A 72,089-nucleotide genomic window follows, 5' to 3' on the forward strand; every position below is an offset into this window, starting at 1 on the left:
TCCAAAAATAAAAACTACTCTATTTCCATAGGCAAAATGCATAAACTAACTTAAACTGTCCTAAAACCGAACACTGCTCTGATACCAATTTTTTTGGGGATGAGTTAGTGGTCTACCACTATTTTGAAATAGGGCTGAGAATTATCTAATTAATTCTACAGTTATGCTAATAAGTCTTCAAGCTGTTGTATGGCTAGCTTTAATGCTTCTTGTTTTACAGTTATCTGTCTATTTATTTGAGAAATTTTTAGACCGTAATTTTCTAGGAATCTGCCAGAAGCTAATGATAAGAGAAATTGATATCTTAATTTTTGGTCTTCTAACTCTTGTATAAGTTCAGTACTAATTTTGATTTTAATCCTAAGTTTTTCTTCTAAGGCCATAAAATTTTGATTTGTAAATTCCTTTTATGAACAATATTTCCTTAATATTTTTACTCAGGTTGCTCTCCTTTTATTCTAAAATTCTTTTTCTTGGGCAAAACTATTTTTAGGCAATGTTTGTTTTCATTACATGTACTCCCACCTTGAAGCTAAGTTTCGTTCAACATAGTATATTTTTATTTTCTATTTTTTACCTTTCCCCTTCTGCCTACAATTTGTCCTCAAACGCCTAACCACGGCTCACACGGGCTCTTCAGCTAAGGTCACTTAGCAATAAAATAGAAAACAACAGATACTACGAAGGTGCAAAACATGTAATATTAATGAGCAAACAAGCATTCCATAAATTTAGTTTTTCCAAAAAGAAAATAAATTTTTAGAATAGAAGGGTTACCCTTTTGAAATATTTAAGGAAAAAGGGAGACTACTCACACTTCATATTAATAAGTAGTATACTTACAGAGATTATGTTACAGACTCTGACTTTCTGAAAGACTTGGAACACTTAGAATTTTTGAGAGGGGTTGGAAGTTTTTACAAAGTGGAGCAAAGGGAAAATTTTTTTATTCTACTTCTTCCGTTGGCATGAATGCCAATTTGTACACATGGTTGATAGATACATACAAGTCCAAAGATTACAAACAATCCAAAGAAAAACTCTATGTCAAAAGTTTGGACTTAAAAGTCTAAAAGACTACTCTAGTTTAGGCCATAGACTTTTACAACAATTTCTATGCCATAAATGTATAGATTTTGACTTAAGGGTTGTTTGGCATGATCTAAATAAGTGTACTTTTTGTCTTTTTATGAAAAGATGTACAGAAAAGTAGAGAGGTGATGCGATGAAAAAGAGATAAAAAGATGAATTATTTTGTGTATGCCAAACTTGGCCTTAAATTACTATTCTAGATATGGATAAAATTTTATCAATAAAATATTAGGATAATGATATCAGGTACTGCTTTAGGCCCCATTGCATATCATTCAATCTTCTATTTTTGATAAAATTTTGACACTATAATTTATTAAAGACACGTGTAAGGATTTTCATAACTTTTCTTTAATGTTGCAGGATGTGGGTCATCTGCTCTATTAAAGTAGTGCGTGAAGGAAAAGCCTTATCACTGACAGATGTAAATAATTATAGACACAAATATTTACAGAATTTTTTGTCGTTTCTTGGCGTGCATTTCTCTGATAATTGAAGAGAGACCTTATCTTCTACGGATTTTGTCTTCTTCTACTGAAGTATCAATTATTGATGTAGACCCATGGGGTGAATCTTCAAGATGGATTTGCAAAGGATCAAGAAAAATTTTTAAGTCTAAAAAATAAGAACTTGTTAAGATACTTTTAAATATTACAATAGTCTATTTATAGTGTGCACGTTTTATTCTTGTTTTTTGTTTCAGCTCAATCAGAATCCTTATTAGTCAAAACTCTGACTAGGATGTTGATGATGATGGCAAGGATAATCCTCAATCCTCAATAATCAATCAGTGATTTGTCATGTGAGTTGGCCTACCATCATGATCATGGCTGAAGAACCTCTTTGGCTACAGTCCATATCTCATTGACACGTGTGCCCATTGGATTTGAGAAGATTAGGCAGTTTGTTTGGATTGAATTTTTAGAATTTATTTCTTAAAAAATTAAATTTTTAGAATTGGTGAAAGGAGCAACTCCTCCTCAGTTTGGTGAAACGTTTGATATTTTCTCAATTTGATACTGTTTTGGTGCAACCACTGGAGCACAAAAAATAGCTTTTTTTCATCAAATTTGAATTTGATGTTAGATTTGGTGAACCATTGGAAATGATCTTATAACTAATTTTATCATATTTTATTTATTTTAACAAACTAACTATTAGAATAGTTGTTGTAGCGAAAATCTTCCAAGGTTACATTTGGAGAGCTTTAGGAGATTTTTTTAAATAATTTCTGTGAATATATAAATAAAATAAAGAGTAGTGTTCTCTTCTAATTTGAAACAATGGTAAGAGCAAAGAAGCAAATTGAAGTGCATGGTGATCTTGGATATCGTGCCTGTTTGGTGCAGCTTAAAAGCTGCTTATTTCAGCTTTCAGCTTAATTTAAGCTATTTTGATGTATTTGGTTTAGCTTATAGCTTGTAACTTATAGTTTTTTGGAAGTCAGAAATTAGCTTATTTTTTTAGTGTGGCAGGATATCGTGCCTGTTTGGTGCAGCTTAAAAGCTGCTTATTTCAACTTTCAGCTTAATTTAAGCTATTTTGATGTGTTTGGTTTAGCTTATAGCTTGTAACTTATAGCTTTTTGGAAGTCAGAAATCAGCTTATTCTTTGAGTGTGGCAGGAGATGCTTAATTTATAAGTTAGAAATCAACTTATGTTCATAGTTATAAGCTATAAGAACTTTCCCACAGCTCTACCAAACAGAGCCATCAACTTGAAGAAGAATCTGTTTTATGCAAAGAAGGTACCATTCAAACACAAAGATGAAAAAAAAAGAAAAAAAAAAAAGAAGGTAAAATAAAGTGTGTATTTATTTATTTATTTATTTTTATACTTTAATTAGTAAAAAAAAAAAAAGAGTACTTACCAAAAAAAAAAGAAAAAGAAAAAACAAGAGGTGTGAACAACCAATTGATTACGCCATGCCCTTGTAAGAGCTTGGCATGATGTTAATCTCCATCTTGCAATTGTATCAATTGATGACTAGTACTTTCCCAAACTTTCTTCTCTCAAGGGGCTACATCATTACTTCATGTTGCTGCTATGTGCACATGTAAAGCCAAAATGATCACAACCATAGGATCAGAACCCTCTGTATTCATATATTAATCAATTAATTCAATCAAGCACTTTGTCATTAAAAACATATATAATCTTAGAATGTTGCACTTAATTTGAGGAATATCCAAATGAGAGAGTTGCAACACTTTCCTCCTCACATAATACATTAGCACAAGTTAGCTATCATGAAAATTATGTCACAAACAGTTCTGTATTATGACTAAATCTCTCTATCAGTTTGTCTTAAAATATATTTACAGCTGCACAACATAATGAGAATCTCACGATATAATCATGTATACGAAGGGCATTGTTTGTGAGATAATGATACGTAAATGATTACTCTTTATATTATATACATAAAATAAGATGTCTCACTATAGTTTTCATAGATTTTTCTTCTTAGAAAATGTTAACCATAGCCCAATGATCATTAGTTAAAATTAATATATGTGTCAATAATATACTGAAATTAATTTTTTTTGACATTATTTAAATCTTAACCAATAATTAACAAACCCTTTCTTTTTTAAGGAGAATGGTTGGTATGATCCTTTCTTAAAAAGGAATAACTAGAAATGAAAGATATTTCTCAGAATATGTATATTAAAAAGGTGCATGATTAACATGACCATAGAATTGGATAGAGCAAAACTCTTCATGATATGTAAGAAAAATGTGGCAATCAGAGAGGGTCCTACCTTAATGAATTCATTCATTTCCCATCTCTTTCACTATGTTTTTTTAAGAGATCAGACTGAATTAACAATATATAACGTGTCGTTGATAATAACCCTTATTGTAATATCGTTATTTAAAACCATGATGGAGAGATTATTGAATCCAAGTAGGAGGTGGGATACAAATGAAATATTAAGGAGAAATCTGAATGAATTATTTCGCATAATCTTGGGTCAATTCAAACACGGAATAGGAAGCAAAATCCAAAAGAATTGATAACAGTTCTAAGAATGTTAATAAAACTAATCCAGTCGGTTAAACAAACATTATTTTATAAAAAAATATGAAAGAAATAACAGCTAGCAGCTAGGAGCTACCATAGTACAGTAACCATATATGAGGCCAAACATTGCCTATATATATGACCATATTCTATAAGAGAGAAAGAGGAGGCAAAGAAGAAGCAATGGCAGGGCATGAGCAGCTGAAGAAATCAAGGGTTGTGAAAGTGAACTCTGAAGAAACTTGGGATTTGTTCGTAACTAAAGCGAGAGACCAAGGCTGCCCTGTAAAGTCTTCTTCTTCCCTCTACACTCCCAATACTCCTTTGCTACATACTTATATATTCTTGTTCACATACACACACATATATGTAACGCATCATTCAGAAAGATTTTCTGTTCTCAAATCTTTGTCATCCTTTTCTCAAAATACCTAATCATGTTTCGAGAACCTTTTTTCAAAACACATTAAAATTCTCACATGATTTAATAATTGTGTGTTTTGGGATAAAGGAACGTGAAGATATGAGTACAGAGGATCCCATAACATGCATGGTAGTTAATCTATTTTGCCAGGATTAATTGATTATTTCATGTAACATAACTGGTATGTATTAAAAAAATATGTTTTAATTTGAATCTATGATTTATATTTAAACTTGGTGTAGACCGCATTTATAGTAAAATCTTATCCACATGATTTAGATTCTCAGCTCCTTTTCAAATAATTTTTTTGAATATTTTTTTCTATCTATATATCATTGTTATGTTTTGGTTGCTAAAAGTTAGATTCCAAGCCTTTATGGTCATAAATTATAAAAGAAGGTTACACTCGAATAAACTTCACTACACATTTTTTATTTATTTTTTATTTTTATTTTAATAAGGGTAATTCTGTAAATTGCAGATTGTAGTCCATTTTACTGCTTCTTGGTGCTTGCCATCTGTGGCCATGAATCCATTTTTTGAAGAAATGGCATTAAGCTACCGAGATGTTCTGTTTCTAGTGGTGGATGTGGATGAAGTTAAGGTAATCTTCTTGTAATAGTATTAAAAATATTAAATAACATAAAATTTATGGGTATATTTCACCAATAATCTCTTCATTATCTTCACATCCAATTATAATTTGTTGGGCCAACTAAATTTCTAGTAGTTCAAAAAAAAAAAAAAAAAAAAAACCCTTAATTCTAGTATCTTGCTTTGTATCATTTCTGTTTTTTGAGTTTGGGAAACTTTTAAAAATTTTAGCGAACTATTTTTAATAAAATTTAATGAAAACAACCAAAAAATTGAATTCATACAAAAATAAACATGTTTATTGTATTGTTTACAAAAATTATATTATTTTTTATTTTCAAAAAACATTAAACAAAAAATATGTTTAGTTTCAAAAACTTTTTTAAAAGCAAGTGAAATGGAGTTGCCGGGGGTAGTGGTCAACGATTAGGGATGGTGGCTGGCGATGGTGATGGATGATGGTCGAAAGGGATGGAGAGGAAGGAAAGAATGAAATCAATTTGCAAAACAAGTATATATACACTCACACTAAGGATAAGCACTATATGTGCAATTAAAAAAGTAATGGGTGTTTTATGAGACAATTTATAAAAAGAAAAGAAAAGAAAAGAAAAGACCTGAATAATGACACTTGTCAGCATTTTGGGGGGAAAAAAATAGTAGATATATGTAGACATAGTGGTTACAAAAGGGGCCTAGGTGTTTTGAGATTTTCATTATTTTTTATTTTCAAAATCATGAAAAATAAAATGTGAAAATAAAATGATGAAAACAAAAGCGATACCAAATAGACCGCTTTTCACCCCTAAACATTATCAAACAATTACACTTGATTATGTATATTAATTAATTAACTTAGAGTGTATTTTTGTGCTTAATTTATATATATATATACAAATTATAGGAGGTAGCAACAAGGATGGAGATAAAAGCCATGCCCACATTTGTGTTGATGAGGGAAGGAGCTCAGGTGGACAAGCTTGTGGGTGCTAACCCTGCTGAGATCAAGAAGAGGATTCATGGTTTTGTTCACTCTTTTCGTTCGTATTTTATTAGTTAAAATCCCACTTTTTTAGATTTGATGATGTGCAGTGTGAGTGAGTTTGCATTATTGTTCTTTCAATTTCTGAAGTAGTAGTGGTTGAATTTGTAGTCAAATAGTGGTTTGATTATTATAAGTTCTTATGAATTTGCTTGATTGTGAAGTAGAAGAATTATAGCCCTAAAGGTTCATTAATGTGATTAACATGATTTTTGTCATTTGAAACTCTTTACTTTGAGTCCCATTTTGTTAGCATTTCATTGATTGGTATCTCCTTTTACATAATTCCAAAATTTTTTCTCAATCTCCAGTAGCAAAGTCTTTTATTGAGTTTGTAACTTCTGTTGTGATTCATAAAATCTTGAATGCAAACATTACTTTGATCATTTTCCTCTTCTATCTATGTGTAAGTAATGTCATTTTCCTTTCATTTTCTTTATTACGAAGAAATTCAAGATCTAAACATAATATAAAAGCAATACAAGAAAGCAAAGTTTGATGAAAAGAAGCCACTTACGGTCCACCCATTAGGAATGCAATGCCGGCTGTATAGATCTGTCCTCCACTCTCTCCGTTGTACATAACCAAACGACTTCCATACCAAGCAAGGAAAGCCCAGATTGCAAAAGAAAGACCTGTGCTCCCAACAGCAAGGCCTTTCGCAATTCCTTAATCCCCATCTTGGTTGTCTTATCGAGTATTGCTGAGAGTCTTTCAACTATATTTTTCTCGGGAGTGAATGAATAGACGGTCTTGATGGAGCCTAGATAGAGCTTCCTTGAAGGATTTGTCAGACAAGTAGAGAAGGTATTTGCCATAAAGCATTCCAGGCATGACTAAAGAAGTAGTGTTGGGAATGCTACTAAAGACAACCTCCATGAAAAGTTGGTGTAGAATGCAAGTCCCGAGATGAACCGTGATGTGTGCATCAAAAATTTTGGCACCTGTAAGGACTTAAAAATGCTAAGTTCAAATGTCACAAATTGATAATCATATTTGACATAAAATTGGGCCCTAGCGGTAAGTTTGCTCCTTTGTGATCTGGATGGCATACGCAATAAGATTGTATACATCTAACTTTTGTCAAACTCACAATGACGCCTTTTTTAGATTGGATATAAGATACTTAAAAACATCATGGATAATTTCATTAACATGGTAATTGTGTGGGTAATTTTCTGACCACACTGCCCGCCTAGTAATCAGCTGGAGAGCACCGGCAGAATAGATGGCTTTAGCAAACCTGTAACAGAAAGAAAAGGCTCCGGCGGTGGCTTTTCCACCCGGGGGCACTCCGACGATCAAGTCAGTATATCTCTCAAAGATAATCAAGTGCTAAACTCACAAGCTTAAGTATAAAACTGCGTACCTTAGACCCACGGGGGTGCCTCTCTTTTATAGCCAACTCAATCCAAGTCCTACTAGAAGCCTGACTTCTATGGACTCCAACTCAGTGCTTACTTTGGATTCCTCAAGAGATAAAGATAAACTCCCTAAGAGTTTTATCCTTATCTTTAGCAAAGTTTTCTCTTTACTCTAGGATTCTTGCCCCTTATCCATTATCCGCTTATCTCGGATTCTAATATCTTCGGAGGCAACCTCGGCCCAGCCGAGACAACCTCGGCGTTACGACCTGGACACGTGGCACCTCGGCTGACATGTCGGCATCACCTTGCCACGTGTTGGTATTCAGAAAATACATCCTCACAACTGCCCCTAGGTTCTATTACCTCGGCATTCTGAGGTGATGGAACCTATAGCGGTATCTCTTTCTATACATTGGCTTACAAATTCTTCAGCCGAGATCATTTATTTCAAGCCGACATGTTCTCTTCGGAGAACAAGAATTCCAGTGAACTTTCCCACGCGCATAAGCTGTCATGCATCACTTCTCAACCGTTTCTCTTACGCGTCTATACCTTATTGGTCCGTGTATGTGACGCGCTTATAAACCACGTTTTTCCTGCATACGCCGCCTGACGTATGCGCTGCTCTAGGCGCATTGATTACCTTTTGCCGCCGTTTTTGGTTTTTGACAAAAACATTTCCCCCTTTCTTTCCGTCTCTTCACTTTTGCATTTGCTGTTTCTCTCTCTAAAACTCGTTCTTTTGATTCCGCCATTGCTGAAGCTCCAAGTTTTGCATTTGTCTTCCTGGTGGAACTTTCGTCGTTCTGCCACATCTGTAACTACCGACTAATTTCGGTAGTCCTCACATCGGCTTCATTTTTTTCTGGTAAGCAACTGTTCCTTGCCATTTCAATTCTTGACTGTTTCTGGAACCTCCCATTATTACTGCTTTGCTCAAATATCTATCTTGTGAATCATTCATCTGAATATGTTTATTCTTTGATTTGGCCCTTTCCCATATCTTTGAACACACGCACCGTCGCACCACTTTATTGCATTTTTGCCACTGTTCTTGGCTCTGTAGTTCTTGTTTTCTTTATGCTTTTGAGAACCCACTTCTGTTCTTCATTCTGAAACTGCGCTCTGATTTCTTGTTTCCTGTGTTGTTTTCCAGATCTCTGCCTTGAATTTTTGCTTTCAATCTTTGCCTACATAAATTTAGGTTTGGGATTTGTCTATAGAACCTATCAATTCTTAGGAAAAAATTGAAACAATCCTTACTAGCATATACCTAGGGTTTCGCCGAGGTCCCGATAACCCCTTAAGAGCACCTTCTTTCTGAAACCTAGCCCTCTGACTTTAGGCCGACGTTATGGGTATGTGGAGACATAGGGTAGATTCCCCGACCAAACTTGAGTACTTTAGGCAGGAGTTTTCTATTCCTGCCGATGTCCATCTGAGGCTGGCTGAAGATAACAACTCCATCATGCCCACAGATGATTCAATGCCTTTTCTCATAGTAGCTTTTACTGAGTGCGGACTCCGGCTCCCACTTAACATTCTCTTTCGCGAAATTCTTCACTTTTACAAGTTGAACCCTATGCAACTTGCCATAAACTCTTATCGAGTGATTTTTGGTATCATCGCCTTGGCTAGACAAGAAAACGTTAGAATCACCCTAGCCGATATACAGTATTGTTACACATTGTGCCCCCTTAACCTGAAGGAAAAAGGTTTCGTCTAGTACCTCAAGCCGAGGTGCACTGAATTCAAAATTGTAGCCAACCTTCTAGACTCCAACAAGGGGGCTAGAGATGATTATGTTATCGCTTCGGGAAACTGGGAATTTGGTGCAGATGAGGACGCCCATCTCTACCCTCTTCCCCGGTCAATTAAAGAGGGCAAGGGTAAGAGCCTAGTGTCAATACTTAGTTGTTTCTGTTCAAGTCTTCAATATTTTATCTGTTTCTAATGTTTGTTTCTTCTTGCAGACGTTCGCAAGACAGCAAAAGACTTTCGCCAATCTTACGTTCCTAGCAAAGACCTGAAAAAGCTCCTAGACTTGCCTGTCCACAAAAGAAAAGCACCTCTTCTTCTAAACTTTATTCCCACATACAAATCGATTCTACCCGACGTCCCGAAAAAAAAGAAAGAAAGCCTTTCTCCTCCTACTGCCACAACTCAAACTGCCTCTACATCATAAACAGATCAAGAGTCAACATCTGACCCAACCAATCAACCATCAACTTCAACCCCATACTTAATCCCAATACCAGAAAGAAAACGTCGGCGACGACTTGTCAAAACTGCTGAGATGGGTCGCCCGAAGCCTGTTGCTGTAGATCTCTTAGCCGACCTCCCAGTTGATGTTGATGCTGAACCAACCCAATCCATGCCCCCACCAAAGCCAAAAAGAACAAAAAGGGCTCAGCCAAAGGCCAAAGTGACTCAAGTTGAATCTGAGAACACTTTGCCTATTTCCAAACTGGCTGAGAGTAAGAAGACTTCTTCTGCTCCTGCAAAAAGGTCTGCTGAAACCCCACCCTCTGAGTCCACACAGTCAAAGAAGCCGAGGTCGGCCTCAATTACTACCTCGGGGTCCAAGAAATCGGATGTCCCTTGGGCTCCCAAAATTACTTTGGAAGATAGGCCAATTATGTCCAGTGAAAGCGCCGACGACATAAATGTCGGCGTTGCCCTCAGCACGGCGTTGCTTCTTCCGGGTGACCTCGAGCAAAATGCTGAGTATAGTGAGTACGAGAATTACGCTCTAATGCTCCAACACTCCGTTCAAGTAAGTGTTCCTGCTTGGAACTTTCTACTTTCTTTCTGTTTCATACTTAAAATATTTTCTAACACTTCTGTTTTCTTTCAGGCCATCCAGCATGCCCATTCATTTTCAATGCAATCTTTCAAGAATCGGGAGAGGATGGCCGAGATGAAGAGGGAGTTTTCTGCTCTTCAGAAGATCAACAAAGGTCTTCAACAAAAGATGAAGAGGCTAGAAGATCAGGCCGGCTGCCACTAAGGCCCAACAGATGGCCGAAGAAAAAATGGAGTCTGCTGAGGCTATCAGAAAAGTTGCCGAGGCTGAAAAGAAGGAGTTCGAGTCAAAAACGGCCCAGGCTGAGAAGGAGCATCAGAAGGCTTTGGCCATCAAAGAAGTAGAAATCAAAGAAGCTGATGAGAAGGCTTATGCCCAGGGCATGGCCGACGTCACTGAGGAGTACAAACTGCAAGTTAGGCAGGCATGCAAGAGGGGCTTCTCCCTTGGTTGGATGGCCCTTGCCAAAAAGCTCAACATCCCAGATGACTCGCCATTGCGCAAGGCTGATGATATCCCTCTACCATTCCCTCCCCCTCGTCCTCCAAGTCATCCTGAAGAAGAATCCGAATTTGAGTTTGAAGATGTGGAGGGGGGTGAGGAGGAGGGTTTAATAAGAAAATCTAAGGAGGCTGTTGGGGCTAAGTCTCCTTCTCTGAATGAGCAGGTCCTGGACCTGACTCAAGATAATGATGGCGATGAAGTTATCAAGGGGGCTACCTCGGAGCAGGGTTCATCCGACATTCCTCAAATCGACAAGAACGTTGATAAGACCCTTGTCGAGATCGACGCCGAGATTGCTGCAGATGAGAAAGCCGAGGTATCTCTTCAGGAGACTTCTGTGCTTCAGATCCAGCCAGTTGCTGATGTTGAAAAGTCTTAACTTTCATGTCTTTTCTTTTGCACCCTTGTACTTTGTTTTGTTTTCTGGACAATGTAAGCTTCCTTTCATGGCCGATGTGTCTTTCTTTGTTATTTCGAAACAATTTACTTCTGGTAGGCTGTAGTGCCTTCTTTTGTACACAACTGTAACTGTTTTTCTATGGATGCTTTAATCTTTTAATTTCTCTTGATTTGCTTCTGCATGGTTCTATACTTAGAATATTTTGTATGCCTTTCATATTTTGCCACCTTTATGCAATCTTCTCGGGGTTACATATCTCGGGTATAATAACTACAAGCTTTTACTTCGACAAGATACTGACCTGCAAACTTTTCATAAATTTCAACAAGTGTAAAACATATACTATTCAATGTTAACTTTGCGAACGTTTCTCAATGTTTTAATCAAGTATTTAGACAGTGATCTTAGTGTAACCTACTTGTAAATTGCTGCCAATTTCAACAAGTGTTATCATATACTGTAAACTTTTCTCAAGTTATAACAAGTGTTTAAGAAATGATCTACTTGTAAATTGCTACAAATTTCAACAAGTGTTTAAACAATATACTTAGCTTTTACTTCAACCTGCAAATTGCTGCGAATTTCAAAAGATGATCACATGTCTGCTTAACATTATCTTGTAAATTACTACAAATTTCAACAAGTGTTAAGCATCTTCTTTGGTTGGGCCAACCTGTAGATTGCTATAAGTGTGCAAACTATGACCTCGGCTTTACTTCGACTTGTAAATTGCTACAAACTTCAACAAGTGAAGAGAAATAGTAATCTCGGCTTAACTTCAACTTGTAAATTGCTACAAATTTCAACAAGTGAAGATAAGGAATAATCTCGGCTTAATTTCGACTTGTAAATTGCTACAAATTTCAACAAGTGAAGATAAGGAACCATCTCAACTTAACTTCAACTTGTAAATTGCTACAAATTTCAACAAGTGAAGATAAGGAATCAGCTTAACTCCAACTTGTAAATTGCTACAAATTTCAACAAGTGAAGATAAGGAACCATCTCAGCTTAACTTTAACTTGTAAATTGCTACAAATTTCAACAAGTGAAGATAAGGAATCAGCTTAACTCCAACTTGTAAATTGCTACAAATTTTAACAAGTGAATTAAGTGTCTTTGTCTTCTCTTTGCCCCCAATGTGAACCTGAGTTCTACTTGGATTCTCATTATTCATGTCTCCAAAAACACCAATATGTAACTTTATCAATCATATGTGTTTTAAAGAAAAGGGAAAAGATTTTATTGATGACATCGGCCAAAAATAGTGCACATCTAATGATAGAAGAATTTCAAATTACAAGTGTTCCAAGGTCTTGGCAGTGCTTTGCCCTCGTTATCTTCAAGCCGATAAGCTCCATTGCCTAATACCGAAGTAATTCTGTAGGGTCCTTCCCAGTTTGGGCCAAGCTTGCCCTCTCTAGGATCCTTCTTGTTGCCGACGACTTTTTTTAGGACTAGGTCGCTGACTTGGAAATCTCTTGGATTGACTTTCTTGTTGTAAGCTCTGGCAAGCTGTTGCTGGTATACTGCGAGCTGAATTACAGCTTTCTCTCTTTGTTCTTCCAAAAGATCCAGATCTCGGGCTAAGAGTATGTCATTGGTGCCATTCTCTACTCTCTGGGTTCTGATCCCTAGGATGCCGATCTCCAATGGGATGACTGCTTCTGTGCCATAAGCCATGGCAAAGGGGGATTCCCCTGTTGATCTTCTCGGCGTAGTCCGATATGCCCAAAGTACGTTGGGCAACTCGTCTACCCACTTTTCTTTTGCTGCCTGCAGCCTCTTCTTTATTCCATCCAAAATTACTTTGTTGGATGCTTCTGCTTGCCCATTGCTTTGGGAAAAACTTGGTGTTGAAAAGTAATTCTTGATCTTGAATTTCGCACAAAAGTTCTTGATGAGTTTGCTGCCAAACTGCGTTCCGTTGTCGGCAACTATTGCTCTTGGAATCCCAAATCTGGTGATGATGTTTCTCCATATAAAGTTCTTGATGTCCACATCTCGGATTTTGGCAAGAGGTTCTGCCTCTATCCACTTCGTAAAGTAATCTGTTGCTACCAGCAAGTATTTTCTCTGCCCAGTTGCCTGGGAAAGTTGCCCAACAAGATCCATGCCCCATTGGGCAAACGGCCAAGAGCTGGATACTGGGTTCAGGTCAGCTGCTGGTTGATGTATCAAAGGTGCAAACCTTTGGCATTGTTCACACTTTTTCACGTAGGCTTCAGCATCCTTTTGCACGTAGGGCCACCAATACCCCTGGGTAATGGCCTTGTGGGCTAAAGATCTGCCCCCAGCATGGCTTCTACAAATTCCTTCATGAATTTCATATAGGAAATCTTCAACCTGCAAAGGGTGTACGCACCTTAAAAGGGGTCCAGTGAAGGACCTTCTGTAGAGGTGTCCATCTTCTGTCAGACTGAATCTTGCTAATTTCAATCGGAATTTGTGTGCCTCCTTACGATCTTCCGGCAGCTTTCATTCTTTCAGGAATGCAACAATTGCATCCATCCAGCTTGGCCCCATGTCTACACACATTGTTTCCTGCCCTGTGCTCTCTGGTTCTATTCTCGGGCCCGACATATAGTCGATCATAATTGTTCTTGTTTTTCCAGTCTGCATTGAACTTGCCAGGTTAGCCAACGCGTCGGCGTGGGTGTTGTCATCTCGGCTAACTTGGAGTAGTCGGCAGTTCTGAAATAGGGCTGCCAATCTGATGACCTCTTTTACGTATACCGACATCCTTTCGTCTCTGGCTGCAAATTCTCCTGTTGACTGGTTAACAATAAGTTGTGAATCACAAAAAACAATTACCTCATCTGCTTCTGCTGCTGCTGCCAGTTTTAGCCCTGCAATTAATGCTTCGTATTCTGCTTCGTTGTTTGAGGCCTTGAACCCTAAACGGATGGACTGTTCTATAATTTCTGCATCTGGAGATATCAGTAGTACTCCTGCCTCCGTTCCTTGTCGGTTCGAACTTCCATCGACAAACAGTCTGAATGAGTCGCCGATGTAGATGCTGCAGGGTCTGAGTTTTTCCTTCTTTTGCTCTTTTGCCTTTGGCTGGGATTCTCCTTGTTTGCTGGGACAATGCTCATCCTGGCTCAACGGAGCCCGATGTTTGATGGTTTCGGGCGTGAATTCTACCACGAAGTCAGCCAAAACTTGGCCTTTAATTGCTGTTCTCGGCCTGAACTCCAGGTCATACTGACCCAGGGCTACTGTCCATCTTGCTATCCTTCCTGTTAAGTCTCCTTGTTGTAACAAGGACTTCAGTGGATGCTCTGTTAGGACCACAATCTTGTGCGCCTGAAAGTAATGGTTCAACTTCTTTGAAGCCGTTACTAAGGCTAGCATTAATTTCTCCAGTGGTAGATACCTTGTTTCTGCGCTGGCCAAGGTTTTGCTTATATAGTAAACAACCTTTTGCTCCCATTTTTCTTCTCGGATTAGTACTGCACTGACTGCGTGTTCTGAAACTGCCAAGTACAACAGTTCTTCCACTGGTTCTGGATTGGAAAGAACCGGAGTTGTGGTCAAGTACTTCTTCAGGTCAGTTAAAGCGGCTTCGCATTCTTATGTCCACAGAAAGTCTGTGGCTTTTTTCACCAAGTTGAAGAAGGGTCTGCACTTATCTGAGCTTCTGCTGATGAATCTGTTTAGGGCTGCGGCCCTTCTAGTAAGCATCTGAACCTGTTTTGCCGACGTCGGGTGGATGGCCTTGATTTGGTCTGGGCTGGCTTTAATGCCCTTTCTTGTTACCAGATACCCTAAAAACTTACCTGATCTAACTCCAAACGCGCACTTTGATGTGTTGAGTCGGAGTCGGTATGTTTTGAGTATATCAAAGACCTCTTTTAGGTCGGCAAGATGACCCTTAGATTCCTTGGTCTTCACAACCATGTCATCGATGTAGACTTCTACCGTTTTTCTAATCAGGTGCTTGAATATCTTTATTACTAACCTTTAGTAAGTTGCTGCTACGTTTTTCAACCCAAAAGGCATTATCTTGTAACAGTACAGGCCTTTAGAGGTGATGAACGCGGCATTCTCCTCGTCTGGAGGGTACATGGCAATCTGGTGGTACCCCCTATATGCATCTAGAAAACTCATTCTTTCATGCCCTGAAGTAGCATCTACTAGCTGGTTAATCTTGGGTAGAGGAAAGCTGTCTTTGGGGCAGGCTTTGTTGAGGCTGGTAAAGTCTACACAGACCCTCCATTTGCCGTTCTTTTTCTTCACCACTACTGTGTTGGACATCCATGTCGGGTAGTGAACTTCTCGGATGGCCTTGGCCTCCAGAAGTCTGTCTACTTCTTCTTCTACTACTTCGACGTGCATCAACGTCGGTCTTCTGGCTCGTTGAATCACAGGTTTTGCCGACCTGTCGACATTCAGTCTGTGGCAAGTGACCTCGGGGTCAATGCTAGGCATTTCATAAGGTGTCCAGGAGAACACCTCTATGTTTCTTCTCAAAAAATCTTCCAGTTCTCTTTCCTCTTCTTCGGCTAAGCCTGAGCCGAGAAGAAAGAAGCGCTCTTCGTCGCCCTCCTGGACGAGGATTTTCTTTAGTGTCTCTTCACTTTTTTCGGCTGGCTCCTTGCCGACATCATCTAGGACCTCCATGTCCTCATCTTCAATCTCTGCCTCTTTTGGCTCTCGAATGCTGCAAGTAGACTTCATTGCTGCCATGGAGCAACTTTTTGCCTGCAGTTGATCTCCTCTGACTTCTTCAATCCCATGCTCTGTTGGGAACCGTAGTAGTTGATGCAATGTTGAGGGAATTGCCCCCATTGCATGCAACCATGGCCTTCCCAAGATGATGTTATATGGCGAGGGTGTGTTGATCACCACAAATTCTGTCTTGATCTTCTTAGTGCCAGCTTGTACTTCCACGCTTGCTGCGCCCAGTGGCCACGTCTGCGTTCCATTGAAGCTGACCATCGGGTTGCTGGATTGTTCTAGGTCGTCAGGATGAAGGCCCAGCTCCTTGTAACATCTGACATACATGATGTCGCAAGAGCTGCCTTGATCTATTAGGATGCATTTCACTTGACACTCCCCAACCTGGAGGGATACTACCAAGGCATCAATATGCGGATGCTGGACCATCTCTAGGTCGACTTCAGTCAAGGTTATCATCGGTCCTTGGCATTCTTCAGGCCGAGGTCTTTTATGTCCGACCTGGTTCACATGCTACAGGTGTTTTACTTTTTGGGTTTCTCCCCGAATGTTGCTTTCGTTCACTTTTGAGTGAATTACATTAACCACCCTAGGTCCCCCTCCCCGTGGTTGTTGTGCTGGGGGAGGCGGGGCCACTGGTGCTTGAGGCAATCTTGCCTGTTCTTCTCTTGTCCTGGCTTCGTCGATGAGGTCCCTGAGATGGCCTTGCCTTACTAGGTCTTCTAAGTGTGCTTTTAAGGCTCTGCAACCCTGAGTTGGGTGTCCTTCTTCATTGTGGTAAGCACAGCGCCTACCAACGTTTCTTCCCATAAATTCCCCTGGTGCTCTTGCCGGTGCCCTGAAATAGGTTTGGTTTCGTATTTGATCCAGGATTTTATGGATAGGGATTCGGAACACCGTTGTCACTGCCTGTTTACCCTTCAATTCCGTTTCTTGTTTGGTCGGCCTGTTGTTACCTCGGCTTCGCTTCGGCGAGCCGTTTCCCTTCTCCTGCTTCATCTCTTTATTTCCCGACGTATCTTCCTCGGCTCTGGTGTACTTCTCGATTCTCGCCATGAGTTCTTTCATGTTTTTTGGCAATATTTTTGCCAAAGACTTCCGTAGTGGGCAGTCATCTTTCAGGCCGTTCTTGAAAGACACGACCGCCACTTCTTGGTTGCATTCGGGTATTCGATTGAACACCTCGTAGTATTTCTTCGCGTAGGCCCTAAGGCCTTCTTCCTTGGTGATTCTTAAAGCCATCAGGGCGTCGACCCTCAAGGGTTGTAGTTTGTTCGTCACAAATCTGGCCACAAATATCTCGGCCAGGCCTTCCCACGTCTTTACGCTTCTCTTCGGTAGTTTATGGAACCAATCGGATACAATTTCCCCAAAGGATGAGGGGAATACTTTGCAGAGCAACGGCTCGTTCCCACTATATAATGCCATTGAGTTCAGGTATAGTCCAACATAAAAGTTGGGATCTGACTTACCATCATAAATTTGGAACCTCAGCATACTGAATCTCTTTGGCGCTTCAAATTTGTCTAGTTCCACCGAGAATGGTGTCCTCGGTTTAACTGGGGAAGTTACCTCGGCTTCAACATTTTGTTGCTTCCTTTTGAGGTAATCCCTCAAGTCTTCTTTACTCCTACCTGGAGCTCGGCTATCTCTGGACTTCAATCTTTTTGGCACACTACTTTCGGCCTCGTGGTGGGTCCGTTTCAATCTTTTCCCTTGGGTTGTGTCAAAGCAGAGTGCTTGCCCTTGAATATGCCGATGTTCTTTGGGTTCAGGGTCCTTCGAGTGATACGTCCTTTGGGACTCTTCTCGTCTCAGCTCCTCTTGTCCGCCTTCCCTGGAAGGTCGGTGAGAGTGCCTTCCACTCCTGGTATGCTGAGGGACTTCGGGGATTGTTCTTCTTCCTCCCTTTTGGGCATTGGTTGCTGGCATCGGTGTGTCCTGCAGCGGGTATGGTGGCTGTATGACATTATTTTGCATCATGAAGTTGACGACCGACTGAAGGTCTGCCAACTTGTTTGCCAAGTCTTTTACTTCCTCATCCCTCCGTAGGCACCTATCCCTCCATACCTGAAGGTTATCTTCGTTATAATACTTGCTTTGGTCTGTTCTCTTTGAAGTATCGCCCTCATGGCCGACGTTCTTTTCACAGTGGCCTTGGTCATGAGTTTTTGCATTGTGGTTATCTCCTTCAACGTTAAGGTCAATTGGTCTGCCACTCCCAGCAGGAGTGTCGTCTCCAATGTTTTCCTTCTGTCCGTTACTGGCCATCTATTCTTCTAAGATTCCCACAGACGGCGCCAAATTGTGTGGGTAATTTTCTGACCACACTGCCCGCCTAGTAATCAGCTGGAGAGCACCGGCAGAATAGATGGCTTCAGCAAACCTGTAACAGAAAGAAAAGGCTCCGGCGGTGGCTCTTCCACCCGGGGGCATTCCGACGATCAAGTCAGTATATCTCTCAAAGATAATCAAATGCTAAACTTACAAACTTAAGCATAAAACTGCGTACCTTAGACCCACGGGGGTGCCTCTCTTTTAGAGCCAACTCAATCCAAGTCCTACTAGAAGCCTGACTTCTATGGACTCCAATTCAGTGCTTACTTTGGATTTCTCAAGAGATAAAGATAAACTCCTTAAGAGCTTTATCCTTATCTTTAGCAAAGTCTTCTCTTTACTCTGGGATTCTTGCCCCTTATCCATTATCCGCTTATCTCGGATTCTGATATCTTCAGAGGCAACCTCGGCCCAGCCGAGACAACCTCGGCGTTACGACCTGGACACGTGGCACCTCGGCCGACACGTCGGCGTCACCTTGCCACGTGTTGATATTCAGAAAATACATTCTCACAGTAATCATTATCTTGAATTATTCAATCTTACTTTCTCATATTGTTCCCCTTATTATATTCAAGAGTCAATTATATATATTGAATAAATGTTGTGTAATTATACTAGATGATAGTGAAGAAGTTCATGAAACTTTAGATTAGTGGTTCTGAATGTTTGAATTTTAGTACCTGTAAAGAATTAAACATTCTAAGATAAGTTAAATGTCACAAATTGATAAGCATATTTGACATAAGATTGGGTTTCAACACCAAGGTTGCTCCATCGTTACTTAAACGTTATACAAAGCAAAGTTGTATACATCTAACCCTTCTTAGATCCCACAGTAATGCTTTTTAAGATTTGATATATGATTTGACAATCTTCTTTTAGGGTAAATTACAAATACATCCCCTGAGGTTTGCTTAAAATATGAATTGTCCCATGTGGTTTGAAAAATTACAAATATCTCTCTGTCAGAATTTTTTATTTAACAAAATTAATGAAAAAAAGTGAAATTTCTAATTGTTCACCTATACAAAAATAAAATTATCTGAATTATTAATTGAAATAAAATTTTAACATTATTAAAAATTGTTAATTAACTTGATGATTTATTAATAAAAGGACTTATTTATTACGAAATTAAAAACCTTAAAAGACATAATGTAATTTCTAGATCCACAAGAATAATTTGTAATTTAAGTAAATTTCAAAAAGTGTGTTTGTAATTTATCCTTTCTTTGAACATGATAATCATTATCTTAAACTGTTCAATCTTTTTTTTTTTATTTTTTTATTTCTAGATCCACAAGAATAATTTATAATTTAAGTAAATTTCAAAAAGTGTGTTTGTAATTTATTCTTTCTTTGAACATGATAATCATTATCTTAAACTGTTCAATCTTTTCTTCTTTTTTGGGGGGGGGGGGTAAGCTTAACGTGAATGGTTTAGAGAGAATTGTTGAACACCTAGTATTGTTAGGCCAAGTTTGGAAAGTCTTAAAAAAGTCAAAAAGTTATTCAAAAAGTTAAAAAGTAATCACTATTAATCAAAAGTCAACAATTACGATTGCACAACTCTCAATTCTAATTTTTCCCTACAAACCAATTTTTACAATTTTTTATTACACATTTTTTTTCATAAAAAGTAAAAAAGTTAACCTAAATATTCATATTTTCAACCTCAACTTTTAATCTAAAAAGACAAAAAATACACTTATTTAGAACACCTTTACAAACATGCTAATATCTCGCTTAGTAAAAAAAAAAGGTGATTAAAAGGGGAATTTAGAAGAACTAAGCAAAGAGATGCCCAATCTTCAATGACCATTTTTAATAAAAGTATTTAGTGATACTACTATGTTGTTTTTGAACTCAACTACAATTTATAAATGACTACATACATGAGATCTGAATTCTTATACTTTCAATTGAATTGTAATTTAAGCAATCGTGAGAAGCACTTAATAAGTATCGATGTGATAAGATCTCATATTCAAATCAACAGAGTGGTGTTGGATTGCGAAGTGAGACCTCAAGTCTGTTCTCGAGTTGTCATGACTTATTTGGAAAAGTCTCATGCCAATACCTTACTTTCCTATTATTTGACAGCACTTTCTGTATGAACTCCCTCTTAAGAATTTGGGTTTATTTAATTCTTTTTTTTTTTTGTGATTTTTTTTTTTACATAAAAAAATTCAGTTTTAGATAAAAATAAAATATTAAAAAAAAGTTTATTAAAGATAAAGAAAGAGCACCAAAATTATTATTATTATTATTATTATTGTATTTAATTAAATTTTAAAAAAAATTGTTTTCTTGATCCTTCTAGGATTTGAAAAAATAAAAATAAAAAAAAATAACTAAAAACAAAAAGAAAAATGAAAAAAAAAATAAAGCTTGAGACCTCTAATTAGAGGTGCCACTAGTGATGTGACAGTGGGTCCCCCCACTGCCATATAGTGTGTGTGTGTGTTTTTTTTTTTTTCACCTCACTAGTGGTGGATTTAGAGCTCAATATTTAGAGCTCTAAATCATTGTTGAAAAAAAAATGGTTTAGAAAAAATTTCGGTATGCAACCTATTCACAAAGTTACGTAAGTTTTCATAAACTTACATAAATGATCTCATAAAATATGTAAATTGAATACAAATTTATATAATTTTGTAATTGGTGGAGCTACATATACCAATTAATGTACACACTAGTATACCAACTAGTGTTATGCCATTATTACTGACCCCACCTATTATACAAATTATAAATACCTAAAACTTCTAAAATTATACCACATTATCTATTAATATACTAATTAATAACTATAACATTATTTTTTTGTAATAGAATTACATACTATTTTCACATAAGTTTTTTTGTCAAATGAATAACCAGACAAACATGGATGACTAACCTTGAGGAATTGTCCTTTAACTGAAATTAGATGGTGTGAAACTGTGGGCGTAGCTTTCCAAGGGGCCACAATTTCCAATTACTTAAATGTGTTCCCTAAGACTATCTCTAATGGTTTATTAGATTTATCACTAAATTTAAATTTGGTGAAAAAAATTAGTTTTTTTTGTCTCTAACAGTTTCATCAAAACGATATCAAATTGAGAATGATCCAAAATTTTTACCAAACTGAGGATGTTGTGTGCCTTTCCGCAAAACACTATTCATTACCATTGTATTTTCTACCGGATGACCCATCAAATATCCCTCCGGATGTCCTTCTGGATGACCACCTCAAACAAAATTTTGTACAGATTTTACACGAGGAGGTTGACCTCCCGGTCAACCCACCGGTTGACCCCCCGGATGACCCCTCAAGCTTGAAAATGTGAGGAAAAAGTATTAAGAGCAGATTGTGTTTGCCTTCTGTTTTACTGTCACCAACACATTATCTCTCCAATTCTCATCCACAAATCCTCCACTATTTATCTTTTCTCTCTCTCTCTCTCTCTACAAGGAGACTGGTGTAAATATAGGTATTAATTTGAAAACCATTGATTCACCTCTTCTTGTTTATTTTTCTCCTAAGAAAGTTCAGAATTTTTTTTTTAAATTCTAGAAATATAGAGAAAAAGAGATGTGGGTCTGTGATGAATGTTGGGGTCAATTGTAGTGATATGTTTTTTGTCTCTTCTTTCCTTATCTTCAAATGGGTTCTTTGAGAAACCATTGATTTCACAATTCCATATCAGATTTTCAAATAAAATGGCGTGTATTTTAAGTTACGTAGCTTTACAATCCAAAAAATGCCTGGTCTTGCTTGTGGAAACAAGAGTCTACAGACTCAACTATGTGTTTCACCAACAAATTCCCATATAGTTGATTCAAAAAAAAGCAAATTTTGAGGTGATTTTGAATTATTTAGCCATTTCAATACTCTTCAATAATTTCTGCAATAATTTGGTCAATTTGCAACTTCAAATTTAAGTTATAAAGAGAAAAATACCAACAAATTAGTTGCGGAAACTCAATCCAAAATTTGGCAAATTAAATGTCACAACTCAAACCCGCCCATTTAGGTTTAGTGACGTAACCGGCCAGTAATCCTAGGATTATCAAAGGCCTCTTAACAGAATAACAAAATATAAGGGGCTGCAAAAGTAATTATACAAAATATAAGGTCCATAGAGCTGTGTAGACATACATGAGATAAAGAAGTTTTAAACTTATATAACGTCCACTTTCGTAAGATTTGTATCACTTTACAAATAATGTCATGAGACTTAGCCCAGCGTACAGATAAGCAAAAACAAACAACAAAACATCTTCAACAGGTTCACAAAACTTGACTTCTCAAAAAAGAACCTTCTCGGGAGGCACAGTGGTTGGCTGACTAAAAAAAAAAAAACACTCCAGGCAGCAACTTAGGCCTGGTCACGAAATAGTGAGCGGAAGCACAGTGAATAATAACAGAACAAAGGGTTTACATGAATGATGTCTATAACAGATTCAGAAATTAGAGTTCATGCTTAATCATACATAGCACATCCATTAGCGTTATCATGCTTGTCAGTTCCATAAGAAACCTCCGGTATCGGGAAACTAGTAACATACTTGAGCCACGGTATTATTACCCCTGGGAAAGGGTCTTGAGACCACGATATTATTACCCCCGGGCAAGGGTCATGAGCCCATAGTGTTATTACCCCCGAGCAAGGGCCTTGTGCTAAGGATGCCACAAATACATTTCAGAAACTTGAACAATCATTCATTGTACAGAATATAACATTTCATAAAACAGATCTTAATTCATCATACAAAAAATAAATTAAGTTAAACATAGCTTTACTAAGTTATTACTCACAAATGGCTCCACTTGCAGAACAGACAAGTCAGACAACTTGTGACGCGTGACCTACATACACATAACATGAACACATAATGAAACACACACTCGGTTAGTACTTAATTTCTTTCGTTTCGTTCTTAGTGTGTTTCTAAGTCTTAACCTCTTATTAAGTCTTAATCATGGCCTAAAAATGCCTAGGATGCAATGTGGATGCCAAAATGCACTTTGGAACTCTTTACAAAAGTTGCTGAAAACAAGGGTCATGCTCAAGCGCAACTTCCCTCGCTCGAGCAGACATGCAAACATATGAGGGGCCGCTCGAGCGGTCTGCAAACTCTGAAAAAGTACTGGTTGTGTGAATTCTCCGCTTAATGGCCGTTCGACGATCGCTTAAGCGTGAGACTGAGGTCCCCGCTCGAGCGCAACTTCTGTCACTCGAGCGGTCTGCAAAATGTGTAAACTTCTGGGAGCTTGCATTTCTTGCTCGAGCGAACTTCTACTCGCTCGAGCGTGAGGTCCAAGATCACAGAGTGTTCGCTCGAGCGCAAATTTTGTCGCTCGAGCGGGGGGGGGTCGAATTCTGAAATTTCCAGATTCACCTCCAAGCTGCAAAACTCAAATTCAATGTTTCAAACTCAACCTTTGGGCCCCAAAACTTAAGAAAACATGTCTAAACTTGGAAAACATCTTGAATTCAAAACTATTTCGTAAAATTAAGGCTCAAAAGTATGCCAATTGATCAAAACTCCAACTTAAAATTTATGAATATGACATGAACATGAACATGAACATGACTTGCATGAATTACTTTGAACTTAGGCTTTCCAAAACATGATCAATTAAGGTCAAATGGTAAGAAATGTGATGAATTCTCAAAACCAAGTTAAGATAGACACATGCATGTGCAAATTCTTTAGAAACTTACTAAAAATGTCATGATATATGCATGTATGCATGATACACTTCTATAGTCAACCATCTAAGTTCAATTCTTACATTACACAACTCAATTCTCATGTTCTTTTAGCTCTCTCATTTGTTTTCATGTAGTAATCACTAATTACAACTAAAAGGTAGAAATCCTTACCTTAGAAGCTCAATTGTGTGCTAGGTGTTCAATAACTAGAGTTTCCAAGTTCAATACCTTGAATTTACTACAATTCTTCTCCCTCTCCCAGACTCTAAACTCAACCTTTGATCTCTCTTTCTTTCTTACGTTTGGTTTGTGTGTAAGCTCAAAGATGTGTTGAAATGAGGAAAAAGAATGAGTAGAGGCACAATAGGTGCCTTATATAGGCTTAATTAGGAGTTGGCTAATTAGTTGACATTAATTATTCAAATTTAATCATTTTGAATCGAATTTTAATTAAACCTACCATAATGTTCTAAAAATCCTAAATAGCATATAAATCAAGTCAATTTCATGATTGGATGCCGATAAGGCCTTCAATTCACAAGAAGAAACAGAAATGCAAACAACTTTTTCTACGATAGACAGATAGAAATACAAATAATGCAATGCATAAGTAATTAACTTAGGATTTTATCTTAATTTCTTATTAGACTTATTTATTCATGGATTAACGTTAATTAGAGATTGAGGCTGTTACATTAAGCAAAAGACCAATTTCAGAACATGGGTCTAAAAGAAATCTATAAGATAATCATATAAATTGCTCATTTCAGAGAGATATCAACAATATAACCTAATCATGACCATGCGATAGACGAAGGTGAACTGAGAGGAACATCCTTGACAATGTGTGCCATCGACCACCCAATTGTTTCCTCCCTTCAACATGATATACTCTAACATCTTTTTTCTAGGTTGTATGAATGAAGACAATTGAAAGCACAACCAAACAAAATAATTTATAAATTATGAAGATCAAAACGGAGCTACTCTTTGAAGCTTTGAAGCATCAAATTTGAAGAGCATCACCGATCCTTTCCCCCATACGAAGCCCTAGCTAGCCCTTGACTCCCCCACAGTAACTACATTCGGCATTGCAAAAAAAAATAAAAAATAAAAAACAAATAAAAATTTCTTTTTTCCGGTCGATCGACCGGTCGTCCAGTCGGTCATCTCTCTGGACGTCCAGTGCATTTTGATGAAAGCTACAATATACACCGTTGGAGTAGCTGATATCAGATTAAGCAAAATCTCTTTTTTTTACTCAAATTTAATAAAAATTTTGATGAACCGTTGGAGATGCTCTAAGATAATAATAATATAGGAATATCAAATCGGTGATATATTTAAAAAATAATCACAAATCAATAAAGAATTTTATAAATATTAATAATTAAAAATAAATAAATTTTTTTCATAAATATGTAATTATTTTTTGAAACTTCTACTGAGGTGTAATTGTCTCATAATAATTTTGTTAAAAAAATTTAAAATATCATTTTTAAATTTATTTATATTAACATAATAAAGGTCAGTTTTTTAATAACTTGATTTCTAAATGAATACATGCAACAATTCGTGTCATTGAAAATAAATTTAAGACTAATATTTTAAAAATGTTAAGCCAAATTTTACAAAATAAAGGTGGATGGCGAAATGATCATATTATGATGTGGTCACAGATCATTTTCCTAACTAAAATCAGCAACACACTAGGGACCAAAAAAAAAAAAGAAAAAAGGCAGCATTGTTGGGAATTAAGGCTTGGTTTGGGAAGTGGGTTGGCTTTTTGGCTTTTTGGTTTTTTTGGCTATTTTAGTCTGGGCTTAAAAGTTTGGTTTGGGAAGGGCTTTTTGACTTTTTGGCTTTTTTGTGAGAGAAGAATGTAATGATTATGGGTTGGATGTGATGTTTTGTTTGTTATGACTAAAATAGCCTATTTTGTTTTTTGTGGCTAAAATAGCCAAAAAAGCCTCCAACCTCACTTGCCAAACAGAGGCTAAGAGTGAAAGTACAGCTATTAATTTCGACATTATTCTATTTAAAAGTAAAGAGTTAAGCAATAATAAAAGGGAGATTCCCAAATAGAAAATATTATAAGGGCTGTCTAATCATGTGACTCATATTGGATTTGAATAAGAAAAATGATCCTGGATTAGAGCATCTCCAGCAACCATCCTCAGATTAGCGACTCAAAGTTTCACTTTATTAGTTTAGCTAACCATTTTTTCAATACACATTCCAACAACACTCTCTACTTTAACTATTTCCTTTAAAATATTAATAAATACAAACACAGAATTAATACAAAAATGTGGCACTTCCCACAATTTAGAGCATTTCATCGAACACCTTGTGGGCATCTCTTAAAACCGCACAACTACATGGGACAGTGATGGTGCTGATAAAGAATAACAAAGAAGAGTTGTCAAGGTGTAACCGTGGTGGCCATTTCATCATTGGGGCATTTTGTCGAACACCTTGCCGGTCTTGAAAAGCATCACTACCCCTCTTTACAAAACTGATGAAGACCATCACCATACTCATAGGCACAACCAACCCCCTCCATCGAGCACCAAAACAAGAGTGTTTGTTTCCGATTCGCATCCACGATTTCTACAAATTGTTTAGAATTCCCATGAAAGTAGCACCTCTCAATCCATCCTCATTCTTTCATGGATCAGAATACCTACTAAAAAGTTTCCTAAAAAATTGGGAGGCTACTGAACAGTGCCTCGTCTTCCCTGGCGAGGTACTGTAGCAGAAAATCAATGTAGCTAGCCACCAACGAGGCTGCTGGAGATGAATTTTCTGGTTTTAGCTAGCTATAGTAACAAAAATGGAGGAATAAAGAGGCTTCTGGAGATGCTCTTAGAATAAGAACAATGATCCTGACTAGGCATTGCTAGTGTTCAATTTTTATTTTTGGCTCTCAATTGGTTGATCTTCCAATCCAGGCAATATTATTATTGCTTTTTTTTTTATTTTTTATTTATAGATAATAAGGAAAGTTAAACAACAGCATAGATTAGGAAATGAGAGAGTTAGGTAGTGTTTGGTAGAATTTTAGAATTATAATTTGATAATAGAGTTATATTTTGAGTTTGTGAGTTTTAGAATTATAATTTGAAAAGAGAAAATTTGTTTAGTTATAAGTTTTGAATTGAATTTTGAATTTTTGATGTGACATATGAAATGAGAAAAGTTGTTTGTTTATGAGTTTTGAAATAAGTTTTCAAAACTTATAACGCAAAACCAAACACACAATTTAAAATTTTATTGAAAATTTTATTCAAAACTCATAACTAAACTTTTTTTAAAATTTAATTCAAAAAAATTATTGAAAAAATTAATTTTTTATTTAAAAAATTAAAAAAATTCTGAAAATATTTTTTAATTTAAAATATTAAAAAAATATATTATTATTTGTTAAAAAATTATTCAACTAGTGCTTTAAAATTACTTTTGATTGTATATTTGGTTGGAACTTTTTTTAATTATTTTGTTTAAAAATCTTTTTTTTAAAAAAAATTATTGTGACAAATTAATTTTTATTTAAAAATATTTTTTTGTTAATTTTAAATAAATATCCAAAGAATTTGTCATTTTGGTCTAAAAAATATAATTTCTATATTTAAAAAATATCAAAAACAAAAATACTTTTTTTTTTTTATAGATAACAGGTGCCAATTCCCAAAAAAAAAAATATATTTGTTCCGGTCAACCGGCCGGACATCTAGGGGGACGACTTGGTAGACCCAAATTTTTTTGAAAACTAACTGGGAGGAGCTCTACCAACGTGTTGTGAAAGGTGTTTGGAGATGTGAGGTTAGAAGCAGTTTTTGAAAACTTCATCCAAACAGGGGCTTTGCTTATGAGGGTGGAACTAGGATTCTAGAGCTATACCAAACACAGCCTTAATATCTCTCATACATAATTACAACTAGCCACTAGAATGAGCCTTAGCAAAATTGGGGGTTTTCATAAATTTTCAAGTCTTCCATATGGTTTTTCTCCCATATGAGTAAGGGTGTACACTGATTGGCTTCTCGAAAAATATGCTTAATACTGCAGTCCATTTGGGAGGTAAAGAATTTAATGTCTTCCACAAGAACACAGTAAGGGCAATTTGGATGAGCTTCTTCATTGATGAGTTTGACAGTATGTTGACAATCTATTTCAATTATTATATTTCTCAAACTTTTTTCATGAATAATGGTTGTTCCGTGATAAATAGCCCATATTATTATTATTGCTTTTGTTTGAGTTGTGGATGAACACATTGTTCCATTTTATTATGTGGGAATTACTTTCCAGTGGGATAAATTTTTTTTATTTTTTTTATTTTTTTTTATTTTTACACAAACATAAAAGGGTGCAAGTTACACTTGTAGCCCCACAGCTTTTATTTCCACCCCATCACAAAATCACTTGCACCCCATATATTTTTGTAATTTTTTTTTTGTCCTATTGTACTGTAATTCTCCCTTTTATTATTATCAATTTTCTCTTAAAATTTTGGGTTTATATGCAATATTCATACTTATAGCTGTAATGGTATCGGCATAATTCAGTGATTGTGATAGTAAATTTTATAATCTTTTTTTTAGTTAATTACTTGAAGATTAATTATAAATATGAAAATAATTATATCAAATTAAATAATTACAATCAAACAACACGCAACTAAAAAGGCCTGATAATTATTTTTTTAAAAAATAGCTTATAAGGAAAAGAAAATAAATAGCATAATTCAACTGTCATAATAAGAAATAAGTAATCAATTTTTTATTTTGACAATGATTGACTTCCTAACTTTTTAATAAGAGCATGCCCAACTGAATTAGTCCAATTAATTAAAATTTAAAATTATTAGCAACAATAGAGGGCTTTATAATAATTGAAACTATATGTGCATTGGTTTGTGAATTGTCCATGAATCAATACGTATTGACAAAAGATTGATCACCTAGTTTGGGAAGATTGAAAAAAAACAAAAAATTAAAAAGTCACTATCCTATTTAAGTCACATCATCTTATTTAAGTCACGTCACCTCTCTAACACATCACTTCAAACCCAACCCGAACCCAACCCATATTTCATAAAAAGTCAAAAAATACACTTATTTAGTCTTCCCAAACTAGGCCTAGTAGGTTCAATATCCACTAGTAGCAATAAATTTTTTGAAGTCCCATATCCATACAGGGTGTTTGCTTTGACTGTAAATGGAGCCCCACAAGTGGGCGGCAAGATTAGTCCTTCAAGATCAGTCGAGATGCCCATAAAACTGACCTGGATACCTGATTATTCAAAAATAAATAAATAAAATTGATCACTTAACCTTTCGGATAGAAATGTACAAGAGTAAACAAGCTATAGTCTAGTTGGATGAATTTTTTTTTTAACATCATCAGCTACAAAAAATTAATTTTATAGCAACTGAACCAACTATATCATCTAGGAATCGACTTTTGAATCTTACATATTAAGAACATGCCGATAGGAATCAGTATGAGAATCAAAAAAAACTCGACATAGTTTAATTTGTCAATTGAAAGTAAAGTGAGAGCTTTCAAACCAAGAATATATACTGGAGAGTCATATATATTTATATATACAAGTGTTGAAGCACAAAAGAGCGTTAGAATATGATGCTTTTTGCTATAAAATCTGAAATATACTGAAACCACTCAAGATGAAAGCACATCTTTATGGGATTTCTAAATTTGAAAGCAAGTCCACAACACAACATATATAACATCTCCATAATGGAATAATGTGAGATATATCACCTCTATCATCCAGCTGATTCTGCCAACATATTAAGTGGCTACCAAGCCTTCTACTTTGTATCACTCTAAAAGGGAATCATTTGATATGATCATGTGTCCTTAGCATAAGAAAGAAAAAAAAAAAAAAAAATTTGTTTGCATTTTCTTCTCAATTTTGTTTTTTTGGGTGAAAATATTTTTTTATAAATTCAGAACAATTTTCCTAATTAGAAGCAAGTCATGCATAGTTTTCTCAATATTTTCTTATAAAAATAATTTATATATTTTTTATTTTTTGCACATGGGCGAAACGGTCATCATCCAAAAAAAGAATGTTGGAAAGGGACGGCTAGCTCGCCTAGGCTGAAGCTGCACCGGTCTTGGTGGTAGTTGGGTCCCCAATTAATTAATGCCCACTTTGACTCAAATTTTAGATAATTAATTTGTTTTTTAATTTTTTAAAATTATTTTTATATGATAATATCATAAGTAAGTTATAATATTTATGAAGTTGATTATTACAAATATTATAACTAAAAAAGAATGAGTTACAACTTATAATCAGAATAATATTATAATTAATATCACAATAAATTATAATTAATGCCATATCTGTATAATTAAATTATAACTAACACTTCAACAAATTTTAACAAAAGATCACAAAAGTGGTAAGTGAGATATTGAGGCACACGCCAAAACGATTTGTGTATCATAGAATTTTTCTTTAATATAATATAAACTAAAGTTGTATGAAATAGTTTGGTATAACTTCTCAAAATAAAAAAATTATAAATACTTATATAAGTTATTCCAAACAGTCCATACGTATCTCCCTTCTTAGAGGTGTGCATGAGTTCGTTTTGGTTGATTTTAAGAGAAAAACATCAACTAAATTAACCATTGAAATTTTTTTAACTTGTTGCCAACCTACTTATTGTTAAAATGGGCGGTTATTTGAATATTTTGACAAATTCAAACCACTAGTTTTAGCAAATTGGGTGGCTTAGAAATACAAAATAGGAAAGAATATCAATAATTGTACCACCTTAATTTTTTTCAGTTTAAAAAAAATGTTATCCCAAATCCAAACACAAAAATTATAAATTAACTGAATACATAATGTTATTCAAAATTATATTTCATAGATTACTATACAAAGTATTCAAATTAAGGGAAAAAAATGCTATGAAAATGAAGACTATGTGTACCTTTCTTTTTTTTCTCTTTTTTTTTTTTGCGATCATTAAAAGTGTATCTAATTAATGATATTATAGTTAAGAAAATGTTATATATGATGAGTACAAAATAATTTACGATTCATAAGTAACTTGACAAATTTTAATACAAAAGAACTCGTTATTTTTTATCACCCAACTGGCTCACGGGAATTGTTTGGCTGTTTTTTTTTATACATTATTAGTGTTCTGCCCGTGTTATGTACGTATTATGTACGGGTTGTGTTTATAATTATTTATATATATGTGAATTGTGATTTTAAATTTTTTTTTTTACACACAAAAAAAGAAATAACAAATGAAGCATATCTTTAATTAATTATTTTATGTTTACTTTTATTTAAAATTTAAAAATAATGTACGGGCAAATTTTATAACTAAACTAAGAAAAATTTTATTTCTAATGACATTTTTTTACTTTTATATAAATACTTAAAAAAATAAATCTGAAAAAGGTAGTCAATATAAATATTATACATTAAGTAAAAAAATATGGTTAGCAATTATGCTTACATAAATTTACTATAGTTTGTTGTTTAGGATGATCTAAATAAGTGCACTTTTTATCTTTTTACGAAAAGATGTGCAGAAAAGTAGAGAGATGATGTGATGGAAAAAAGATAAAAAGATAAAAAGATGGATTATTTTAAAGATGCCAAACTTGACCTAATTTCAAATTTTTTTTAAAAAAAATTATTTTTAAAAGCATTTTATTTAGCTAGTACCAAATACAATTTTCTTAACAAAAATGAAAGTTATAAAATTTTGTTGCAATCAAATGTCTATTGTTAAACATTTTATTCTACTTGCTTGTTTGGTTACTTGCTTACTTTAGGAGTTTTGATCTTTGATCTTTAATCCACATTCATCGTGTTGTTTTATTTATTTTCTTCTTTTTAGACCATCTCCAACAGTGAACCAAAATTTTCACCAAATTTGAGTAAAAAAAAAGCTAATTTTCTCAATCTGATATTTCTTCCTCCAACCGTGCATCAAAAGGGGAGGGTCGACCGGTAAGGCAAATTAATTTTTTTTTTAACCTGTTTGAACCTTTTTGACCGGTTTGAACCTACATATTTGAAAGGGAACCGGTCGATCGGTTGGTCAACCGATTGGTTGACCGATTGGTCTCCTCCAACGGTCACGCACAGTAAAGTAGTGAAATCTATACCCTGTTCTCACTTTGATGAATTTTTTGTTGAATTCTCATTTTGATACCAATTTGCTGAAACCATTAGAGCTCCAAAAAGTAACATTTTCACCAAAATTTAAATCTGATGCCAAGTTTGGTTCACCGTTGGAGATGCTCTTACTTGATTTTCGCATGATACTTCTTTCATAGTGCATGTAATGTCTCAAAATAAATACAATAAACCATCCACGACGATAAGTAAATAACAATATAAATCAGAGCATAACATTATTCCATTACTCTAGACTCAGTTGTACAAAAGGGTGACACATGCGAATATACATTCATGAGTCCTAACCCTGAATCTATAGCACGTTTTAATAACAAAGATATGAAATAGAAGTTAAACAGATAATTGAAATACCTTGAAGGCTACAACTTTCCAAGACTGTACTTAGTTACATCAAAATGGATTTAAATCCAATACAAATAAAGCCCTAGACTTATACAAATAATTACAACAAGAAAATAAAATGAAACTCTTGCTCCTATCCTCCCAAGCTACTGCCTTGGCAAAGACATTTCACTAACACTTGAAAATGGTTTTCCAATATAGGATGAGTCAAAACTGAGTAGAAATAATCTAACACAATATATAAATCTTAACAAAGATATAAGGGTGAAATACATAGGCAATGCTCATGATTAAAACGTCATATTTCTCTTTCCGAAAACCATGCAAGGTTCGGTTTACATCACAATTCATTATTCATTTCATTTACATTAGAAAACAGGGCCATGAATCATAACTCTAGGAATCTCAAAGTACAACATTCACAGATATTTCGTCCGCGGAAAAACATCAAACGACACCCATGTAAACATAGTCTATATAAGCATTACTATTGTCATGTTACGAATATTTCGTCAGCGGGAATCGGTACCCATGTATACGCGCATTTTTCGGGCTTTCACTCTAGATACACAGGCCAACTTGATTTGGTGAAATACACATATTTCCTACGTTTACCCATTTTTCTCAAAATCATATACATTTGCAATGTATTAAAAGAACAATGATATTCGACGTACATGTATGAGTAGGGCTGCAAACGAGCCGAGCCGAGTCGAGCATTATCGTGTTCAAGCTCAGCTCGAATAAATTTTTAAGTGCTCGAGCTCGACTCGAGCTCGAATCGAGCTCAACATTACTTAACTCGAGCTCGACTCGTGAGGCTGTAGCAAAACTCGAGCTCAGCTCGTATGGCTCGTGAGGCTGAAGCAATGGTTGGCTGTTGGCTTTCTCCACTTATATAGAGCTCTTGTCCCTTTTAATTTTTTCAAAGAAGCGATGTGGGATACTTGATAAGGCAACTTGAAGTTTGTTCAGTGGCTGTCCCACATCGAATGATAAGGCAACTTGAAGGAATCTCACCCATTATAAATTGTTTTCCATTCTCTTACTCTTTTTTGCTGGACAATGCTTTGTTAATTGTTTATTATTTCTTAATGACTTGGAGATTTTATTATTTATTGATGACTTGGAAATTGGTTATAATTAATATTTTCAATTTTTTTTTGACTATAATATAATATAATATAATATAATATAATCGAGCCAAGCTCATATTAGCTCGAGCTCGGCTCGTTTAATAATCGAGCTTGGTAACAAAGCTCAAGCTCGGCTCGTTTGGTAATCGAACGAGCTGTTAACGAGCCGAGCTTCGAGCTGTTCATGAACAGCTCGGTTCGTTTGCAGCCTTATGATTGTGATGGTAAATTATATAATCTTTGTTTTAGTTAATTACTTGAAGATTAATTATAAATATGAAAATAATTATATCAAATTAAATAATTACAATCAAACAACACGCAACTAAAAAGGCCTGGTAATTATTTTAAAAAAAAAAAGCTTATAAGGAAAAGAAAATAAATAGCATAATTCAACTGTCATACTAAGAAATAAGTAATCAATTTTTTATTTTGACAATGATTGACTTCCTAACTTTTTAATAAGAGCATACCCAACTGAATTCGTCCAATTAATTAAAATTTAAAATTATTAGCAACAATAGAGAGCTTTATAATAATTGAAACTATGTGCATTGGTTTGTGAATCGTCTATGAATCAATACATATTGACAAAAGATAGCTTCAATATCCACTAGTAGAAATAAATTTTTTGAAATCTTATATCCATACAGGGTGTTTGTTCTGGCTGTAAATGGAGCCCTGCAAGTGGGCGGTGAGATTAGTCCTTCAAGATCAGTCGAGATGCCTATAAAACTGACGTGGATACCTGATTATTCAAAAAATAAATAAATAAATAAATAAAATTGATCGCTTAACATTTCGGATAGAAATGTACAAGAGTAAACAAGCTATAGTCTAGTTGGTTGAATTTTTTTTTAAAATCATCAGTTACAAAAAATTAATTTTATAGCAACTGAACCAACTATATCATCTAGGAATCGACTTTTGAATCTTACATATTAAGAACATGCCGATAGGAATCAGTATGAGAATCACAAAAAACTCGACATAGTTTAATTTGACAATTGAAAGTAAAGTGAGAGCTTTCAAACCAAGAATATATACTGGAGAGTCATATATATTTATATATACAAGTGTTGAAGCACAAAAGAGCGTTAGAATATGATGCTTTTTGCTATAAAATCTGAAATATACTGAAACCACTCAAGATGAAAGCACATCTTTATGGGATTTCTAAATTTGAAAGCAAGTCCACAACACAACATATATAACATCTCCATAATGGAATAATGTGAGATATATCACCTCTATCATCCAGCTGATTCTGCCAACATATTAAGTGGCTACCCAGCCTTCTACTTTGTATCACTCTAAAAGGGAATCATTTGATATGATCATGTGTCCTTAGCATAAGAAAGAAAAAAAAAAAAAAAAAAAATTGTTTGCATTTTCTTCTCAATTTTGTTTTTTTGGGTGAAAATATTTTTTTATAAATTCAGAACAATTTTCCTAGTTAGAAGCAAGTCATGTATAGTTTTCTCAATATATTCTTATAAAAGTAATTTATATATTTTTTATTTTTTGCACATGGGCGAAACAGTCATCATCCAAAAAAAGAATGTTGGAAAGGGACGGCTAGCTCGCCTAGGCTGAAGCTGCACCGGTCTTGGTGGTAGTTGGGTCCCCAATTAATTAATGCCCACATTGACTCAAATTTTAGATAATTAATTTGTTTTTTAATTTTTTAAAATTATTTTTATATGATAATATCATAGGTAAGTTATAATATTTATGGGGTTGATTATTACAAATATTATAACTAAAAAGGAATGAGTTACAACTTATAATCAGAATAATATTATAATTAATATCACAATAAATTATAATTCATGCCACATTTGCGTAATTAAATTATAACTAACACTTCAACAGATTTTAACAAAAGATCACAAAAGTGGTAACTGAGATATGGAGACACACCCCAAAACGATTTGTGTATCATAGAATTTTTCTTTAATATAATGTAAACTAAAGTTGTATGAAATAATTTGGCATAACTTTTCAAAATAAAAAAATTAAAAATACTTATATAAGTTATCCCAAACAGTCCATATGTATCTCATTTCTTAGAGGTGTGCATGAGTTCGTTTTGGTTGGTTTTAAGAGAAAAGCATCAACTAAATTAACCATTGAAATTTTTTTAACTTGTTGTCAACCTACTTATTGTTAAAATGGGCGGTTACTTGAATATTTTGACATATTCAAACCACTAGTTTTAGCAAATTGGGTGGCTTAGAAATACAAAATAGGAAAGAATATCAATAATTGTACCACCTTAATTTTTTTTCAGTTTAAAAAAAAATGTTATCCCAAATCCAAACACAAAAATTATAGATTACCTGAATACATAATGTTATTCAAAATTATATTTCATAGATTACTGAGAGGGAAATTTATGATCTGGAATTGGGCCGAGGTAACGACCGAGCAGGTTGAGAGCCTAATGAGGCATGGGGCCGAGATGACCGGCGATCCGCCCATAGATGGGCTGCCAGGACTTGGGCCGGGCAGAAGTTGGGCCAAGAGTGTGACGCTCAAGACCGTAAAGAAGCTGCTCGGCGAGGCAGCGCTCGGTTGGACCGAGCTGCTTGATCAGGCGATAGTGAAGCCAATCAAGCTGAGTGACCGGTGCCCGAAAAGGCGCGGTCAACCGAGATAATCGTTTGGTCGGCAGGAAAGCCGACCACAGGAGGTGCCCAGGCTAGGCTTCGCCGAGATGCCGCCTAGCCCGGTCCTCCTTGGGCTTGGCCAGTGAGGTGCTTGGGTATGAAGCACAACACGGCCGTGGATAGAGCAACTTGGCTACCGAGTTCCAGCTGAGAAGGCAAGCAGTTGAGATTAAGTGATGATCAGCAAGGTTTATGCTGACAGATGGGATAGTGGAGCCACGTGTCAGGAGATGACTAAGAGTGGATATGGGGCGCAGAGGGTATATAAGCATGTTTGCGCCCCCCATACGGATGACATGAACACTTTGTAAGGAAATTCTTACACTCAAACACTCTTCTCTCTCTCTCTCTATCCTAAGGTGTGTACTAACTTGATCGTCGGAGGGTTTTTCCGGCCACACACCGCCGGGTAGCTCACCCTTATTGGCTCGCAGGTGATCAGACATAAACGGAGCTTGGAAGAAAGGAGTACAGGCTCGCCGGAATATTTGCTCCCCGTACAATTGGCGCCGTCTGTGGAAAATTTGACAGACAAAACCTTGTCTTCCAGGTTCATCTGATCGCCGTCCATGGTGAACAACGATGAGTTTCCGTTGTCTGCCATAGATGGAGCCACCCCGGAGTTCATCCGAAGGAGAGAAGGTCCTCCCGCCATCCATCCAATGGCGGACTTGGGGACGCCCACTGGAGGACAGTCAGTAGATGCGCGGGATAAGCGCGGAAGAAGTCATGGTCATTCGCGGAGTCCAGACGGTCACCGGCGGAGGAGAGACTCACACGCCAGGCGACTGGAAAGTAAGTTGAGGGACCAAGATGCTGTCATCCGGCGAATGGCGGCGGAGATGGAGGATCTGAAGCGGCATGTCAAAGGAAAAGGTGTAACTGGAGTGGGAGACCACAGTGAGCGCACCCCATCCTGCCGTTCAGGCGGACAGAGTCAGCGACGTACTCAATCCATATCAATTACCAGAAGTTACCAGGTTGGTGATTCCGACGCGGGTGTAGAGAAGTCAAGCACGCAGGACAGCACCTACAAACCCTCACGTCCGGAGACGACGTCGAGGTACTCTTTCTCCGCTCATTCAGAGGATTTGCGGGCAGTCCTAAAGGAGCGAGCTCGCCGGAGCGAAGCTCAGAGAATACCGGCGTTCCAGCGGTTATCCTATGGGGTTCACGCCAGCGAGGAGGTCAGAATGCCTCCACCCCACCAAGCAGTGCCACTCTTTGAAGATACGGACTTGGCCAGGCTGAGCACCACCCCTTTCTCCCTGGAAATAGAAACAACACCGCTTCCGGAAGGCTTCCACCAGCCTAAGTTCACACTCTACGACGGAAAAACCGATCCTTACATGCATGTGAGCCACTTCCGACAGGTAATAGCCGGACATAGGCACAATGACGGACTTATGTGCCTAATCTTGCCGTCAAGTTTAGGCGAGCTGGGCTTAAAGTGGTTCAAGAGGTTGCTGGAAGGGAGCATACAAAGGTGGCATCAGTTGGCCGAGGCGTTTGTTACACGCTTCAAAACCAACACAAAAACACCAAAGGAAGTCGATCACTTGCTAAGTGTCAAGATGGAACCGAGTGACACACTGAAGGTGTACAACTCAAGGTACTGGGAAACCTTCAACGAGATCTTGGATTGCCCGGTTAACATCGCAATCACGCAGTATAAGCGTGGACTTCCGGTCGGCCATAGATTGCGGGACTCGCTGACCATGCACCAGCCGACCTCCATGGGCCAGCTCAAGCAGCGCATCAATGAGCATATCCGAGTAGAGGATGACGCGTCAGCATCCACCGTGAAGGCAACTCTGGTCACGACAGACAAGAAGACAGCAGGCAAAGTGCACGCAGTTGGGCAAGAGTCCAGCCGCTCAAATGACCGAGTAGAGGAATCAGACCGTGGTTCGAATCAAAAAAACCGGGGTAGGGGACGTCGGAATGACCGAGATGACTACCCCCGAGATGACGTAGCGGACGCAAACAGAAGGTTGAAGGCAAGGACTGGCATAACCACGGTCTTCAAGATTCCAATCTATCGCATACTTAGTGAAATCCGAGACGAAGAGTATGTCCGGTTTCCTGCTAAGTTGGGCGATGGACAAAAGGGCTACAATCCGCGGTATCGTTGTACGTTCCACCGGGAGAGAGGCCACCGAACTGAGGACTGTTTGCCTTTGAGGCAACACTTAGAAGAGCTGGTTGCGGCCGGGCACCTAGACCTTTACATTGACGGCGGTGTGAAGCCGAATCAGGCTCCGGTCGATCCCAGGGGACAGGATGACCGAGATGCACCACCACAGGGAGTTATTAATGTCATCCACGGCATCGTAGAACTGGAGCGTGTTTGCGAACTCCGGGGCATGATAAAGAAGGCGGAACATATGAGGGAAGTTTTGTCAGTGCAGCCTGCCATAAAAAGAGGGAAGACTGAAGAAAAGGACGTGATTAGTTTCACCTCCAGGGATCTAGAGCGTATCCAGACGCTGCACAATGATGCCCTAGTAGTAACACTACACGTCGTGGAATTTGATGTTAAACGAATCTTGATCGATCAGGGAAGCTCGGTCGAGATCATGTATTACGATGCGTTCAAGCAGCTCAAACTCTGGGAGACAGACTTGGCTCCGGCTACTTCGCCACTGGTTGGATTCAACTCGCAACCAGAGTGGCCCTTGGGAAAGATTATCCTGCCGGTCAAAGCGGGATCCGTGGTCAAGCAAGTGGAGTTTTGGGTGCTACAAGTGCCTTCGACGTACAACCTTATCCTTGGAAGGGGATGGCTTCACGCCATGTGAGCCGTGGCATCAACTTTTCACCAAGTAATGAGATTCCCCTCGGCTATGGGGGCAATCGAGGAGATTTGGGGTGATCAGGTCATGTCCAAGCAGTGCTTCGTGGCGGTCAATGGGAGCCGGGCTGCTAAAGGATTCGTTCAAATGGTTGAGGGACCGGAGGACCAGGGTGTCTTGGATGATGTGGGAACCAAGGCCGAAGACAAGGCTGTTGAGGAATTGGTTGAGGTGCGAATTGATACAGAACAGCCGGACAAGTTCTTCTTGCTCGGTTCAAGCCTCACGGCCATAGAGAGGACCGAAATGGTTGAGTTTTTGATGGCCAACATCGAAGTCTTCGCGTGGTCGCCTTACGACATGCCTGGCCTCGACCCCAGTTTTATGTGCCATCACCTCAACGTCTTCCCTGGAGTAAAGCCAGTCATCCAACGAACAAGGAGATCGGCACTACATCACGCCGAGGTAGTTGCGGAGGAGGTGAAGAACCTGCTTGAAGCACGAGCAATTCAGGAAGTGCACTACCCTCGGTGGATTTCCAACATAGTAGTGGTGCCGAAGAAGAATGGAAAGTGGCGAGTTTGTGTCGACTATAAGACAGTCAACCGAGCTTGTCCCAAAGATAGTTTCCCTTTGCCGCGAATTGACCAGCTCGTGGACTTGACGGCTGGGCATAATAGGCTCAGTTTCTTGGATGCCTACCGCGGCTACCACCAGATCGCCATGCATGGGCCTGACCGAGAGATCACCTCTTTCACGACTCCAAGGGGACTCTTTTGCTACCGAGTCATGCCTTTTGGTTTGAAGAACGCCGGGGCAACCTTTCAGAGGATGGTGACCAAAATGTTTGCTCCTTTGCTTGGCCGGACCGTGGAGGCTTACATCGATGATATGGTGGTAAAGAGCCGACATGAAGCAAACCATTTGTCCGACTTAGCCGAGATGTTTGCCATTCTAAAGAAGCACAAGCTGCGCTTGAATGCGTCAAAGTGTGCCTTTGGCGTGGGATCCGAAAAATTTTTGGGATTCTTAGTCACGAACCGAGACATCGAAGCAGACCCTACTCAGGTCAGAGCCGTGCAAGAATTGAAGCAACCTAGCTCGGCTAAGGACGTGCAGCATCTGGCCGGGATGGCCGCCGCGCTTAATCGTTTTATAAGCCGGTCATCAGATCGCTGCCGCCCTTTCTTTCAAGCATTGAAGTCAAAGTTCTCGTGAGACGCAGAGTGTGACCGCGCTTTGGCCGAGCTCAAAGAATATCTGTCTACTCCGCCACTGTTGGTTACACCGAAGCCGGGAGAGGAACTTTACTTGTACCTTGCCATCTCCCAGCACGTGGTCAGTGCGGTGCTAGTCCGCGCCGAAGGAATCAAGCACTTCCCAATTTTTTATGTCAGCAAGACCTTGCTGCTGGCTGAGACGAGATATTTGTAGTTGGAAAAGCTTGCATTGGCATTGATGATGGCTTCGAGAAAGTTGGCGCATTATTTTCACGCCCATACCATCATCGTACTGACCGAGTTTCCCCTCAAGGCCTTGTTCGAATGGGCGGACTTTTTAGGCCGAATTCTTAAGTGGGCGGTCGAGTTGGGACAGTTTGATGTGAAGTTCCAGCCGCGCACCGCTATCAAAGCCCAGACCTTGGCAGATTTCGTCGCCGAGTTCTCACCTGGCACTCTTCCGATGTGCCCGGTCGATATTACCGTGGCAGATGATGAGATGCACGCAAAACTATCCGAGATACAACTAGTTGGTGGAAGTAGCGACGCGGAGTTTGCGCGCACCAGTGAAGCACCCTCAGTTTGCACGGTTATACCACCTGGTGATGCGATGACGGAGTTGAGTATCACCGACCCATCCGTTCTGTCCGGTCCCGCATCACCAAGGGGGGAAGAAATTGAACCACACAACTCAGAACCTGCGGCCGGCACAACACCGCAACCTGATGATTCACCTACGGACTTGAGCGTTACAGCTCAACTTGCTGAGTCCGGTGCCGAATCATCAAGGGAGGAAGGAATGGACCCACACAGCTCAGAACCTGCGGCCGGCTTAACACCGCAACCTGATGATTCGCCCACGGACTTAAGCATTACAGAACAACTTGCTGAGTCCGGTGTCGAATCACCAAGGGGGACTGAATTGGAACCAGTCAACACAGAAACCGCACAGCCGAGCAGTTGTGATCCCATTGCCCTTCGCAACTCTTAGGACCCATCCGACTGCTGGAAGCTTTTTGTGGAGGAAATGTGGAAGCTTTTTGTTGATGGCGCGTCCAACCGTCATGGTGCCGGCCTAGGTATCGTTCTTATCTCCCCGGATGGCCTAACCATTGAACATTCTATCACGCTTGGCTTCCCAGCATCTAACAACAAGGCTGAGTACGAGGCCCTTCTCGCCGGTCTCAAAAGCGCAATTCAAATGAAGGCTGCCGAGCTCCTGGTGTACAGTGATTCCCAGCTTGTGGTTAACCAAGTCTCTGGGATTTACGAAGCAAAGAACGACAGGATGGCGAAGTACCAAGCTCTGGTCAGGGAACATATCAAGCAGTTTGAGGCAATCAGAGTCCAACAGATTGGCCGTGAAGCAAACAACCGAGCTGATGAGCTGGCCGGCCTCGCTTCCATGGTAGATAGTACGTCTCCAAACCCCCTGTTAATTGACTTTCTTCCGCGGCCAAGCATTGAAGACGCCGGGCAGACGGAAGTACTCTGCGCCGCGCTAGGTCCTTCCTGGATGGACCCCTTGATCTTATTCCTCAGAGACCGGACTCTACCAACTGACAAGAAAGAAGCCCACAAAATTCGGGTGAAGTCAGAGCGGTTTTGGCTCTCTCCATCTGGTGCGCTGTATAAGAAGTCCTTCACTGGCCCTTATCTAAAGTGCGTGCACCCGAATAGTGTGGAGGCCTTCCTGTACGAAATTCACGAAGGCATTTGTGGCAGCCACATAGAGGGCAGGTCCTTGGCCTATCGAGCTATTTCGCAGGGATACTGGTGGCCGTGCATGCAAGCCGACGCACAAAAATACGTCCGCAAGTGCGAAAAATGCCAGAAATTCGCCCATCAGATCCATCAACCTGCTAGGGAACTTCTTCCCCTCACCAGTCCTTAGCCCTTCGCCATGTGGGGGCTAGATATAGTGGGGCCACTGCCAACAGCACCGGGCAACCGAAAATTCTTCATTGCGGCCACAGATTACTTCACGAAATGGGTTGAAGCTGAGCCCTTAGCAACCATCAAAGAAAAAGACGTGAAGCGGTTTGTCTGGCAGAACGTGGTCACGCAGTTTGGCGTCCCCAAGATTTTGATCTCTGACAACGGCACCCAGTTTGACGGTCGCCTATTCAGAAGATTTTGTGAAGATTTGAAGATAGAATTCTATAACTCCACCCCGGCTTACCCGTAGTCCAATGGTCAAGCCGAGGCATCGAACAAGACTATACTGGCTGGGTTGAAGAAACGGCTGGAGAAGGCAAAAGGAAAATGGGCTGAGGAATTATCCAGCGTCCTTTGGGCATACCGAACAACCCCGCGGAGATCTACCGGGGAAACTCCATTTGCTCTGGCTTATGGCATGGAGGCGGTCATACCTTTGGAAGTTGGAATGCCCACCCTTCGGAGCGAGAGTTTTGAGCCCGAGCTGAACGCCGAGGCTATTGCCTTGGAGCTGGACCTAGTGGAAGAGCGTCGGGAGAAGGCCCTCATCCATGTGGCCGCCTACCAACAAGAGCTCTCAAAGAAGTATAACAAGACGGTGCACCCCAGGCCGTTCAAAGTTGGTGATTGGGTTTTGAGGAAAGTTATGGGCAACACCCTGATGCCAGGAGAAGGCAAACTAGGGGCAAATTGGGAAGGACCCTACAAGATCACCGGTCTGGCGGGCAAGGGGGCATACCACTTGGAGGACCTAGAGGGAAGAGCAATACCCCGGCCATGGAATGCGGCCAACTTGAAACTGTATTATTTTTAAGCTTTTGCTTTCTTTTCTTGTGCAAAGGGATTTTTGGGCATTGCATTACAAAATGTAATTCTTTTTGTCAATATATTGAAGTAATTTTGCTTTAGCATTTGGACTGTTGTTTTAATGTAAAAACCGAGATGGTTTACTCTGGTTGGAAGAGTTGGTGTTTTGTCCAACTTCGGATTCCCAACCGAGATGGTTTACTCCGGTTGGAGGAGTTGGTGTTTTGTCCAACTTCGGATTCCCAACCGAGATGGTTTACTCCGGTTGGAAGAGTTGGTGTTTCCTCCAACTTCGGATTCCCAACCGAGATGGTTTACTCCGGTTGGAAGAGTTGGTGTTTTGTCCAACTTCGGATTCCCAACTGAGATGGTTTACTCCGGTTGGAGGAGTTGGTGTTTTGTCCAATTTCGGATTCCCAACCGAGATGTTTTATTCCGGTTGGAAGAATTGGTGTTTAGTCCAACTCAGGATTCCCAACCGAGATGGTTTACTCCGGTTGGAGGAGTTGGTGTTTAGTCTAATTTTGGATTCCCAACCGAGATGGTTTATTCCGGTTGGAAGAATTGGTGATTTGTGCAACTTTGTTATTACCAACCGAGATGGTTATTTTGGTTTAAGAACTCGTTTTGTTCAAGTATTTCAACCGAGTTATGTATTCCGGTTGACGAGGTGTCTTTCAATCTATGATTTAATACCAAGATGATTTTCCGAAGATGGAATTGATAACAACCGTGCAAACACTTAGCGAAATTTGAGTTTTTCATTGATAAGAAAGTCCATACAAAAGGTGGGGACAGAGCCCGGTTACATCAGAAACGTTGAAAGCAAAAATACAAAAGAGAAAAGAAAACTAAACTAAGGGGGAGAGATTGGTAAACTTGTCCTCGGCGGCATCAAGGTTGATGGTTGGACTTATGTCTTGGGCACCGGGCTCGCCATTGCCGGGCTGCTCTTGCACCTCGGCATCCTCTGCCTCAGATTCTGTCTCGGCCTCTCCCTCTTCAAGCCCTTCCTCGGCCTCAGCTTGCAAAGCGCTGAACACGTCGTTTGCATAAGGCACGAGGTAGACCGGCAGCGAAGCAAGAGGAGGGTTGGCAAATACGTCGGTGTCAGAGCCCTGGCCGAGGTGCTCGCAGGCGGACTTCCAGCCAGCTTTGAAGTAAATGTCTTGTGTTGCAAAGACTTGTTTTTTATAGCTCTGCTCGGCCTCGTTGAAGCCGGCGTTGTTAGCAGCCCGGCAATCTTTCTTCTGCGACTTTTTGAGTTTGCTTAGCTCGGTCTGGAGCTCATCCCGTTTTTTCTCGGCTGCATTCAGCTGACCAAGCAATCTGTTGTTATCGGCGTTAGCCATCTCAAGTGAAGACTTTGCCCGGCCGAGCTCGGCTTGGAGGCTCTCGACTTAGCTGGCTGTGTCATTGGCTTTTTGCTGAAGTCTATGGATGCGCTCCAAAACCAGATGTTGTTTTTGAATGGCCTGCAAAAAGCAAAGTTGATTAGAAAAGGAACCGGGCAAACACTTGTGCAAATTTTGCAAATTTTAGAGGTACATTGACTTACCCTAGCCATGGACTTCACTAATGATTTCACCAACCGAGTGTCAGGGACGTGGTCGCTGCCGACCACGTCGCTCGGTAGAAGAAGAGCTTTGGAAAGATCGAAGGCGAGCAAATGCTCTTTGTCGCCCTTGATCGAAGCTGTGGCCGGGATGTCTTGACCCTGGTGCTTCAACTGTGGACGCCAGGCCGGCACTGGGACAGGGGCGTTAGCTCGGCGACTAGCTCGGCAGATGGGTTTGCCCGAGCTCTTTTACCGGCACGTCTTGGAGCAGGTTCTCGGCTGGGTTGCCCGGTCGCTTGAGAGGCAAGAGCGACCACAACGCCACTGGATTGACCGGCGGCAGGCGAGCGAGTGACGACGCTCGGTATCTCGGCGGATGTGGCGGTGAGCAGGTTCTTGATTCTGCTTCGTTTGGCCATTTCTTGTTCCTCTATCAGGCGAATGAGGGGAACGTCTGGCAGAGTTGGATCTGGTAGAGGTGTTGGAGCGCGTAGGAAGTCTGTAACTTTACTCCGGCGGGGAGCGGAGTATCTGTATGTGGGACTATAGCCGAGCAATTGGTTGCAATCTCGGTCGCGATAGCGGAGCGCGGTCCTGATTGCCTCTATGTTGGGGAAATGATAGTTGGCTTGCAAGGCTTGGATTGCTGCAAAAGAAACAAGAAAGAAAATGATGAAGTACAAAAACACGAAGAAAGTGTATTAACCGAGATAGTTTGCGCGGCTTACATGTGCTTCCAAAGTTTTTGCTTATCATCCAGCCCGGTACCTCGGCTGTCTCGTAATTGCCAGACACCCAGAAGAAATCATCGTCGTGAAGATCCTTGTCTGGTGTGCCGGTTACGATTTTCTCTCTGCCCGGTCTAATCTTGAGATAATAGGCGAGACCGTCGCCGGTGTGGCCTAGGGTGTATTGGCGCAGGATCTCGGCTAAACCTAGGCTTATGCCTAACCGGTTGTTTAGCTCATGCACGCCGTTTATTATCCGGTAAGTGTTGGTGGACACTTGGGTGGGTGCTAGCCCGGTTCGGTGTAGGAACTCGGTGATGAGTGGGTTCAGAGGGAAGCGGAGGCCTCCTTCGACAATTGACAGCACGGTGAAGGGGCATTGTTCGGTTCTACCCCAAGGTGTGGTCTCTTCTTCTGCAAGTTCCAGGTGGACATCGGCCGGGACGCCGTACTCCTCCCTGAACGCAGCCAGCGCGGCCGGAGTATCCACTAGGAAGCGGAATTTCCCCATTTGTGGCCGGCCTAGTATAGCTCGGCTGAGGGGTTTGGCACTGAGGTAATTGGTTGCTGCTCGGTCCTGAGAGCGTCAGGAATGGACAGTGGTCCCCTTGGACTCTGCAGGAAAAGGATGGCAGGTGTAAGTGTGAGCGCGGTCGCGCGAAAGGAGCTGGACCTTAGCTCGGTCATTAAGAGTGCCAAACCACCTCGGTTGTCTAATCTAGCTAAGGAGCTCGGTCGCCCAAGCAGACCAGATGTTAGCCCGGTTGAGCGGCCAAGTCCTTTTGTTATCTCGGTTTTTACTGGGATATAGGCAAACAGGTTATTTGCTCGGTTAGATTGGTTTTTTGGATCAAATGAAGACTAGGAGCCCGGTCCGCCCCAGTTCTTCAGTGTTCTTCAGGAAAATAAAGAACACCAAGAACAGTGGGAGGTTTGGGACGATTTCTATTGCCTATGCCTTAAGAGCTACGTTTTGGTGCCCTAATGTGTGTAATATTAGAGAAGATAGCAACAAAATAGGGGTAGAAGGACTTACCAGTGAAGGGCAGGAACAGTTCCCTCGAGCACGAAGAATGGCAGACGAGGAAGGGAGAGAGTTGCTTGAGCTCTGACGCGTAGGGTTGAAGAGAAGCAGTAGGAGCGAGTTGAGTATGAAGAGGTCTTGTATGTATAGACAAGAGAGAGACCGCCCAAATTCAAAATTCTGGCAAAAACGGCGGGTTGGCTGCTCGATAACCAATGGTAGCCCGCCACGTGTCCCCATTTATGGCGACGTCAGGACTGAGGAGACGGGTTGAAGAGTCGAAGAGCCAACCGGGCTACTCTCGAAGAAAAGGACGTCAGTCGAGAAGCATAACCGGGCAAGTTTGCAGATGGTTATGTTAACTAGCTCGGTCGCCCTTTGGCATCTTGAAGACCGAAGAAATGTTATCTCGGCCGAAGTGAGTAATCCCAGCCACGCTTTCGCGGACGGAATTAAGGGGCAATTGAGAGGGAAATTTATGATCTGGAATTGGGCCGAGATAACGGCCGAGCAGATTGAGAGCCTAATGAGGCATGGGGCCGAGATGACTGGCAATCCGCCCATAGATGGGCTACCAGGACTTGGGCCGGACAGAAGTTGGGCCGAGAGTGTGACGCTCAAGACCGTAAAGAAGCTGCTCGGCGAGGCAATGCTCGGTTGGACCGAGCTGCTTGATCAGGCGATGGTGGAGCCAATCAAGCTGAGTGACCGGCGCCCGGAAAGGCGCAGTCAGCCGAGATAATCGTTTGGTCGGCAGGAAAGCCGACCACAGGAGGTGCCCGGGCTAGGCTTCGCCGAGATGCCGCCTAGCCCGGTCCTCCTTGGGCTTGGCCAGTGAGGTGCTTGGGTATGAAGCACAGCACGGCCGTGGATAGAGCAGCTCGGCTGCCGAGTTCCAGCTGAGAAGGCAGGCAGTTGAGATTAGATGATGATCAGCAAGGTTTTATGCTGACAGATGGGATAGTGGAGCCACGTGTTAGGAGATGACTGAGAGTGGATATGGGGCGCAGAGGGTATATAAGCATGTTTGCGCCCCCCATACGGATGACATGAACACTTTGTAAGGAAATTCTTACACTCAAACACTCTTCTCTCTCTCTCTCTATCCTAAGGTGTGTGCTAACTTGATCGTCGGAGGGTTTTTCCGGCCACATACCGCCGGGTAGCTCACCCTTATTGGCTCGCAGGTGATCAGACATAAACGGAGCTTGGAAGAAAGGAGTACAGGCTCGCCGGAATATTTGCTCCCCGTACAATTACTATACAAAGTATTCAAATTAAGGGAAAAAAATGCTATGAAAATGAAGACTGTGTATCTTTCTTTTTTTTCTCTTTTTTTTGCGATCATTAAAAGTGTATCTAATTAATGATATTATAGTTAAGAAAATGTTATATATGATGAGTACAAAATAATTTACGATTCATAAGTAACTTGACAAATTTTAATACAAAAGAACTCGTTATTTTTTATCACCAAACTGGCTTACGGGATTTGTTTGGCTGTTTTTTTTATACATTATTAGTGTTCTACCCGTGTTATGCACGTATTATGTACATGTTGTGTTTATAATTATTTATATATATGTGAATTGTGATTTTTAATTTTTTTTTCCACACAAAAAAAGAAATAACAAATGCAGCGTATCTTCAATTAATTATTTTATGTTTACTTTTATTCAAAATTTAAAAATAATGTACGGGCAAATTTTATAACTAAATTAAGAAAAAATTTATTTCTAATGACATTTTTTTACTTTTATATAAATACTTAAAAAAATAAATCTGAAAAAGGTAGTCAATATAAATATTATACATTAAGTAAAAAAATGTGGTTAGCAATTATGTTTACATAAATTTACTATAGTTTTAATTTCAAATTTAAAAAAAAAATTATTTTTAAAAGCATTTTATTTAGCTAGTTCCAAATACAATTTTCTTAGCAAAAATGAAAGTTATAAAAATTTTGTTGCAATCAAATGTCTATTGTTAAACATTTTATTCTACTTGCTTACTTTAGGAGTTTTGATCTTTGATCTTTAATCTACATTCATCGTGTTGTTTTATTTATTTTCTTTTTCTTAGACCATCTCCAACGGTGAATCAAATTTTTTACCAAATTTGAGTAAAAAAAAGCTAATTTTCTCAATCTGATATTTCTTCCTCCAACCGTGCATCAAAAGGAGAGGGTCGACTGGTAAGGCAAATTTTTTTTTTTTTTTTTAACCTGTTTGAACCTTTTTGACTGGTTTGAACCTACCTATTTGAAAGGGAACCGATCGACCGGTTGGTCAATTGGCCGGTCAACCGGCTGGTTGACTGGTTGGTCTCCTCCAACGGTCACGCACAGTAAAGTAGTGAAATCTGTACCCTGTTCTCACTTTGATGAATTTTTTGTTGAATTCTCATTTTGATACCAATTTGCTGAAACCATTGGAGCTCCAAAAAGTGACTTTTTCACCAAAATTTAAATCTGATGCCAGGTTTGGTTCACCGTTGGAGATGCTTTTACTTGATTTTCGCATGATACTTCTTTCATAGTGCATGTAATGCCTCGAAATAAATATAATAAACCATCAACGACGATAAGTAAATAACAATATAAATCAGAGCATAACATTATTCCATTACTCTAGACTCAGTTGTACAAAAGGGTGACACATGCGAATATACATTCATGAGTCCTAACCCTGAATCTATAGCACGTGTTAACAACAAAGATATAAAATAGAAGTTAAATAGATAATTGAAATACCTTAAAGGCTACAACTTTCCAAGACTGTACTTAGTTACATCAAAATGGATTTAAATCCAATACAAATAAAGCCCTAGGCTTGTACAAATAATTACAACAAGAAAACAAAATGAAACTCTTGCTCTTATCCTCCCAAGCTACTGCATTGGCAAAGACATTTCACTAACACTTGAAAATGGTTTTCCCATATAGGGTGAGTCAAAACTGAGTAGAAATAATCTAACACAATATATAAATCTTAACAAAGATATAAGGGTGAAATACATAGGCCATGCTCATGATTAAAACGTCACATTTCTCTTTCCAAAAACCATGCAAGGTCCGGTTTACATCACAATTCATTATTCATTTCATTTACATTAGAAAACAAGGCCATTAATCATAACTCTAGGAATCTCAAAGTACAACATTCACAGATATTTCGTCTACGGAAAAACATCAAACGACACCCATGTAAACATAGTCTATATAAGCATTATTATTGTCATTTTACGAATATTTCGTCAGCGGGAATCGGTACCCATGTATACGCACATTTTTCGGGACTTTCACTCTAGATACACAGGCCAACTTGATTTGGTGATATACACATCTTTCCTACGTTTACCCATTTTTCTCAAAATTATATACATTTGCAATGTATTAAAAGAACAACGATATTCGACGTACATGTATGAGAAATTAGTTTCAATTCACCTAATCCTCATAGAATTTCTATAGCAATCATAGCTATCCTCCACCGATAGCCCAAAACAGATAAACAGATATAAAATCTCCAATATAGATAAACTTTTCAAAAATTTAAGATGTAAGCGATAATACATATCCAATTCCATCATCCATATTAATATCTATCCAATTTCATATTTCCAACATCAATTCCATTTATTTATACAAAATAAACATTTGAGACATTTAGGACAAAATCTCTTTTACTTTCAAAATCTATTCCCAATATCAAAATCAATAGTTTTATCACAATTCAACTTTATTTTCACTCCTGCAACCATTTTTAATACATCCATTTGAAAATTCATCTTTTGATTTTAAACCAAAACCCTAAATTTGTTCAAAATCCTCCAAAACCACAAGATTGTTTTATAAAAACAAATAGCTAAGTTAAAAATCATAAAAAAGTGTAGAGAATTCTATCTCAAAGTTAGAAGACGAGATAAACACGGATGAAACTCGGATGAAGCCGAAATTCAACTCTATTTAGGTGAAAACAAAACCCTAGATGAGCTCTACATTTTTAACAAAGGGAGTAGGGTGGAGAAACGTGTAGATTTTTGTGTATTTGTAGAGAGAATGTGAGTTTTAGAGAGAGAATGTCTCAACTTAAAGTTTTTAGAAAGTTTAGAGGGAGAGAGAGAGAGATGAAAAAGTGATATAAAAAGTGACTTTTACAGACTGATATACACGCAGTCTGCTCGAGCGTCAAGACACAAAAATAATTACCACTCGAGCGCAAGAAGTGACGCTCGAGCGTAGAATACACTCTCCTAGTAGTTTTATAGACAAAAAGCCAACGCTCGAGAGCAAAAAGGGCCGCTCAAACGCAAGAAACTTCGCTCGAGCGAAAAATAACAAGTCGTAGTAGTTTTGCAGACCTGTAGAAGTTCTGAGAGTTCACAAAAGCTGCTCGAGCACAAGAAGTGGGGCTCGAGCGTAGAAGCAAAATTTTGGGCAACAAGGTTTTTGAAAAACAAGATACCAACCTGTTTTAAACACAACCAACATATCCCAATAATCAAAGTCAAGGAGGGAAAAGAGTAATAAGTCATGAACAACAATACAAAACTATGAAATCCGAATCCAGGATATCAAATAGGTCTGGTCTTAAACCAGAATCGCCATAGTGCATCTCCGAGTGTATTACTGAAAACATCGTACACTTATAATGCACAAAATTATAATTTATAGGGAAAAAAAAAAATAATTGTCCAAAACTAAAACTACTTAAAAAAAAAATAAAAAATAAAAACAAAAATGAAATTGTTTAAAATAAAAAATGATTTATTTATTTATTTATTAATTTTTAAAAATAAACTTTTAAAGAAAACAAAGAAAACTATACATATATATAAGTACAGAAACTATACATAAAACATAATACAAAAATAAATCAATTATAGAATTTTCAAGAAGTGAGACTCACAAATAAATTTTGTAAAATTTGTCTATTCATATACTTATTGTGTATGTTTTTTGTACTTCTGATCCCGAGAATGACATTGAAATAGTTTCCATTTCTTGTATTAGATCCATCTAATAAATTTAGCAAACACAAATGTAATAAATTTCATAACACAAAACACAAACAATTGTGAAATAAATTATCTAAAAAAAAGGAAAGAAACATTCAATGATGATGTAGAAGCACACCTTAAGTTTTAATTGAAGGTATAACCAAATAATCGTCATAGAAGAGGAAGACAACTTTTATTTTTTATCACAACAATTACATAACTCAATATATAATTTTAATATCTCTCACTCTTTCACACGTCCAATTCTCTATCAATATTAGAATGAATGCATGAACCAAAAAAATGGAACATTTGAGAAAATAAAGAGATGTGGTTTAAGATCTTTTAATTGCTGAAGTCTATTAATTAATGGTTATTAAGCTTCAACGGTCGGGTTTCTAATATTTATTAGCCATTAAAGCTGAGTTATTTAGTTTCATCTATATTCACTTAATAATTTGATAGTGGACACGTGTCAAGCTTTTACACAAACACTTGGCACATTTTTTGAGTATTATTAATGAAATGCACAGTGTAATCTTTTTTTTTTTTTTTGCAATTGCAATTTGTTATTTTTTAATAAGAATTTACATTTGTTTCAGATATTTTTTAATATACAAATTATTTTTTATAGTGTAATTTTTTTCTCTTTTTTTTATTTTTTATTTTTACAATTGTAACCTGTTATTTTTTAATAAGAATTTATATTTATTTTAGATATTTTTTTAATATAGAAATTATTTTTTTTTTACATTTTAATGAAATGCATAGTGTAAACTTTTTTTTCCCTCTTTTTTTTTTCTTTTTTTTTCACAATTGCAACATGTTATTTTTAATAAGAATTTATATTTATTTTAGATATATTTTTAATATACAAATTATTTTTTTAGATTTTAATGAAATGTATAGTGTAATTTCTTTTTTCAATTGCAACCTATTATTTTTTAATAAAAATTTATATTTATTTTAAATATTTTTTTAATATACAAATTATTTTTTATAGTGTATTTTTTTTTTTGCAATTGCAACATGTTATTTTTAATAAGAATTTATATTTATTTTAGATTTTTTATAAAAATAATTTAATAATTCCATCATTAACTATAGCATATGGGAGAAGTTGAAAATGTTGTGGTAGTAGGCATGAGAGAAGTCAAAAAAACTTATGGGTTGGGAGAAATCAATAAATACTGAGATTTTTTTAAATAAAAAAATTAAAAAATTAAAATTGAGATATTAAGGCCTTATTTAGTTTGTTTTTGAGAAACAAATTTTGGATAAATTTTTTTAAAATTTTGTTTGATTTAGTAATTTTGGGAAAAAATTTCAAAATCACTTTCAATCTCTTACATATCAATCAATCACTTTTTCTCTCTCATCTCTCCTTTTCAATCACTTTTTCTCTTACACACAGCTACTCGACTATAACAAAATATCAAATAATTTCAAACTCACACACTTCAAAACTATTTTCAAAATATATAACTAAACAAATTCAAGAAATTTCTAAACTTTTTTTCTAATTTTTTTTTTAAAAAATTTATCTCTTAAAATCAAACTACACACACCCTAGAACTCTCACAAAACTTATGAATTAAAAATTCCTTTTCTCGTATATAATATATAAATTGCATGTCGACCTCTCATGGTGATTGTACTTTGCACTACCCCTAATTCCCTGTTCTTCAATAGCTACCACTAACACATTAGTGCTCTCCGCAGCATAAATATATATTTATATGAGCAGAAATGATACATCTATTTAATCTAAAAATTTTAGAAGAACATTAATAATATGAAAAATTAAAAAAAAAAATTAAGATCAAAACAATACATCATATGAAACCTACATACTAATTAGAACTCTTAATTTAAAGCTCTCAATTTTTTTTCTTATATCATATGTGTTGTTTGGATGCGTGAAAGTTGTTATAAGTTTCTAAATTATTCATTTCATTAGGTGTTTTATGTATATTAGGTATATAAATAATTAGATTAATTCGATAATTACAGGCTATTTATTTTATCACATTTTTATAAATAATGTATATAAAATATCAAAATGAACTATTTTAGTGCCGTTTTGGCAAGTGAACAAAAAGCCAGTGTTTTTCAGCACCTTCCCAAAACGCCAACCTTTCCAAAACGATGATATTCCCATTTGGGAAGAGAAAAAAAAAGCCACTAAAAAATTTACCAAATTACCCTTTGGTACATTATAATTAATTAATTTAAAAAAGTATTTTTAATTAAAATGTAAAGATATTTTGGTCATTTTAGATTGATGTGACATTTTTAAAAAATATTAAATCAAAAATAAAAAAAGTCAACTTTTTACTAACTTCTCAAATCATTTTAAAAAAGTCAAAAAAACTTGATAAAAAGTCAAAAACTAATTTTTTATCAACTTTTCAAAAACACCTTTTAAATTATCAAAATAAAATCTGTAGCGAAGAAAACAATCCACCGCTTTTTCTTTTTTCTGTTTTTTTAGGGTGGGAGAGAAGTTAGTTAGTGATCCAAGAATATTGTTCCACACTATACAAATCATGATACCTATCATAGTATCCTTTTATAAGAGGCAAAAAGTAATAAAACCCTATTATTTTAACTAATAAAATATATGTTGGAGCACTATTTACATTTGCCCTAGGGCAAACTATAATTTCTCGGGGGGATTTGCTGACAACATGAAAAATGTTTTTTGAATGTAGTTTTGATGGGTTAATTGATGGGTTAAAAAGTCAAGAATTGCTCCAATTAATCTCTAGATACTTCTCAAGTCATTTCAATGAATTTCGGTCAATTACTTTAATTATAACGTTTAATAGATCATGTTGGTAAAAACGAGGAAAATTTTGTTATACATATTTATATTATATTTATTTTTAATTATGTTATTTTTTAATTATAATTAATTTTTTTAACTATGATATTATTTTAAAATATTTAGTTACAATTTGTTATATTTAATTATATTTATTTTAATTATAACTCAAAAAATATAAATAATACTATTCTTTTATTTTATGATTATAAAGTGCATAATTTTTCTTCCACCACAGTCAATTAATTACTTGGACTGCCTTTTTATGTAACAGCAGCAGGACATTGTTAAGAAACTTGACTTAGGAGGAATCTTCCCGGTCATTTGTAAACAAACACTACCGTTCCGTTTGATTCGATCAGAAGGCATTGATTCAAAAAAAGTAGAATATTTTTTTAAAAAGTAATTTTATTTATACTTTCTAAAGTAGTTTATCGTTAAAAATTTTGCAAGTTAATTTTTAGAATTTACTTTCAATTTAACCCTTTCAGCATATTGATTTTCTTAAAAATGAAAAGATAGCTCTTCAATAACCATACATTAAAATTTTTCATTTTATACAAAAATCAAAAAACAAAAAAATCATGAAAAAATAAACCCCAAGCAAGACTTATGTCATAACCAATACCACAAAATTAAAATCAAAGATCACATGAGGTTGGGACCAATACAATTTTTTTTAAAGAGTGCAGTGGACTGGATTGTGTTGTTTATCCCAGATCTCATTTTGGAGTTGTTTTAGGGATGATTTATAAATTATTTTTGTTACTTAATACGAAAAGACGTGTAAAAAAATAAAGTGATAATGTGATAGAAATAAGTTAATAAATTAATGAGCAGCTTATTTGTATTGTCCCCAAAAGAGACTATTCAGATCGTTCATTTTTTTGACCATAATGTATAAATCATCATTGAAAAAAAATATCGATTGATAACAGTAGCCAATTTAGTTCATGACATTTATGTACAAAAAAATAAATGAACAACAATTATTATTTGAGAACTAAGAACATCTCTAATGTTGAATAAAAAATTTCATTAAATGTAAGTAAAAATTTGATAAAAAGTTTGATTTGATACTGTTCACTCTAATGCTAAAAACTAGAATTTTCATCAAATTTTTTCACATTCTCGATTATTTGGAAGGACGTCCAGGCAGATGTTCAGGAGGTTGTCCAGACATGAATAAAAAAGGCTGTCAAAGTTGCTCTTGGATGGACATCCAAGGGATGTTCGGCCCAACGACAACAATTTAAATTTGATGAAAGATTCATAGCTCCCTTCATTTGATGAAAGTTATGGTTCATTTCTCATTTGATATAAGTTTGATGAAAGAGTTGGAGATGGTCTAAATCATTTATTTTTTTTAAATTAAATGTAATAAACTAACGTAATTTATATGTTATGCTTTAAAAACAAATAATTCAAATTATTAAAACGAGACCAGTAATAAACCCATAGAGCTAAATAGGTCCAAAAACTTAGGTTTTGTTTGGAGAGTTAGGCTAGTAGTCAAAAAGTTATAATAAATTATCATATTACTCTCTATTTTTTTCATTTTTTTTTTAAAAAAATAAAAAATTTAATTAAAATAATCAATTCACAAAGTGGATAAATTTTCTTTTCAATTGTGTATTATAGAATTTAAAATTTTTTGTTACACAAAATACCAAAAAAAAAAATGATGAAGTGTCCAAAAAGGGTAAACATATAGGAGTGTAAAAATGACTCGCGACCCGAAATCTGCCTGTGACCCGGAGTGGCTCCCACCCATGTAGGCCTGTTTGGGCTCGGGCGTGGACCATCATGTTGAAGCCAAGCCCGACCTGACCCAGTCTGTGGGCTTGTCTTGGCCAGCTTAAGGCTCATTCAAGGCCCATCTAAGGCCCAGTATTTTTTTAATAAAAAATAATAAAATTTTAGTAAGAAAAAAAAAAAAACATTGTTCAAACCCTGCTCACCGGCCCACTCAAAACCCGAATACTCCTAGGCATAAATTTAATTTTTTGACTCGTGGACCACTCTGACCCAGTCCAAATTTTGACAAAAGCCTACAAATCTAATCGAGCCAAATTTACACTCCAATAAACATACCACACAAGTTCGTTCCGGATTAGAGTTGACGGATGCGGTAACGGCATCACACATAATTTTTTTTCTTGATAAAAAAATAAAATAAAAAATACAAGTAGGCCCTGATCAAAAAAACAAAAAATTACAAGTAGGCCAAAAGCTAAAAACATGTCGACGTGCACTCAGTCGGTGGTCGGGTTGAGAGAATCTCCCACACAAGCCAAATTGCTTCGTTTTCCCCCACTCCTCTCTCCCTCTCTCCAAACACGCAAACCCTCTGTTAGTTCTTCACCCCCATCGCAATTCGCTGGAAAATTATTGAACTTTCCGGCGACTTATCGGACATGGTTTCGCCGGAGCACACTAATTGGCTCTTCGATTACGGCTTGATTGAGGACATCTCTGTCCCTGATCCCAATTTCTCCGCTCCCACTTCTGGGTTTTGCTGGCCCTTGAACGCTTCTTCCAACGTCGGGTAAGAAGATTTCACTTTCATTGTAAATTCGATTGTCTTTTGCTTAACCTAGATCAATTGAAGAACACACGGGGTATTTTGGTTTTTTCCCTTTTGGTGATGCTTTGATTTTCTTGACCGTTTTCTGAATTCTTATGGACTTTTTGGTGACTGGTCATTGTTTTCTCTTTTAATGTCTTGAATTCTAAAAGTTTAGGGTTTTTATTGGTACCCATTTGGCAATTTTTGGTTTTTGTGAATCCTCCATGTTCAACATGCAAAGAAGGCTTTAACAGAAGTGTATTTTTTTTGTAAAAATTGTTTGTGTAGTCTTTTGTCTGCCCGTTTGTAGGTTTAGGTGGTTGATTTGCTGATTTTTGAATTTATAATAATTGGCTGTGTAGTCTTTTGACTGCCAATTTGTAGGTTTAGATGGTTGATTTGTTGAATTATGTTCATCTTCATTGGGAAAAGAGATAGTTTAGGAGAAATTTTGTTTTTTTAGTTTTTGTGGAAACTATTGGGAATATTTTCTCCTAAGCTGCTGGCTTGGGGAAATTACTAGGCTTTTGCTGAAAAATGGTGACAAAACTTATGCTTTTTGGAAATTTCTTAGTTTGGGCATTTTAGGTTTTAAGTCACCAGATTTGTTTCATGAGACCAGCTTTTTTGCAAATAAGGTGTATTATGTTTCAAATAATTCTACGAACACAAAACTAACCATAGAATGGATGATGGAAAATATAGGTCAGGCAACGTGAGTGGAGTAGTAGCCTCTTGAGTAACGGGCTGCATCGTCCCACCATCATTTTCTGTGTTTGATTTTGTCGGTAGAACTATTATATAGTTCAACTTTCCTGTTCTATCCTATTGAATTGAAAATTTTGTCAACTGTGTCTTTCTGTTCAGGAAATTTGTTGTATGTTATTTCATTAATAAGCATGTAGTTAGATAGTTTTTGTGTTTTTGTTTGTTTTCTCACTTGTCCCTCTTGTGTCATCTAATCTATGTCTAGTTTGGAAATTGATGGCTCCTTTGGGGATTCAGACAGTCGCAAGGAAACTGGCTCAAAAAAGAGGTAAACAACTTCTACTCTGTCTATGCGTTGAGATCTTGAGTTTCAGAGCATGGTAAAAATTTAAATAGTAAAGGTGGCTGTAAATTTTGTGTCACTCGTGTGTACATTGTCTTTACATTTGAAAGATTCAATTCAACTGCTTGTTCTGTGGAATATGTTCTGTTGGTTTCTCATAAGATGCATTGTGAAAAATAAATTTTGGATTTCTCTTAAGATCACTGGCAAACACACTTCATAGTCATGGTCGCTCATCACCTGTCAAGTGGCCGAGACTGTGAGCCACTATGCACAAAAGTTAATGACAATGCAAAGCTTGTTTATGTGATCAAGGGTCTGTCATAAGAATTGAATTTCACTTGGATGCAAACAATGAGCTGCAATGTTAAGGAAATAGGGCTCCTACAATTCACCGAAAGAATTCCGTCTGCCATTTTTTTTCGTAGTCATATTTAGTTGATGCCATGGGCACCCTTCATTTTTGTGTGAATTCTATATTAGCTTTAATGAACCATGATTTGATGATGGTTGCCAAGCTCCAGCTGAATTTAGGATTTTTATGATCTTAGTTGAAGCATATTGAGCAAGATAGCTATACTAGCTATATGTAATGTGGAAACAATGGCTAGATGTGAACAAAACCTGCAATTTGGCGCCAAAGGAAAATCTCAATCTCTTCTCCCAGCTTTTCTCTCACCTCATCATATTTCTTGTTACAGGCCAAGACCCGAATCGTGTGGAGCATCATCAAGTTCCAAAGCATGCCGGGAGAAGTTGCGGAGGGATAGGCTAAATGACAAGTGTGCCTGTGAACTCTTTTATCATTTTTCCTTCTCTCTCTCTCTCTCTCTCTCTCTCCACCCCCCCCCCTCTCTCTCTCTCTCCCCCCCCCCCCCCTCTCTCTCTCTGTGTTTTTCTGTATGTTTTGTAACCAATTTCATGTTCCTAGGTTTGTGGAATTGGGTTCTATCCTTGAGCCTGGGAGGCCTCCCAAAACAGACAAGGCTGCTATTTTGGTTGAAGCTATTCGACTGGTGATACAGTTAAGGGGTGATGCTCAAAAGTTGAAGGATTCAAACTTGACTCTGCAGGAGAAGATTAAAGAATTGAAGGTGAATATACCTTTCAAAAGAATGATTGACCATGTGACCTTCCTGTTTGGATTGGGTGATTTGGAAAGAAAAGAAAAGAAACACTTTTCTCTTGGTTCATTATCACTTGTTTGGATTAGTAAATAGGAGAGAAATGGGAAGAAATAGAGGGAAACCAATTTCTCTAATAATCCTCATTTTGAATCTCTTCAAAAGTGGAGAGATTGAGAGAAAAGAAACGAACAAATTACTATTTTTCATTATACCAAAACTGTCCCTTGAGATGTAGAAGAAATAAAAAAACTGACACAAAAGGTTATTTTGGTAATGTGATAATCGAAAACAATTTCTTTTCTTTCATCATTTTTTTTCTTTTCTCTCCTAGGCTGAGAAGAATGAGCTTCGTGACGAGAAGCAGAGGCTGAAGGCTGAGAAAGAGAGGCTGGAGCAACAGCTAAAGACAATGAATGCCCAACCCGGGTTCGTACCTCGTCCTCCTGCAATCCCAGCTACATATGCCGCTCAAGGCCAACCTGCCGGCAACAAATTGGTACCTATCATTAGTTACCCAGGAGTTGCCATGTGGCAGTTCATGCCACCTGCTTCCGTGGACACCTCACAGGATCACGTGCTCCGTCCACCAGTTGCCTAATTGGCAGCCCAAGCCTAAACTGGTTTGGGTACACACTGTACCTCTAGCTCTCATTTAATTTGTCCTCGCGCTTGACTGTATTAGTTTTTACTGTAGTATTTTAACTGCATTTGGTGGTTGATGAATGACTTGTTAATTTGGAACTTACACAAGTTATTGTTGCGTTCATATGTAAATAAGTTAATCAGGCAGCTTATGTTTTGGTTGACTGTTCGAGGACCTTTTATAGAAAAGGCTCTCAACAACCACAAACTTGCCCGAAAATTGTAGAAACTCAACCAACCTGATAGTTATAAGGTTACAAAAAACTGATCATATAAAAAATAACAATGTTAGTGAAGTAGTTTCTTTGGTGGCAATCCCTACAATTGTATGTAACCCAAATTCCTATTCGAAATTCCTGTCGTGTACTGTACCCAAAGCCAGTGGCATAGGAAAGCAGTATGTATTGAGCTACTTTGTGGCCTCACTTGAGGTGGTTCATTTATTCATGGGGTTGGAGGTTAGAGGGGTGTCGTGTTGAGTAAAAGGAAAAGGGTGTGATCAGGAAGTGTATTCAAAATGGGTTTTGAGCGGTGAGAGGTTGAATGTGTTGTTGAATGTGTTGGTTGTTGAAAACTGAAAGCTGTTTCGAGGTTCAAGGCATGGCCATCAATCACTTAAATGGCTATAAATTCGACTACTACGAAGTCTGCAAAGTATTTGAGGGATTTGGTGTCAATTGAGAACTTAGAAAGGTTTTTGTTGAAAGGGGAAATAACATGAGTAGTTCTTACATTTTGTCCTTGGTGTTATTTTAATTTTTATATTTTCAGATGACTCAATTTTTACTCTTAATTTTAGATTTTGTGTCAATTTGGTCCAATTGATAAAATTGTTAAGATTTTTGACAAAAACTGGTCATTGAGCTGGTTGAGATTAATTCACTGAGTTGAGAAAGTTTATAAATTTGCCCTTAAAAGCATGTCGCATGTTGTTTATTTGAGTATTTTTCATAAAAAATTGTTAACAATTATTATCAATTGGACTAAATTGAGATAAAATAATAAATTCAATACCAAAATGGAGTGAATTGAAATTATAGAGACCAAAATAATAGTGACCAAAATATAGGGATTATCAGCATAATTGAAATGTCCATTTATTGAAATGCCCAAATGGAAGTAGTTGCACTGATTAGCATTTGCCTTGTTATGCCAAAATGATTTCTTTTATTACAAACATTGTCTAAGATTCTTAGCACTCAGGGAATAGGAGAAAAGGAAACCCTAGAGAAGAGGAAGAAGAGTTAGGGTCGCCTAGGCAACAAGCACCTTCCAGTAGTTGACATGCTATAGTTTGAAATTAGGTGACCTCGTCAACAAATATTTAAATGATTTTTAAATTAGTAATGATATAGAGTTCTAAAAAGTACTTTTTAATAATCGACATGCTATAGCTTGAAACTAGGTGACCTCGTCAACAAACACTTGAATGGTTTTTAAATCAGTAATGATATAGAGCTCTAGTGATGTGCAAAAAAAAAAAAAAAAAATCACATGGTGGGACTCACCATTAGAAGTCTCTCTATAGCTCTTCCTCTAAAACTCCCAAACATTTTTCTTTTTAAATTGTGGCTCAAATAGATAGTTCACTTAAAATTGATAAAACATAAACTATATCATGAACTCAAGATCTCTTTCCCAAAAGGTGTATCATACTGTCCATTGGAAGATAAAACAAATTTCTGAAACATATGATTTGTTCAGCTTACGAATGGAGAAAGTCCAATTGTATTAAACCAAATTAAAGTAACCCAACTCAAATGAGGAAGTTAAATTATTTTAATCTTGCCTACCCACCTCAACCCAACAAACGCTTTAGGGGTTGGCTAAAATGTTTGTTTATGTTTGTTATTGCGCTCTTGGTATTGCAAGACAAGAGTTTCACACTTTCACCAAAAAAGAAAATTTTTAAAAAAGTTTCTTTTATTTGTTTTGAACTTGTACTATTGACAGTTGAAGAACTTGGAAAATGTTATTCTTTTAGAAAATTTACATTGAGGCCTTGTTTGGGAAATTGGCTATTTTAGTAGGTTATTTCAGTTTTTTGCTATTTTAGTAGGTTAAAATTTTTATCTTTAGAAATATGATTGTCTTTTTTTTTTTTGTAATTGAATGTGATGTTTGTAAGAGAAAAAGTGAAATTATTATGAGTTTGATGTGACATTTTGTCTTGTTAATTATTTTTGCCTATTTTATCTTTTTATAAATTTTAACCTAAAAAGTTAATTTTTAATCTTTCCCAGACAAGGCCTGAATACACAACCACGTATCATTGAAAATTTTAAAATAATAAATCACTTTAATAGGTCTTTCAGTTTGAAATGATAAGAATCAGAAATTCACTTATCATTCTATCTAAATTTTTTTATATAACCTTTTGGTTTATAAATCTCCACATTACTTAAAGAAATAAATTCCCTTGTGTACTCTATTATCGTGACTTTGTGTATTGATTTTGTTGTGTTTTTTATCTCGACAAGTTACGTTGCGTTAGTAAAATATATAATTCAATGATTCTCGAGTTTAAAATTAAAATAAAGTAACATAAAATTTTTTAACATTTTGTCCTGAAAGGATGTCATTTTACTTTAAACCTATGTTAACTGTACAGTTTTAACCATGCATGCCCCCAACTTTTCTCTTTATTCTTATATTATGCTAATGTTAGTCACAATCACAGTGGGTCTATTACCAAAAATTCTCTCATTCCTTTTGTTGGTAGAAACCACAGCAACATATATATATAAAAGTTTTAGAAATCAAATTTTTTAATCTCTAAAAATAAAAATTCTGTTGTAAATAATATTTAGGAATCAGTTTTTATCGTCGTAAGGATAGTCATAAAAAAGTCGTCTCGAAAAATTAAAAATAAGGATTTTAGTGACAAAATTTTAAAAATGTCACCAATAAATACACTTTTAAGAGCAAGATAATTTGGTCTTCAAATGATTTATTTTGTAAGACAAAAAATTTGGTCACAAAAAGATAATAATTCATCACTATTATCTAATTTTCGTTGCTAAAAATATAATGACGATACTTTTCACAACAAAATTATTTAGTCTTTAAAAAATAATTTTATCTCTAAATTTTAGCCTCTAAAATCTTAAATTTTTTTTCTTTTTTTTAATGAAACATGCTTTACCAAAATTCATTTTGATACGTTAGAATTAAGAATGTCAACTTAGTTTTTTTTTTTTTTTTTTTATCAGTGCAATGGAATCATTTCTGCACCTACCAATAAAGAATAAAGACAAATGAGCACAAAGGGCACACAATTCATAATTATCAGATTAACCACTGAGACAGAATTTTTAAAAGTTAAAAAAAAAAAAAAAAAAAAAATTTCACTGAAATATAAAAAATAAAAATAAAAATAACTGTTTTTTACTTTTTTTTTTTTTTTTTGGTTGGACTTTCTTTAATTTTTATTTTATTTTATAACTTTTCTGGTTCACCTAGCTAAGTAAACTTTAAAAGTTTGAAACTTTCTGAATTTTGTTATAAATGTTCATTAAAAATGAAAAACAAAAAAACACTAAAAAAAATCAATCTAAAAAATCGTGTTTACTAGATATGAGAAGAGTAACAATATATAATATAATACATAATTTATTAATTTCAAGTATATTATACATAATTTATTACATTTTATACAAAAATATTAGACAATGTATAATATATAGGAGTGTTTTGAAAAATTAATAAAAAGTTACTTGTTTATGCCGTGTCTTGTAGTACAGAAATCAAAGAATTTCAGTCACAAAAACAGTTAAAAAAACAAATCGAACACACAGAGCACAATAATGTATATGTGGTTCGGTAATATGCCTAACAACCTTGTCTTGTCCCTCTGTCTCAGTAAAAAGCCCAACAATTTTGTCATTCACATATCCAACTTTTAAATACATATTTCAATATTTTAAAAATTAAATTTGTGAAGATCTGGGCATATTCCATTTGAATCCAAAAAATATTTCAGTACGCCTGAAGGGGCTAAATGTGAAATAGGTCGGGTCCAAGCTTTGGGCCGGCCCAATCCACTGAAGTTCGAATTCAAGTGGACTAGATGAGTATATGGGCAAACCAATTGAGCCCAACTTCATGATCAACAGTCCACCCAAGTCCTCAAGCACTTGGGCCTAACTCGCAGTGGAAAGGCTAGTCCAGCTGTAGCACTGGGCTGGGCCGAGCTACGAGACTGAACTTATGGGCCGAACAGAAAATAGGCCGAGCTCATACAAAGATATCCAAATAGGATCAGCCCATCTCCATGAATGACCCTGTAAAAGGCCGAGACAAGGCATAATGGTACCGAGCTGAGGCACAACGGTACCGAGCTGAGGAAACCTCGTAAGGAAAAGTGGAAGTTGTGAATGTGTGCATGTGCAAGTTGCCACCTCAGCTGGTCCCCTATACCTAGAATCACGAAAGTTGTTGAATCAAAGGAATGTGGTTTGTTATCAGCATGACTACAATGAGTATATGTATTCAATGACAACTACCAGGTGGTCTCCCACCTTGAGCAATGCTAAAAGGACACCTGACAGCATCCAAACTCCATGAACCCACCTTGAGAAGTAAGCAAGGAACACTATATATACAACATGAACTTCGCATTGAAGGTAACTGAACTATTCCAAGCAAACTCACACATAGAGATAGATTCAACCCTATATGCACTTCTTCTTCGATCACTAATTCCCACACCGGAGGGGTTATCCGACCAACCCCGGCCGGGCAGCTCTAACGGTGCTTCTTGTGGCAGGAACCTCAGTCCCTGGATAGTCCAACCGGGCGCGGAGCCCCGATCCACTTTCATCTAGTGCGGAATCTGGTACGCACAATTGGTGCGGTGAACGTGGATCACTTCATCTCTGAGCTCTGCACTCAGTTCCAGCGATGGGGATTGAGGACATTCCATCTTCGACACATACTCCACAGACGGAGAAAAAAAAAGGACAAAGGTTTGGCACTCCCAATAGTCCCAGAGGAACAAACTGGAAACAATAATCGAACCCCTGAATCCGTCAAGCATCAATTACCCTTCGCTGGAGGTTCTTCTCATCACTTCCTTCTGGAAAAGGATTATAGAGATCGAATCATAGACTCTATTGAGATGGAGATACAAGAGTTGAAAGCCCAACTTAAGAGGGTGCTAGGCGATCCGACGGAAAAGAAGACGGAAGCGGAGCCCTCTCGTTTGCGACGGAGGAGCTCATCCAGAGAGCCACCAGTGAAGAAGTTCCCTAGGAATGATTCTGGGCAGCAAAGCCAGCCTATCCCAGTACAGAGTGAGGCAGCAAGCAGTCACACCCGTGGGTTACGCCGAAGAAGGGCCAAGAGGCAGAAGACAGTTAGCCAACAGACTGACTACCCTCCTCAGGACCTTCATACTTGGTTGATTGGCAATAGGCAGAACGAACAACATCGGGATCATCTGGACCGTACTGTTCACCAGAGAGAACACCGAGCGTTGGACAGGCTCGTCTTTTCGTCATTCTCCCCGGAGATTGAGACCATGAGACCTCCAAAGAAATTCACCCCACCAAAGTTCACTTCATACGACGGGAAGTCGGACTCGCTGACACATATTAGCCATTATAGATAGATGATGTCCCTATGGAACCGAAATGAGGCACTGATGTGTAAAGTCTTCCCATCCAGCTTGGGAGAAATCGAACTTTGATGGTTCGATCGTCTCCTTGCTGGATCAATCCATGGCTGGAAGCAGCTCTCCGAAGAGTTCTTAGCCAGGTTTGTCTCTAACACTAAGATCTCGAAGGAGCCGGATACACTGTTCGGTCTCCGAAAGGAACAGGAGGAAACGCTGCGCAATTATGCTAGGAGGTACTGGGAAGAGTACAATGACCTGGAGGAAAATGTGTACAGCGAATAGATGGTCGTTATGTCCTTCAAACATGGTTTGCGCCCGAAAAGTAAGCTGAGACAATCACTCACCAAGCGCCCGGCCACAGCTTTAAAAGATTTGTGTGCTAGGATTGAGCAGTACGCTCGCCTCGAGAATGATCAGATCCCCATCGAGGAAGCGTCAGCATAACAAACAGCTCGGCATAAGAAGAGAATAGATCGAGGAGAACATTGAGGGATTGCTGTGAATGAAGTGGATAAGTCAAAATCCCACGAAACCGTTGTGACTGTATTCAAAGAGCCAATCTATCGAATCCTGGAAAAGATCAAGAGAGAGCCTTTCTTTGTTTGGCCGCCGAAAATGTTGGGAGATCCAACTCGGCATAATCAAAAGCTCAGATGCACCTACCACCAAGACTCAGAACTGCAGGGCATTGAAGCAACACTTGGAAGACTTAGCGGCAGCTAGACACCTAAGGGATTACATTGATTAGGATAGGGAAGTGACCGAACCGGGGAACCCGCCACCAGAGCCGAATGTTGAGCACCCACCTCGGTTGATAATAAATGTGATCCACAGGACAGCGACTCAGGAATCTGATAAGGCACTGAAAGAAGAGATCGCTAAGGCTGTGTAAATTCAGAAGGTCATGTCAGTGGAGCCTGTATCGAAAAAGGTACGTACAGTACCTAAATCCCCCTTGTGCACTGTTTCATTTACTAGCAAAGATTTAGAAAGCATACAACACCCACATACTGATGCACTGATTATAACTGTGGGAATTGGGAAACGATTTGACGTAAAACGAGTCCTAGTAGATCAAGGCAGTGCAGTAGACATATTGTATTATGATTTGTTCAGAAAGCTTGGTCTCTCCGAACTGCACCTCACCCTAGCGGCAGCCCCGTTTGTCGGTTTCAATTCACAACCAGAATGGCCGTTTGGAAGAATAGTGTTGCCAGTCATGGCGGGAACAAAAACCCTCCAGATAGAGTTCTTGGTTATTAATACACCATTCCCTTACAACGCCATACTTGGCCGCCCATGGATTCATCAAATGGAGGCAGTCCCTTCAACCTACTACCAGCTCATCCGTTTTCCAACGGAACACGGAGTAGAGCAGATCTCAAGGGATCAAGTTGCGTCCAAACATTGCTTCATGGCAGTATTAAAGGCAAAACAGCTTTGTAATCGGGTACAGACGGTAGAAGTGGCCGAACAGCCAGTCTTGGAAGATGTAGGGGGAACCCTAGAGGAAAATCTGGTAGAGGATTTAGAGAAAGTCTTGGTAAAAGAGGATGACTCAGAAAAGTACTTCCTTATCGGTACCTCGCTAGGCGCAGATGAGAAACTTTAACTGCTGGAACTGCTGAGGAAAAATATGGAGGTATTCGCATGGTCAGCATATGATACTCTAGGGTTGGACCCAGAATTTGCTTGCCACAAGCTCAACATCAACCCTTCAGCTCGGCCCTTTGTGCAAAAAAGTCAGAGATCCTCAGTCGAGCACACCGAAGCCGTAATTGCCGAAGTCGAAAAACTCCTGGCTTCAGGAGCAATCAGGGAAGTTTAGTACCCGCAATGGCTGTCTAACACAGTTGTAGTCAAGAAAAAGAACGAAAAATGGAGAGTTTGCGTTGACTTCACTTGCTTGAACAAAGCCTGCCCTAAAGATAGCTTTCCTCTACCTCGCATTGATCAACTAGTAGACTCAACAGCAGGGCATGAGCGCATGAGCTCTTTGGAGGCTTATAGTAGTTATCATCAGATACCACTATTTGGTCCGGATCAAGAAAAGACAGCATTTATCACTCTGAGAGGAACTTACTGCTATAGAGTGATGTCGTTTGGCCTCAAGAATGCCGGGGCGACCTACCAGCGGATGCTTACTCAGATGTTCAAGGACCAACTGGGAAAAACCATGGAAGCTTATATAGATGATATGGTAGTCAAGAGCAAGTTCGCTACAGACTATCTTACAGACTTGAGAGAAGTTTTTGGCATCTTAAAAAACCATCAGCTTCGCCTCAATGCCTCGAAATGCGCTTCCGGGGTAAGAACAGGGAAGTTCTTGGGATATATGGTCACTCACAGAGGAATTGAGGTGAATTCAGACCAAATAAAAGCAATACAAGATCTTGAAGTACCAACAAAGGCTAAGGAGCTGCAGAAACTAGCCGGAATGGTGGCTGCACTGAATCGGTTCATCAGCAAATCTTCAGATCGGATGAAGCCCTTCTTCCAGTTTTTGAAGAAAAGGACAGCATTTGAATGGAGTTCCGCGTGCACCGAAGCACTGCAAAGTCTAAAAAAATACCTCAATACGCCTCCCCTTCTGTCCACTTTAGAGCCGGGAGAGGAGCTGTACCTCTATCTAGCAGTCTCAGATCATCCCGTAAACGCAGTATTAATTTGAGAGGTTAACAAGGAACAGAGGCCTGTATACTACGTTAGCAAGACTTTACAAGATGCCGAGACACGGTATCTACTATTGGAAAAGTTAGCTTAAGCGCTGTTTATCGCCTCGAGGAAGTTACAACATTACTTCTAGGGGCATACCATCAATGTCCTCACCGAATTCTCCCTTAGATTTGTATTTAGCCGAGCCGATTTCTCTGGTAGAACAACAAAATGGGCAGTAGAACTTGGTGAGTTTGACATTCAGTATCAACCCATGATAGCAAATAAGGCCCAGCTCTTAGCAGATTTTGTCGCAGAATTTGCTCCCACCCAGAGTACCGAACCAGGGAACCCAAGTTCGGCACAGGTGCCACGCATCACCGAACCAGGAAAGCCCTGTGCTTCGGAAGCCTGGAAACTCTTCATCAGAAACATCTGGCAGCTCTATGTTGACAGGTCGTCCAATAACCGAGGTTCGGGGGCAAGAGTAGTACTTATCTCACCAGAAGGATTTATCTGGGAACAGGCTCTCAGGCTCAGTTAGAAGGCTTCAAATAACAAGGCAGAGTACGAAGCGTTGTTGGATGGTTTACGTAGTGCCGAACACTTCAGTGCAGAACAACTTCCTGTTTTCAGCGATTCACAGCTAGTGGTAAACCAACTTTCTGTGGTCTACGAAACACGGGATGAAAGAATGGCCATGTACGCAGGCAAGGCCAAAGACTTACTCAAAAAGTTTCAATCCATACGAGTGGAAGGAATTAGTCGGGACAAAAACAGCCATGCTGATGCTTTGGCTTGTCTCGGCTCATCAGTGGATGCCAAAGATGCCAGAAAAGTTTGGGTTGAGTTCGTGCCAGAGCCAAGCATTGCATCTCCAGTCCTCTGCAGCAGCGTAGAGCCGAGCTGGATGGATCCAATACTTGCTTTTCTAAAATTTGGTACTCTCCTCGAAGACAAAAAGGAAGCCAACAAAGTCAGACACAAGTCAGCTCGGTTTTGGATCTCACCATCCGGGAAGCTGTACAGACGCTCCTATCTTGGCCCTTATCTTCTATGTGTGCATCCAAATCTGGTCGAGAATGTTCTTTACGAAATTCACGATGGGATTTGTGGATGCCACATTGGCAGAAGGTCGTTGGCGCATCGAGCCCTCACTCACGGGTATTGGTGGCCACGGATGCAACAAGATGCTCAGTAGTACGTACATAAGTGTGATAAATGTCAGAGGTTTGCTCCACTCATTCATCAGCCAGCCAAAACTCTCACTCCACTCACCAGCCCTTGGCCCTTTGCGCAATGGGGTCTGGATATTGTCGAACCATTGGCGTGAGGCACTAGGAACAGGCGATTCTTCATTGCTGCAACCGACTATTTCACTAAGTGGGTTGAAGTTGAGGTGCTGGCAAGTATCAAAGAGGTGGACACGAAGCGGTTTGTTTTGAGGAATGTGGTGGTGCGTTTTGGCATTCCGCGGGTACTGATTGCGGATAATCGAACATAGTTCGATGATAAGGTCTTCAGAAAGTTTTGTGTCGACCTCAGAATCGAGTATAGAAACTCTTCTCCAAGGTACCCGCAAAGCAATGGGCAGGCAGAAGCCTAAAACAAAACCATCATCAACGAAGTAAAGAAAACGGCTTGAGCATGCCAAAGGAAAATGGGTTGAAGAGTTACCCCACGTGCTATGGGCATACCGAACCACAGCACGACGATCAACGGGGGAAACACCTTACTCACTAACTTACAGAATGGAGGTCGTCATCCCACTCGAAGTCGGCCTCCCAACCCTTCGGTCTGAATTGTTTGAGAGCACTAGTAACGAGGAAGCTATTGCACAAGCACTAGATATGGCAAAGGGCCGAAGAGAAGCAACACTGATCAAACTTGTAGCGCATCAACAGTAGCTCATCAAGAGTTTCAACCAAAAAGTTTTCCCAAGGCAATTTACACTAGGAGAACTGGTCTTGAGGAAAGTTATGGATCACAAAAAGGTGTCTGGCGAGGGCAAACTTGGGCCTAATTGCGAAGGTCCTTACAAAGTCACAGTTGTCGTTGGAAATGGAGCCTACTACCTAGAGGATCTTAATGGCAGAGCTATACCTCGGCCCTAGAACGTAGCAAATCTCGAGAAATACTATCAATAGAATTGTTCCACACCTTCTCTATTAGAATGTAAAGGCATTTATCTGTTGGCCAATGCAAATTCTTCCCCACTTCTCTCAAATTTATCAAATTCTTGTAATTAGCTTTGATGTTTATCAAACGGAATTAACTTTGGCTCTTACCAAATGGAAATAACTTTGATGTTTATCAAACGAAATTAGCTTTGGTTCTTACCAAACAGAATTAGCTTTGGTTCTTACCAAACGGAATTAGCTTTGATGTTTATCAAACGAAATTAGCTTTGGTTCTTACTAAACGGAATTAGCTTTGATGTTTATCAAACGGAATTAGCTTTGGTTCTTACTAAACGGAATTAGCTTTGATGTTTATCAAACGGAATTAGCTTTGGTCCTCACCAAATGAAATTAGCTTTGATGTTTATTAAACGGAATTAACTTTGGTCTTAATCCAAATGGACTTAGTTTCAGAATGACTGGACGAAATTTAAATTTGGTTAGCACTCAAACATGCTAAGTGGAATTGCTTGGTGGAATAATGTTTGGCAACTAAATTGGACTTTAGCCAAGTAGAATTGCTTGGTGGAAACCACACTAACATATCTTAAGTAAACGTCTTTGAATCCACAGAATTCCTCAAGTACCAACACGTCAACACTTCAGTATTGATTCAAACAAACAGAGTTGAAACAAGCATGCCCAGGTTCTATTAGGAGTAAACTTCCAGCATTAGTCTTACTCAACTCCAGGTGCGGGCAAACAATTGTTTTTCAAAACCAACTTGGACCTGAGTAAGACACCTCTTCATGCCTTTATTGTATTCAAATGCACCTATGCTATCTAAGTTGAAACAGACTCAAGCAGTTCTACACAAGGGCACAATCTTCAGTACCGATCTTACTTTGCTCCAGGTGGGGGCAAACAATTGTTTTCTTTCAAAACCAACCTGGATCTAAGTAAGACCCATTTACGAACTCAAGCACCGCCATACCACATATCCGTCAGCCACACCGAGCATCAGTTTGGCCTCAAGGTCCCAACAGTGCTCGGCCGGGCGCAAATAGTACAATGCCACACTAAGCATCAGTTCGGCCCTGAGGCCCCAACAATGCTCGACTGGGGGAAAGCAGTACAGAATCAGACAGAACATCCATTTAAAAATAGTACAGAACCAGACTGAGCATCTATTCGGCCCCGAGGTCCTAATAGTGCTCGACCGGGGGCAGACAGTATAAAAAACATTCAAACAACATTAGATTGCAAGTTCAAAAAGAAAATTCTATCGTCCAACACAAGGCACAGATGGCCTCATAACCAGCAACAAAGAAAACAAAAGAGAAAAGAAAAATTGTCTTGGCAAGTGCAGAAAGAAAGCTCGTCATGGAGACTGAGCCATAATACATCAAAACAGAAAAGCAAAAAAGTTCAAATCCTTTCAATATCAATTTTCATTAACAGAGGGCAACTCAGGAGCAGTATCAACAATTTTGTCCAGGCCGTCTGGAGGAGGAAAAGTAGAGGCAGCTCCAACTTCCTGAGAAGTAGAAGCCTCCTTAACCACATCTCCAGCGGCTTCGGTCTTCAGGGTTTCAATTCCTTTAACATTTATCGTTTCAACGGCAACATTACTGTCCTGGGTCTTGTTTGCAGAATCAGCTTCTGGGGAAACGTCGGCTGGAAGAACAGCAGGGGTGGAAACAGTCTTCGAACCCAAGGATCTAGAAAGAACGGGGACATCTTGTAACAGGAAAGAGCCTTCAGGAACCAGCGCAGTAGCCAAAGCACTAGTCCAACCCTTTAGAAAGAGCTTGTCTCGCAGTACTAGCACCTCCTCCTTACACACCGCCCCAGCTTCATCCCAGCCTTGTTGCCAATGCTTGGCCTCCAAAGCAGAGCGCTTGGCGGCCATCACGGCAATAGTGGCTTCCAGTTCGGCCACCTTTCCCTCGAGTTGAGCCTGTGTCCCAATAGCAGCCTCCTTCGATTATTCAGCTGAAGCGACAATCTTGTTTAACCGAAATGCTTCCCTCTCCGGGTTCGGGGTCCTTCTTTCTCTGTCT

General features: G+C 38.1%; 4 protein-coding genes across 4 annotated transcripts; all 4 read left to right on the forward strand.

The window, feature by feature from the left end:
* The first annotated feature begins 3,930 nt into the window (after positions 1-3,930).
* LOC114293453 (thioredoxin-like protein CXXS1) lies at positions 3,931-6,398 on the forward strand. The gene is made up of 3 exons (XM_082880091.1): positions 3,931-4,405; positions 5,026-5,148; positions 6,043-6,398. Exons 1-3 carry the CDS (start codon positions 4,259-4,261, stop codon positions 6,196-6,198), a joined length of 426 nt encoding a protein of 141 aa, XP_082736217.1. The 5' UTR covers positions 3,931-4,258; the 3' UTR covers positions 6,199-6,398.
* A 523-nt stretch (positions 6,399-6,921) lies between these two features.
* LOC145795495 (uncharacterized) lies at positions 6,922-11,418 on the forward strand. The gene is made up of 2 exons (XM_082880090.1): positions 6,922-10,323; positions 10,405-11,418. The coding sequence occupies exon 2, from the start codon at positions 10,568-10,570 to the stop codon at positions 11,234-11,236; it is 669 nt and encodes a 222-aa protein (XP_082736216.1). The 5' UTR covers positions 6,922-10,323; positions 10,405-10,567; the 3' UTR covers positions 11,237-11,418.
* A 45,041-nt stretch (positions 11,419-56,459) lies between these two features.
* Positions 56,460-59,930, forward strand: LOC114293459 (transcription factor ILR3). Its single transcript, XM_028237531.2, has 5 exons — positions 56,460-56,793; positions 57,788-57,850; positions 58,567-58,647; positions 58,797-58,959; positions 59,324-59,930. The coding sequence occupies exons 1-5, from the start codon at positions 56,663-56,665 to the stop codon at positions 59,588-59,590; spliced, it is 705 nt and encodes a 234-aa protein (XP_028093332.1). The 5' UTR covers positions 56,460-56,662; the 3' UTR covers positions 59,591-59,930.
* Positions 59,931-66,155: 6,225 nt separating this feature from the next.
* LOC145796365 (uncharacterized) lies at positions 66,156-69,107 on the forward strand. The gene is made up of 3 exons (XM_082881450.1): positions 66,156-66,831; positions 67,105-67,910; positions 68,469-69,107. The coding sequence occupies exons 1-3, from the start codon at positions 66,156-66,158 to the stop codon at positions 69,105-69,107; spliced, it is 2,121 nt and encodes a 706-aa protein (XP_082737576.1).
* Positions 69,108-72,089: the final 2,982 nt, after the last annotated feature.

The sequence above is a fragment of the Camellia sinensis genome, chromosome 7 (genome assembly GCF_055761805.1).
Source record: "Camellia sinensis isolate YWXY chromosome 7, ASM5576180v1, whole genome shotgun sequence".
NCBI lineage: Eukaryota > Viridiplantae > Streptophyta > Magnoliopsida > Ericales > Theaceae > Camellia > Camellia sinensis.

Coding starts and splice junctions, on each gene's coding strand:
- LOC114293459 (XM_028237531.2), top strand. CDS start 56,663: ATGGTTTCGCCGGAGCACACTAATTGGCTCTTCGATTACGGCTTGATT. Junction 56,794..57,787: donor AACGCTTCTTCCAACGTCGG/GTAAGAAGATTT, acceptor ATCTATGTCTAG/TTTGGAAATTGATGGCTCCT. Junction 57,851..58,566: donor GAAACTGGCTCAAAAAAGAG/GTAAACAACTTC, acceptor TTCTTGTTACAG/GCCAAGACCCGAATCGTGTG.
- LOC145795495 (XM_082880090.1), top strand. CDS start 10,568: ATGGCCGAAGAAAAAATGGAGTCTGCTGAGGCTATCAGAAAAGTTGCC.
- LOC145796365 (XM_082881450.1), top strand. CDS start 66,156: ATGTCAGTGGAGCCTGTATCGAAAAAGGTACGTACAGTACCTAAATCC. Junction 66,832..67,104: donor AGAAAAGTACTTCCTTATCG/GTACCTCGCTAG, acceptor TGTCTAACACAG/TTGTAGTCAAGAAAAAGAAC. Junction 67,911..68,468: donor CAGATCATCCCGTAAACGCA/GTATTAATTTGA, acceptor TCAAATAACAAG/GCAGAGTACGAAGCGTTGTT.
- LOC114293453 (XM_082880091.1), top strand. CDS start 4,259: ATGACCATATTCTATAAGAGAGAAAGAGGAGGCAAAGAAGAAGCAATG. Junction 4,406..5,025: donor CGAGAGACCAAGGCTGCCCT/GTAAAGTCTTCT, acceptor TGTAAATTGCAG/ATTGTAGTCCATTTTACTGC. Junction 5,149..6,042: donor TGGATGTGGATGAAGTTAAG/GTAATCTTCTTG, acceptor TACAAATTATAG/GAGGTAGCAACAAGGATGGA.